The sequence below is a fragment of the Myxocyprinus asiaticus genome, chromosome 7 (assembly GCF_019703515.2).
Source record: "Myxocyprinus asiaticus isolate MX2 ecotype Aquarium Trade chromosome 7, UBuf_Myxa_2, whole genome shotgun sequence".
Taxonomy (NCBI): Eukaryota; Metazoa; Chordata; class Actinopteri; order Cypriniformes; family Catostomidae; genus Myxocyprinus; species Myxocyprinus asiaticus.
This window is the reverse complement of record NC_059350.1, coordinates 29,660,540-29,714,336: the sequence shown is the minus strand read 5'-3', so window position 1 is coordinate 29,714,336 and position 53,797 is coordinate 29,660,540. Positions and strand designations below refer to the sequence as shown.

The window sequence follows — 53,797 nt, the reverse complement described above, 5'->3', positions numbered from 1 at the left end:
ATAGAAGAATCCCACAGTGATTGGTCCAGCCAGGTCATTCTAGTCCCTAAATGCGATGGGTCAGTGCGGTTCTGTGAGGATTATAGGAAAGTCAATGCAATGTCTAAATTTGACGCATACCCAATGCCTTGTATAGATGAGTTGCTCGATCGGTTGGGCACAGCTTGCTTTTACAAATTTTTGTAAAAAAGATTTGACAAAGGGTTATTGGCAGATCCCCTTAACGCCGATGTCCCGTAAAAAAATGGCCTTCTCCACATCGTTTGGCTTACACCAATTTGTGACCCTTACGTTCGGTTTGTTCAGGGCCATGGCTACATTTCAGCACCTAATGGACAGAGTTCTCAGACCACACACTTCTTACGCCGCTGCCTATCTGGATGACATCATTATATACAGTAACGATTGGCAGTGGCACATGCAGCTGTTCTGAGGTTGCTGCGACGAGCGGGACTCATGGCAAACCCTAAGAAGTGTGCAATTGGATGGGTGCAGGTACATTATCTGGGGTTCCACTTGGGTCACAGGCAGGTACATCCCCAAATTGATAAGACCACAGCGGTTGCGACCTGCTCAAGACCCAAGACCAAAAAGGAGGTGAGAGAGTTCCTTGGGCTGGCTACTATAGAAGGTTTGTGCCTAATTATTCGGATGTCACCAGCCTGCTGACCAATCTCACTAGAAAGGGAGCTCCAGACCCGGTCCAGTGGACAGAGCAGTGTCAACAGGCGTTTACACAGGTAAAAGCTGCACTTTGCGGCGGACCGCTTTTACATGCACCTAATTTCTCTCTCCCATTTGTTTTACAGACGGACGCTTCGGACAGGGGGCTGGGGGCGGTGCTTTTGCAAGTAGTGGAGGAGGAGCGACCGGTGCTGTATAGTAGTCGCAAGCTATAGCTGAAAGAGATTAAGTACAGCACCATTGAGAAGGAATGTCTGGCCATCAAATGGGCTGTTCTTACCCTCCGATACTATCTGTTGGGGCGGGCCTTCACCCTCTGTTCTGAACACGCACCACTCCAGTATGAAGGATGCTAACTGCCGGATCACCCGTTGGTATCTGGCTCAAATCAAATCACTTTTATTGTCACACAACCATATACACAATTGCAATAGTGTGTGAAATTCTTGGGTGCAGTTCCAAGCAACATAGCAGTCGTGACAGTGATGAGACATATACCAATCTACAATAAACATTAAATTTACACAACACAATTTAAAATCTAATATACACATAATTACACACAACACAATATACAAATAATAACATACAATGGACATTATACAATACACACAATATAGAACACACATTATACAATAAAAAAATAGTATATATAGTATATGTAAAATGTACAGTAGGTTGTATTGTACTGTATTGACATTCAGGTTGTCGGTTGATAGTCAGTTGCCAGTGTGTTGTTAAGAGAATATAATTCATGACAGTCCAGTGTGAGATAATAAGATTAATAAAGTGCAGTGCTGATGTATATTGATCGTGAGAGATCAAGAGTTCAAAAGTCTGATTGCTTGGGGGAAGAAGCTGTCATGAAGTCGGCTGGTGTGGGTCCTGATGCTGCGATACCGCCTGCCTGATGGTAGCAATGACAGCAGCCCATGGCTCGGGTGGCTGGAGTCTCTGATGATCCTCCGAGCTTTTTTCACACACCACCTGGTGTATATGTCCTGGAGGGAGGGAAGCTCACCTCCGATGATGTGTCTGGCAGTTCGCACCACCCTTTGCAGGGCTTTGCGGTTGTGGGCAGTGCTATTGCCGTACCAGGTGGAGATGCAGCCAGTCAGGATGCTCTCAACAGTGCTGGTGTAGAACCGTGTGAGGATGTGGTGGTTCATTCCAAACTTCCTCAGCCGTCTCAGGAAGAAGAGGGCTGATGAGCCTTCTTCACAATGGCCTCAGTGTGGACAGACCATGTGAGTTCCTCAGTGATGTGGACACCCAGGAACTTGAAGCTGCTGACTCTCTCCACTGGTGCTCCATTGATGGTGATGGGGCTGTGTTCTCTTTCTCTTCTCCTGAAGTCCACCACAAGCTCCTTTGTCTTACTGACATTGAGGGAGAGGTTGTGCTCCTGACACCAGTGTGTCAGAGTGTGCACCTCCTCTCTGTTGGCTGTTTCATCATTGTCAGTGATCAGACGTACCACTGTCGTATCATCAGCAAACTTGATGGCATCGGAGCTATGTGTTGCCACACAGTCATGTGTGTACAGGGAATACAAGAGTGGGCTGAGAACTTAGCCCTGCGGGGCTGCAGTGTTGAGTGTCAGTGATGAGGAGATGTTACTGCCCATACTAACCACCTGGCATCTGCTTGACAGGAAGTCCAGGATCCTGCTGCACAGCGAGCTGTTTAAGCCCAGAGCCCGGAGTTTCTCATCAAGCTTGGAGGGCACTATGGTGTTGAATGCTGAGCTGTAGTCTATAAACACCATTCTCACAAAAGTGTTCCTTTTTCCAGGTGGGAGAGAGCAGTGTGTATTGTAGATGCAATGGCATCATCAGTGGAGCGGTTGTTGTGGTAAGCAAACTGCAATGGGTCCAGGATGAAGGCAGCACAGAGCAGATGTAATCTCTGATTAGTCTCTCAAAGCATTTGCTGATGATGGGGGTCAGAGCAACAGGACACCAGTCATTTAAGCAAGTGATTTTGAATTGCTTTGGTACAGGCACAATGGTGGATGTTTTAAAGCATGTGGGGACTACAGACAAAGAGAGGGAAAGGTTGAAAATGTCCGTAAAAACACCAGCCAGTTGGTTCGCCCACGCTCTGATGACGCGGCCCGTAATGCCATCTGGACCCGCGGCTTTACGGATATTCACCCGTCGGAAGGATCGGGTTACATCCACTACAGAGACAGAGAGTGAACTAACCTCTGTAAGTTCGGCCGTGAGAGCTCTTTCCCTCGAACCGTGCATATAAATAATTTAGCTCATCCGGGAGAGAGGCAGCGGTGTTCACGGCGGAGTTTTTATTCCCTTTAAAGTCCGTGATGATATTAATTCCCTGCCACATGCTTCCATAGTTGGTGGTGTTAAACTGTCCTTCAATCTTGTTCCTGTATTTGCGGTTTGCTGCTCTGATTGTTTTTCGGAGGGCATAACTGGCTTGTTTATGCTCCTCCGCGTTCCCGGAATTAAAAGCGGAGGTCCGCACATTAATTGCCATGCGAACATCGCTATTAATCCAAGGTTTCTGGTTCGGGTAGATCCGTATTGTTTTGGACGGAACAACATCCTCTACACACTTTCTGATGAAACACATTACGCTATCAGTGTAAACCTCGATGTCATCATCAGAGGTGGACCGGAACATCTCCCAGTCCGCGTGATCAAAACAGTCTTGTAGCATAGAGTCTGATTGGTCCGACAAACACTGGATCGTTCTGAGGGTGGGTGCTTCCTGTTTCAGTTTCTGCCTGTAAGCGGGCAGAAGCAGAATGGAAGAGTGGTTCGATTTGCCAAATGGTGGGCGGAAGAGGGATTTGTAGCCATCCCGGAAGGGAGAGCAGCAATGGTCCAAAACCCGGTCCCCTCGTGTGTTAAAACTGATGTGTTGGTGGAATTTTGGTGCAATTGATTTAAAACTGGCTTTGTTAAAGTCCCCGGTCACAATGAACGCGGCTTCAGGGTGCGCAGTTCCTGCTTGCTTATAATTCCGTACAGTTCCTTGAGTGCCCGGTGTGTGTCGGCTTGTGGGGGGATGTACACAGCTGTGATAATGACCGCTGTGAATTCCCTCGGTAGCCAGAATGGTCGACACAGAAGCATGAGAAATTCCAGATCAGGAGAGCAGAAAGACTTGATAGAATGTACGTTCCTCTGATCACACCAGGATTTGTTGATCATAAAACATACACCACCACCTCTGCTTTTATCTGAGAGGTCTTTCACTCTGTCCGCTCGGTGCACGGAGAACCCTGCAAGTTCGATGGCTGAGTTTGGAATCTCCGTAGACATCTAAGTTTCTGTAAGGCAGATAATGCAGCAGTCCCTCGTCTCTCATTGGAAAGAGATCTGCGCTCTCAGCTCGCAGAGCTTGTTGTCCAGAGACTGAACATTTGCCAGTAGAATACTGGGTAGCGGGGGTTGATTTGCGTGACGTCTTACTCTGATGAGAACGCCGGCTCTGTTTCCCCTTTTCCTTCTGCGTTTCCGCGGACGGGCAGCACAGACAAAGGGCTCTGCTGGTGTGTTTGTAAACAGCGGGTCAGCATTGAGGAATTTTAAGTCCGGTTTACAGTGTGTAATTGCAGAACCAGTGTCCAAAATTGTCGTAGACAATAAGGCAGACAACATCCAAAACAAAAAACAGAAGAATTGTAAACAAAACAAACAAAAAACCACAATGTTGTTTCGGAGCTCGCAACGCAGCAGCCATCCTCAGCACCATCTTTACAGCCTTTTAAGTTTAAGGGACTCTTGTTATACTTAAAAAAACACCATCTTTAAAATCAGTTTGATTTTACAATTGCGCAATATGTATGTAGAAAATATGGATATAGACAGTTGTGTCAAGCCTTTCAAGCAGTAATATACAATGGTGATACTGTGGTTTGCATAGCCTAATGAATACTAGCGTATAACTTACCGTTAAATTAATTCTGGGTGTGTTGAAGGAATGTTCCGTGTTCAATACAAGTTAAGCTCAGTTGAAGGTATTTGTGGCATAATGTTGATTACTACAAAAATTCATTTCGACTCGTCCCTCCTTTTCTTTATAAAAAAAAAAGAAGCAAAAATCTGGGTTTCAGTGAGGCACTTACAATGGAAGTGAATGGGGTCAATGAAAGTGAATGTGGCCAATTTTTGGAGGGTTTAAACACAGAAATGTGAACCTTATAATTTTATAAAAGCACTTACATTAATTCTTCTGTTAAAACTTGTGTATTATTTGAGCTGTAAAGTTGTTTAAATTGTAATTTTTACAGTTACTTTAGGGTTTTAGGGTTTGTTGACATTACATCGTCATGGTAACGAAGTTGTAAAATGGCTATAACTACACAGAAAAGGTTAGTAAGTGATTTTATCACACTAAAATAATTTTTACACGCATATCCTTTATGCCTTGTGGCTATACTTTTGAAACAGTGAGTATTTTAACATTCAAAAATTGGCCCTCATTCACTTCTATTATGAGTGCCTAACTGGAACCAAGATTTTTGCTTTTTTTAAAGAAAAGGAGGGACGAGTCAAAATAATTTTTTGTGGTAATCAGTACTATGCCCAAAATGCTGTCGATTGAGCTCAACTTGTATTGAACCTGGAGCATTCCTTTAACTCCAGCCATGCTATTAAGACTATTTAAGAATATCATAAACTCAATCGATAAACTAAGTACACCGCACTTGTGAGCAAATAACAAACTAAGAGCCTTGGCCGTTAGGAGAGTTGTGTGCCTGTTTAACTAAAAATCATAAACCCTGTGTTGCATTAAAAATGCGTCATCTACAAAACATCCCAACAAAAACCTCACCCACACTGTGTAAATATTTTGCAACTTACAACCATGACCTCCCAGAAGAAAGCATGCATCGTGAAATAAATATTCACATGTATCTTTGATTAAAGGAATAGTTCACCCAAATTTAAAATAACTCCCCTTATGTCCTTCTAAATCCGTTTAACCTTCTTTTTTCCATGCAGCCCAAAAGGAGATGTTAGGTAGAATGTCTGATCTTTTCCATACAATGAAAGTAAGAGGTACAGACACTGTGGAGCTCCAAAAACATGACTCGTGCATTATTACAATCTTTTGAACCGAAATATAAGTCCTTTTTCGCTTTAAATCTCCACTGTCTGCAGCTCAAATATTCTTACTAGTATTTCCACAAATTAAAATTTGCCTGCAATCGCTGACATGATAGGGGATAGACGAGCTATCACAGACGAGAACCAATAGCTTTCAGCATCATACTACTACTACTACTACTACTAATAAAATTAAATCAATAATAATTGTATTATATTTAAGCAATATCTCATCTGTGATGCTCTGTCTTGCAGCACTTTTTTTCACAAAAATAAATCCAATGTTCTATTTTGGATTGTGCTGTGAAGATGTGTAAAAACAATGCAATGTTATATTGATTTATTTATTTTTTCTCCCAATTTGGAATGCCCAATTCCCAATGTGCTTTTAAGTCCTTGTGGTCGTGAAGTGATTCACCTCAGTCTGGGTGGCGGAGGACGAATCCCAGTTGCCTCTGCGTCTGAGACCGTCAACCCGCGCATCTTATCACGTGGCTTGTTGAGTGCATTGCCACGGAGACATAGCATGTGTGGAGGCTTCAAGCCATCCACCACGGCAACCACGCCCAATTCACCACGCGCCCCACCGAGAACGAACCACATTATAGCGACCACGAGGAGGTTACCCCATGTGACTCTACCCTCCCTAGCATCCGGGCCAATTTGGTTGCTTAGGGGATCTGGCTGGAGTCACTCAGCACGCCCTGGGATTCGAACTAGTGAACTAGAGAACTCCAGGGGTGGCAGCCAGCGTCTTTTACCTCTGAGTTACCAAGGCCCCCTTGTAATGTTATATTGATTAAAGTTTTAATGAATTCATTTATTTAGACACCCTTTTGATGATAAAATGTAATCAAACTGTCGAATATGGAATTCCAAGTACTGAACAGGGAGTATCGGTTCTTGTACTCAGTCTCCAACAAATAATGGCATATATACATAAATAAATGCAGGCCAAATTTAATGCATAAATCTTGAACCATGTAGGCTACTCAGTGGCATTTGTGGATACTTTTGAGACAGTGTACAATTGCAAACAGCTCAAATTTATTTGTGAATGAAATTACAGATTTTACAGTTTTGTGTTTGTGGATATTTGTAAAACGTAATACATTGGCAAACACTCCAGCGCAAAAGAACGCTTTTTAATGAGCATAAAACTTATTATGCACTGCTGCGTAACAAAAACTGTTAAGATGTTTATTGATGATACGATCTGGTTTTGTGTGTTTACGTGTAGTAGCCTTATTACTTGTAAGAGAAACATATTTGTTTAAAAGCTTGTACAGCATTGGAGAAATATGATGTTCAACTTTTGCCTACCCAGGCAATTTCATCACATTACCCCCTCCCTAATACCACCTTCTGTTATATGAGTGTATAATGTTTTCTATGAATCACTCCTGAATACAGATCAAAGGTGTAAGACGTGTCAGCAGTTAAGAAGCAGAGTCTTTTGTTTAACCAGACAGAATAGGCTATTAGATGTGAAATTTGTTATTAGATGTGTGACTGTTGAATAGGTGCCAAAGTAACACTAAGCATCTAACTGAGACAGTCTGCTATATTAGGTGGATGTCAAGGACACTTAAAAAAAAAAACACACATGCACAACTGTGTCCTCATATGCACAGTCTGGCAAAGGGAGCCATCAGATCATCCTCTTAGTGTTTAAAAATAAACACACATGAGCTTTATCCTGAACATTATGTGCTATGCTGCTCTGGCACGCTCTCACACTACTTTAACATTGCAGAGTTAAAATAGAGGCCAAATAGTTTCTCTTATTGAAGGAGTGTTGTGTGCATTTGCTGGAGAATAAAGGCAAAGATGATTCCTTCCTTCTTTTAACCACCCTAATGCAAGTCATCCTAAACATAGATAACATGGAATATATGGTAATTTAAGCAATATATAAATTGCACTATGAATGCAATAAATTAAATAATTCAAAATATAGGCTGACTACTTAAAATACCATAGTTACCAATAAACAACCATGGACAATCATTATAGTGCATATTTCCTTTAAATTAAATAGTTACTCAAACAATGATTCTAACATATGCTGTAATAATGCCAGAGTTGTAAAGATTACAGGCCCAATTTTTGTACTCGCTTTAGGCGCAGGACTATGCGCTACAGCCAAGTGTTATATCTTATCCAATTTTTGTGAGAGTGCTAAATCTAAGCAGTAGCATAGCCAGAGACTTTTCGGTGGGTGGGCCAAGAGAACATAAAGATTGCATGAGATCTGTAAACTTTGTATTTATTTAATTTAATTTTTTAATTTTTTAATATTTAGCTAATTGTTTGAGATTGATGCTGTTTCTTCAGCATCTCGCGCAGGACCACCGCAATTTTTAGAGGCCATGTCAAGTTAATCGGATCTTCAAGTTTCTGTTTCATTCGTTGTGCTGCATCTAGCTTGTTTTTAGCACAGGTGTCACAAAGACTTCATGTGACTTTTACGTTGTTACACATGATTCCAGATTGTTCTGAACCAAGCAAAGTTTTTGCTCTGGTGTGCTGATAGGCCGTTAAAACCGTGTATGTTTGCTGTAACAACACATTTATTAATGTTGCCTATGATCTTACACAAAAAAATAAAGCCTATTGCAACAATACTTGCTTGGAGAAGAAATTATAAAGAGAGTGAGTGATTTCGTGTTAAAGTCGGGTTTAGGCTTAAAATCTGATGGTACCCTTCGAGTAGGGTTGGGTCACACAGTTTCCAGTACAGGTCAGGCTTAAGGCCCAGTCTATTCTCTGTCAGTGCCTCTATAGTTTGGGGATTCCACCAGCATGCACTATCAAAGTGCATGTCTAAACTCTGGAATTACAGTGGAACATAAAAATATGTCCCTGACAATTACAGTTAATAGCCTACAAGCCATGGTGTTGTGTGTCAGTAGATCTGGCCAGGTTCTGCTGAGGGTGCTTCTGAAAAATGTGGGAGTGCTCTAAATAGGAGTTGAATATTTTACTTTTTTTTTTTATTTTTTTTTTAAATGTTTAATGCTAGGATGCTAGGATTTGGCTTTAGGAAATGGATCCTAGACCAGCAGTTAGGGGATGCTATCCTGAAACAGAAGTCAGAAGCAACAGGCAAGGCAGTAAATTTAATAATATAATTCCACTACAAATTCTCAATGCGTGAGCGGACGTCTTTACCAATCAAATGCCTGTGTACATTTGAGGCATGAAAGCAAAATACTGCACCTGCAAATTAGAACACACAGATTTGCAAAATCATACACGTTCATTAGTTTTGATGCAGGGATTATGTATGTGTGTGTGTGTGTGTGTTCGCCAGGGCTCAAGGAAATTTGCTTTGCCAATATGCAGTATTATTAAGCTTACATATTCAATTGACGGTGCTTTAACGTTCGTTTGAGGGACACAAATGGTCTATATTTTTATTGTCTTATGTATTGATTACAGCCCATTTAGAGTAGTAACCAACTTCTTATAACTGGGCTGTCTTCATTTATATAGCATGCACTTTGTACCCACAATTTCGCCAACCCACTTATGCCTAGACTTAGCGCATGCTTGCACAAAAATATCAAAACTTCATGGCCATGCCCACTGAATTTGCGCTTAAGATGTAGCAGTCTTAAAAATAGGGCCCTATGTGAGTATTAAAGTTACGTGTTTACATGTTTTTAAGCTTTACACATTTACTCTGGGCCTAACTATCATGTTTTGGAGCAGATCACCATTGGAATCCACACAGGAGAGGTGGTCACAGGGGTTATATGTCAAAGAATGCCTCACTACTGCCTGTTGGAAACACAGTCAACTTGACGTGTTGAGCCAATGAAAGTGTGGTTTCTCTCACGCAAGACCTAATAGATGTACAGTAAAACCACAGCAATGCCATTTTCTTTCTGTTCTCAGCTATTGTATGCTAATTCTGAAATCCATGAATAGGAGCATCTCTTGTTTTCTTGATCATATTCATTTTATCCTTCTCCTCTAACGAGACAAATCTAAAGACACAGACAGTTAAGAATGTTTTTCAGTGACCGCTGAAGTTGAAGTGCCAATTATCTGACATAATTGACAGACTGTGGAAAAAGTACTACAGCTGATGATGGAAAAAATGTTGTACATATTTTATATAAAAAATATGGATATGTCTGTTTGATCTTAATGATACTATTTTGAGTGCCAAGTATGTAATTGATTTAAGACAAAACATTAGAACAACAGTACAACTGGAACTTGGTACAAATGGATTAAGCAACATACACATTATGTTTTTCTGTATCCATCATGTTTTTTTTGTTTTTTTTTTTTTGTTTTTTTTTTTGTATAGAGGATTTGACAGTATTTAGCTCACTGCCAAACACTTTCATCACAGAGCACTGAGCCAAACACTTTCATCACTAAGCAACACCAATAATTTTATTTTTGTCACTGTGTCTGTGTTGATATTTGAGGTTAAGAGCACTACCACTTATAACTGCAGAAATAAAGCAAAAACGTAGGTGATTCATATTTATTTTAATTGTGAATATTAACTGAGTAATAAATTGTAGACATTCAGTAAACAGAACTAAATTTTTTACTGTATCAATGTACTACATTAAATTATTAAACAATTAAAACCATCTTTATTTTTCATGTTTTGTTTCCAAAGGCGGTGTGCATGCTGTACATAAGTTATAAATAAAAATGCCCATCATACACCGTTACAGTGCATCAAGGAATCTGCCACTCATGTACATATGCACAAGTTACTATGATTACAGTTTAACATTACAATTATATACTTACACAAAGTGCTGTGCAATTACTGAGTAGTTATGAGTCATTGTATAGATTTTAAATAAGTTTCTATTCTAAGTGAATATTTAATATGAATAAAGTACAAATATTTAATTGACTTGAGAGTTCATTAAATTTTACAGATAAATGTCATTATAGAAATCTACGTATGACACTACAGTGCATCCGGGAAGTATTCACAGCGCTTCACTTTTTCCACATTTTGTTATGTTACAGCCTTATTCCAAAATTGATTAAATTCATTATTTTCCTCACAATTCTACAAACAATACCCCATAATGACAACGTAAAAGAAGTTTATTTGAAATCTTTGCAAATTTATTAAAAAAAATAAAATAAAAAAATAAAATAAAACAAACAAAAAAAAATCACATGTACATAAGTATTCACAGCCTTTGCTCAATACTTTGTTGAAATACTTTTGGCACCAATTACAGCCTCAAGTCTTTTTGAGTATGTTGCTACAAGCTTGGCACACCTATTTTTGGGCAGTTTCTCCCATTCTTCTTTGCAGGACCTCTAAGCTCCATCAGGTTGGATGGGGAGTGTCGGTACACAGCCATTTTCAGATCTCTCCAGAGATGTTCAATCGGGTTCAAGTCTGGGCTCTGGCTGGGCCACAAAAGGACATTCACAGAGTTGTCCCGGAGCCACTCCTTTGTTATCTTGGCTGTGTGCTTAGGGTCATTGTCCTGTTGGAAGATGAACCTTCTATGAATCCTGACTAGTCTCCCAGTTCCTGCCACTGAAAAACATCCCCACAGCATGATGCTGCCACCACCATGCTTCACTGTAGGGATGGTATTGGCCAGGTGATGAGCGGTGCCTGGTTTCCTCCAGACATGACGCTTGCCATTCAGGCCAAAGAGTTCAATATTTGTTTCTCATTGTCTGAGAGTCCTTCAGGTGCCTTTTGGCAAACTCCAGGCGGGCTGTCATGTGCCTTTTACTGAGGAGTGGCTTCCTACCATACAGGCCTGATTGTTGGAGTGCTGCAGAGATGGTTGTTCTTTTGGAAGGTTCTCCTCTCTCCACAGAGAAATGCTGGAGCTCTGTCAGAGTAACCATTGGGTTCTTGGTCACCTCCCTGACTAAGGCCCTTCTCCCCCGATCGCTCAGTTTGGCCAGGCGGCCAGCTCTAGGAAGAGTCCTGGTGGTTCCAAACTTCTTCCATTTACGGATGATGGAGGCCACTGTGCTCATTGGGACCTTCAATGCTGCAGAAATGTTTCTGTACCCTTCCCCAGATCTGTGCCTTGATACAATCCTGTCTTGGAGGTCTACAGACAATTCCTTGGACTTCATGACTTGGTTTGTGCTCTGACATGCACTGTTAACTGTGGGACCTTATATAGACAGGTGTGTGCCTTTCCAAATCATGTCCAATCAACTGAATTTACCACAGGTGGGCTCCAATCAAGTTGTAGAAACATCTCAAGGATGATCAGTGGAAACAGGATGCACCTGAGCTCAATTTTGAGTGTCATGGCAAAGGCTGTGAATACTTATGTACATGTGATTTTTTTCTTCCGTTTTTTATTTTTAATAAATTTGCAAAGATTTCAAACAAACTTGTTTCACGTTGTCATTATGGGGTATTGTTTGTAGAAATTTGAGGAAAATAATTAATTTAATCAATTTTGGAATAAGGCTGTAACATAACAAAATGTGGAAAAAGTGAAGCGCTGTGAATACTTTCCGGATGCACTGTATGCTTCTGCTTACAACATTTTACATGCGGCATAAGTTCAAGTCCTCTATAAAAACAGTATAAAAGATTAACATAGTCTGTTTTGTTTGTATTGTGTTATGAAAATATGACACATTGCAGCTTTGCATCATCTTGCTGAGACATTTTTTACTAAATAAAAAATATTCTGTTTAAATTATTGTCCTTTTCAATGTTCATTTGTACAGCTGAAGTCAGAAGTTTACATACACTTAGGTTGAAGTCATTAGAACTAATTTTTTAACCTCTCCACAGATTTCATATTAGAAAACTATAGTTTTGGCAAGTTGTTTAGGACATCTACTTTGTGCATGGCATGAGTAATTCTTCCAACAATTGTTTACAGACAGACTGTTTCACTTTAAAATGACTATATCACAATTCCAGTGGGTCAGAAGTTTACATACACTAAGTTAACTGTGCCTTTAAGCAGCTTGGAAAATTCCAGAAAATGATGTCAAGCCTTTAGGCAATTAGCCAATTAGCTTCTGATAGGCTAATTAGAGTCAATTGGAGGTGTACCTGTGGATGTATTTTAAGGCCTACCTTCAAACTCAGTGCCTCTTTGCTTTACATCATGGGAAAATCAAAAGAAATCAGTTAAGACCTCAGAAAAAATTGTGGACCTCCACAAGTCTGGTTCATCCTTGGGAGCAATTTGCGAACACCTGAAGGTACCACATTCATCTGTACAAACAATAGTATGCAAGTATAAACACCATGGGACCACACAGCCCTCATACCGCTTTGGAAGGAGACATATTCTGTCTCCTAGAGATGAATGAAATTTGGTGCAAAAAGTGCAAATAAATCCCAGAACAACAGCAAAGAACCTTGTGAAGATGCTGGAGGAAACAGGTAGACAAGTATCTATATCCACAGTAAAAAGAGTCATATATCGACATAAACTGAAAGACTGCTCAGCAAGGAAGAAGCCACTGCTCCAAAACCACCATAAAAAAAGCCAGACTACAGTTTGAAAGTGCACATGAGGACAAAGATCTTACTTTTTGGATAAATGTCCTCTGGTCTAATTAAACAAAAATTGAACTGTTGGCCATAATGACCATTGTTATGTTTGGAGGATAAAGGGTGAGGCTTGCAAGCCGAAGAACACCATCCCAACTGTGAAGCATGGGGGTGGCAGCTTCATGTTGTGGGGGTGCTTTGCTGCAGGAGGGACTGGTACACTTCACAAAATAGATGGCATCATGAGGAAGGAAAATTATGTGGATATATTGAAGCAACATCTCAAGACATCAGCCAGGAAGTTAAAGCTTGGTTGCAAATGGGTCTTCCAAATGGACAGTGACCCCAAGCATTCCTCCAAAGTTGATGCAAAATGGCTTAAGGACAACAAAGTCAAGGTATTGGAGTGGCCATCACAAAGCCCTGACCTCTATCCGATAGAAAATTTGAGGGCTGAAAAAAGTGTGTGTGAGCAAGGAGGCCTACAAACCTGACTCAGTTACACAAGTTCTGTCTGGAGGAATGGGCCAAAAAAACAAAAAAAAACAAAATGTGAATGTGCTGCACATTAATTGAATATCATATTTTAACAGGCCTTGAATGCCATTTTTGGTGGCAAATGTTCAATAGCAACTTATTGTGAGAAGCTTGTGGAAGGCTACCTAAAACATTTGACCCAAGTTAAACAGTTTAAAGGCAATGCTACCAAGTGTATGTACACTTCTGACCCACTGGGAATGTGATGAAAGGAATAAAAGCCAAAATAAATAATTCCCTCTACTATTATTCTGACATTTCACATTCTCAAAATAAAGTAGTGATCCTAACTGACCTAAGACAGGGAATGTTTTCTTCGATTAAATATCAGGAATTGTGAAAAACTGAGTTTAAATGTATTTGGCTGAGGTGTATGTAAACTTCGGACTTCAGCTGTATAATGGAACAGTGGTGTATCTTATATTAAATGTTATACTCACTTATTAACATCTTTTTGACGTCTCTTCAGTGTCATTGCAAAGTGCATACTATATGTGTCATTCGCCAAAAATTTTGACTGTCTGAAAAAATATTTACATTTTAAATTCAAATCAGTTCAGTTTTCACCCATAAAAGCTGAGGGTAAACATTTTTCAACATCTTGACATTATTTTTAATCATAAATGACAACTTAATTTTGTTTCACTGATGAAGAAAGGGATGTAACACCAGTGTGTCACATTATTCTAATATTTTCCCCAAGGACTCTTAGTTTGAAGACTCTTATTAAGTTTTGTGTCTTCCTCTTAAGTCTGTCTTCCTGTTCTTTACCATAATTGTATCCCAGGTGTTTCTGGGATTGTATCTTGATTTTATGTAGTATTATTTACCAGTATACTGTTGTTTAGTTTGTTATCTTCATTGTTGTTTCCTCTTCTGTTGTTGATTTAAAGTTCTGTTTGGATCCTCACTCTCTTGTCTTTTCCCTGCACAAACCATGACACAGTGACAAATTCTCCTTAAAGACAAATTTTCGAGATAATGTATAATAACATCACAAAATATGCTCCACTGATCAGACTAAAGTCAATAAATCAATTTTTTTAAATAAAAATATTTCACTTGAGTATTAAACAATGTAACACTGATGACATTTAAATGAACCATGTAAAAAGACATATATATAATTAAACATTTAAATAACTTTTTCAACATGGTGGGAAAATCACTAAATGCACATTTGAGCAGCCTCTTCTTCCTCTGAAATTTGACCTTTTCCCATCTTACAAGTTTTACAAGTTTCATCGATAACACCAGTGACATGAATTCAAGGGACAGACATTCTTTTAAAATGATTAATTACTTATTTTGTTTTGCTTTTTTGCTCTCTTGTTAGGCCTTGCACTAATGTTTGACCTGAGAAAACATAATGAGTACAAAATGAACATAAATAACTGTAAATGTTGTAGAAGTGGTGTACCAGATGAAGGGGGCGAGGGTTTTTTCAGGCAGTTGACAAATGGAAATATATTTTCTAAAAAGGAATGTGTAAAACAATATAGATACAAACCATTTAATATTATCTAATAAAAGGTTAGATTGTAGAATGATGCCTTTTAAATGGGGTTACTTTATTATTTTAAATCTTTTTCATATGAAAATATTTTATTGACAAATGTCTTTGAAAAAAAAAAGCATAACAGTGTTTGCACTTTTTGGGGATGCAAATTCATATAGTTGTATATTTAAGCTGTGAATATTTCAATTGAAAACATTTTGCACAAAATTAAAAATTAAATAATAAAAATTCACCTTCCAAAATTCAGTTCCAAAAAATTCAGTTATTTAAAATGTCATCTTTATTATTCAACAGGTAATATTCGTTCCATTATATTTCGCTTTGCAAAATTCTCTAAAATTTTAGTGGTAAAAATTTGGTTGGAAATTCAACCTTGTACATACTGGCATTGTAGGAAAAGCAGTAGAGTGCCAATGCACAATCTTAATTTGCTGTTTCTATGCTTTACCACTAGGTCGTGCAATCAGGTGTTGATGAAGTCCAAGAGCAACAGGGAGAGGACCTGGACAGTTGCAGTTTTGATAAATAAATTAAACTATATTAAACTAATAAAATGTAATTGTAGACACCATGGCTTTTTCATCTTTTTTATAACATACTGTATATAGTATTTTACATTGTATTCAAATAAGATGAGGACCACTAATTCAAACTCAGACTGCCATATATCTTGTTATATACATTTGGTCACCAGTGAATGCTTAATCATTACACTCAACCCAGGATGATATAACATTTTAGGTCATTAAACCAGATATTTTGTGTAATTAAACTCTTGGCTGGAAATATTACTGTAATTAAAGCAAGACACAGTTGATCAAGACACATTTTGGGCTCTTGATAAAACTAGAAATAATTGCTTAAAGCAGAAACACAGAAGAAACAGTTTAAAATGACTTAATTGTCAAGTTCAGCTAAGTTATATAAGCCCATTGGCTGTGGTGTTTGTTTATTGGGGATCTGCAAATGTTTACAACTCCGATATGTGGGGGTTACAGTATGGTCTGCTGAATGGTCAGTTTAAATGTGTTAGATCTGGTTCTGGTCACATGATCAAGGAAAAGATAAAAGAGGATTGTAACTTGTGCTCTTCCTCTTTTTCTCTGGCTCGCTCTACTCTCTGAACTTGGGCAGCTGGGTTACAGGCCATCAGACCAGACTCCAGCTCTCAATGGCATCTTTATCTACCCTTTATCTCTCTCTCTCTCTTTCTAACTTTTGGTCTTCTTCACTCAGGTAGTATGCATACTGGTCTTATCTACATATTTCATTTATACAATTTGTAACTATTTCATCTAAATTTTAATTATCTAATGTAACCTTTTAAGACATAAACATTATTAAACATTTTCTCTTTAACCCTTGTCTACTTTAATTTATTGAATTTCAAGCCAAATTTTAACCACTGAAATTTTAGAGGCGAATTTGCAAAGTGAAATATAATAAACCAAATATAAATAGTTGAAAAATAAAGATTTTTTTTTTTTAAACTGAATTTTTTGGAACTGATTTTCGGAAGATGAATATTTATTATTGAATTTGTAATTGTGAAATTTTGTGTGAAATGTTTTCAATTGAAATATTCACAGCTTAAATATACAACTATATGAAATTGCATCCCCAAAACATGCAAGCACTGTTAATGCAATGCACTAATTTTTCATTTTGTGCAATTTAAAAAAATATATTTTTTTAAGACATTTGTCAATAAAATACTTCAATAATTTTTATGACTGAAGAGTCAAGGGACATGTTTGTCACCATATTTTGATAATGACCCATACAGAGCTGCTACTGAGTAGTGTTGGGTGTGACCGATCACAATAATCATAATCAAATTACATTTTCCTATTATGAAGTGAGGCAAGAAATTATCCTTTATTTTTCAACTATTACATTTTAGTTTCCGTTCTGTTGTTAATTGTGTTACAAATACGATTTTATTTTGATAAAAATTATTGTGCTTCATTTTATTTTGTAGAAGCCCATGCCATGTGCAAGCTGAGAGCTCATCAGCCAGAGATGTGCGTGTGTTTTAAGCGCTCTCTCCTACAGTATTTTCTCATTCTAAGGGCGCTGGGATGCAGGTGAATAATTTTTCTTGTTCAATGAAACATCAGAAAGAACCAATTAATTCCATCATACTTCCCACCCAGTGCCGAGGACTTCTGGGAGAGTATCCTTGGTTCTCGCATCTCTGTTTTCACCCCGTGCAGCCGTGAACCAGTAGCTACTCAGTTAGGTATCAGGACATTTTAATGAGAACAAGTACATGAGTGAAGTATCTAACCTGATGCCAATCCTTTAATAAATGCTTAATTTTTTCTGCATGGCGCTTCATACTTGGAAATAAGAAGTATTCAAAACTCCTGTTGCCAATGGATGAAGCTGGTGTCGACAGCACAAAACGCACTAGTGAAGATGATGTGCTGTGAATAGCGGCTGTTCGTGATAGTGTCATCCAGTGTCAAGAAGATGAATTTCATATAATTTCTCCGTAGCAGGCCAAATTCTGTTCTATTTTTAAAATCTCTCGCATCAGAGCAGTCCGAGGGCCGCAGATGACCCCAGGGCCGGACTTTGGATACCCCTGGCCTACTTTCAACTTAGAGAAATGAATATTCACTTGTATCTTTGGAATAGCTGTAAGTTATTACCTCCTGGAAATAGAAAACTATTGTACTCCCCCGGCCCCATTTCCTGTGCTACTATGGAGTAATAATACTACCAAATGTTGAGAGCGCATGCATGTAATGCAAGAGCACATCCATGTAATGCACGAGCACCAATTTCTATGCACATGCGGATTTCCTTTGCTCTTGCACAAAACTTCACATGCACTTTTAAATTTACACTGCTATTTTGTGAAATCTTCCTGCTTGCGCTCAGAAAGTGAGTGTGCGCACTCAAAATATGTCCTGTGCTTTCACAAATTTCTCTGTACTCTCAGATTCCCTCTGCTCTCACTCAGAGTGTGCATGTGTGCGCTCAAAATGTGCACATCCAGTTTGTGCGCATGCAAAGGAACTCCGCATGCGAGTGAAGAGATTCACGCTTGTGCATTAAATGGATGTGCTCTCGCATTACATGCATGTGCTCTCGCATTACATACATGTGCTCTCGACATTTGGCAGCATTATAACTCCATAGTGCTCATGAAATCCATACCACTGGGGGGAGCAGTGTTCTCAAAAAACATTTTCTTTACTTAACAAAAATAATACAAATATTTACATGAATATTTCACATAGAAAAAAATCATAATAATAATAATAATAATAATGTAAACAATCATAATTTTTGCCATATATTGAAATCAATTACTTAAATTCAACAAACTATTATAAATGTAAGCAGCCATTACACATGGTAACAAATCATGTTAAATTTGTGTCTGAACTAGAAGTCAAAGAGAAGATTATTTCATACCCTTTGTCAAGTGTGTTGCAGTAAAGTTTTAGTTTTGAACATTTTGAACATGCATAGACCACAATAACAATTAATCTAGCTTTATTTCTTTAGATCTTTTCTTATCTTGGGTACAGTAAGATGGACAATACAGCTTCAAAGGTCTTATTTAATAGAGCTGTTGAGAGATTAGGGATGAGGTAATGATGACATAAAACATTATCAGAGATTATCAGTCCTCGGGTTTATAGATCTGTAAATGTGTACACATGAAATCAGATACTGATAACCCTTTTTCTGTTATGGGGTCTCCAGTGTTTGATTTTCAGGTGGAACTTCTTTAACGTGAATGTACTGCATATTGCTTGAATATCATATTTTAACGGGCCTTGAATGCCATTTTTGGTGGCAAATGTTATATATAATTTCATACCAAACATGCCAATACAATTTCAAATGTATAATACTGTATATCCAAATACAGCTTTACTCACATTGGTAGCTTTTCATTAACATCCGAGACATTGTAGGCAATAAAAGTAATTCACGCTCAATAAGTATTTACACTTTTATCATTTATAGAAACAAATCATTAATATTTCAAAAGGCAGCAGACTGTAGTTCATCTGTAACCCAACCAGCGTAAAAGTTTTGCCTTTCACAAGTTTCTGCATGTTAATAATGTGCAATTTAGAACAGATAAATACAATTATGCTTGCTAAGCATAATTTTTCCAAGTCATTGCTTAAATACTGTACACTATTCAAAGCATCACAGCAGTTCTTTACTCACAGCCAGCATAATGGACACACCCTACACAGTTTAAACAGCAAACAATTCAAACAGAAGTAGGACTTTGTGTGAGCATTTGACTATCCCATACAAGTGAGCACTTGTTCCCATGGAATGACTTAAAGCCTCCTCTCTTCTGCACAATGAAAGAGTGATGCATGCTGGGATGTGTAATGTATAGCCAGGTGGGAGGGTGAGATTTATACTCTGCGAGCTTTACTCGGCCACATCAGCATGAAGATAATACTCGGATAAGAGATCATGCTGTCACTTTTACAGGTATAAAAGGCAGATGCGGGGCTAAGTTAGGCCGATGTTGGGATCACAACAATCTGCCATCATGACCTTCAATGGCACCTGGAAAGTGGATCGCAATGAGAACTATGAGAAGTTCATGGAACAAATGGGTAAGAGCCAATTAGGTACTGTAGTACAGTAGAGTGAAGACAGTAAATTACTATAAAGTACAGCAAAGGCCAATTAATCAGATAGTTGTTTCTGAATGTATATAACCGGCTGATTCCAAGAACCAGTGCTGTAACATTCTACACATTGTTGATTGATTCAATGTATCATTATTTATATATAATGTGTGTGTGTGTGTGTGTGTGTGTGTGTGTGTGTGTGTGTACTGCATGTCTACAACAGGCATCAACATGGTAAAGAGGAAACTGGCTGCTCATGACAACCTGAAGATCACCCTGGAGCAGAAAGGAGATAAGTTCGTAGTGAAGGAAGTTAGCACTTTTCGGACGTTGGACATCGAATTTACTTTGGGCATCACCTTCGAGTATTCTCTTGCAGATGGCACTGAGCTCTCAGTAAGCATATCTAAAATCAAGCTTTTTCCTCTTGTAACTAGGAAGGGCAGAGTTTGGTTCAAGAATGAGGTCCATTTAAACATTTACTGAAGGTTGTCTATCACAACACACATGTCCTTAATTCTTTGCTGCCACAAATAATATTGAAATACTTATGCAGCTGTTTATTTTCTGAACTATTATTATATTTTTTTCTGTGAAATCTATAATTGTGCTTTTCTGATGGGAGGGAAATTTAAAAATGTTTACAAGCAGAATATGTAACTTACATAAGACCCTTGACCCACCATAAACAAACACTACACAAGACTCCTAAGAAAACTAGCAAGTCAACTAACACGTCAACTAGAGTACGTACTGTATGTCTGATCTCTAACACTGCTCAGTTCAAAATAAGCTTAACCTGACTTTCTGAACACAGGGATCCTGGGTCATGGAGGGTGACATGCTGAAGGGAACCTTCACTCGCAAGGACAACGGAAAGGTGCTGATAACAACCAGGAAGATTATTGGTGATGAACTTGTACAGGTAAGTTATTGCTCAGTACAGTTGTATACTGTAATGAGGTTCAGACACCACAGGATGTAATATGCTATTATGAACTCACTCCTTAATTCAGAACAGATTTCGGTAGACTAGTAGGTCAAATGATGATGTATCCTTGTACCAAAGTTACTTACCAAATGCTCAGATTAAATGGTGTAAACAAACTTGTGTTGTCTCACTTTTCCAATCTTTTGATTTTCCCACAGAGCTATAGCTATGATGGTGTTGAAGCTAAGAGGATTTTCAAGAGGGGTTAAAATATCATCAGCATTCACACAATCCAAAATCATAACTGTAGTGGGATGACATGGAACTGTTCAGTATCTTACTTGATTTTAACAACTTGCAGAACTAGATAGAAAGTTTACACAGAATGCATGTAAACCATGTCCCATTTGCACTGTGAGTTTTGATATTTAAGGTAATAAAGTCATTTTTACAACTTTTGTGAACACTTTTAATCATATGATGACTGTGTTGTGTTCAGCTGTATGATTTAATTTCCAAAAGAAATGCATTGTGTCAGCCCATCACGCTGATGAGGTACAGCAAAATTGGATTTTTAAGTAGGAAATATTCACTTGTTTCTTTGGAATAGCTGTTAATCATTACCTCCTGGAAACAGATGTAAAAATAAAAACAAGCAAGCAAATAAATCACATTAACATTTGAACATTTGACATTTATTATAGAATAAAAAATAAATGCATAGACATTTCCAAAAAATATATAGTTAAAATTTTTTTACATTATTCCTCTATTTTGAATAATCATGTCAATATTCTACATGAAAAATAGTAGGAAGACACTGCACAAACAACCTCTAGGGAGTACGTACAAAAGTCCATTTGCAATTAAATTAAAGCCAAGGACACAATAACTATATTTGTATTTAAAACTAGGTCTATAAGACTAGGAAAATGTTTTTTTATTTATTTATTTATTTTTTTTTTTACATATTACCTGTTACAGTTTAATAAATTCAATATTCAGCATAAAATGGTCATTCATGTTCACAAGCAAATACTGATTCAAGCCAAAGTGCTTACTGCCCTCCTGTGGATGGCTCTTTTAAGAGATTCAAGCATCACACCGCAGGCCCCAGCGCAACTGCCCACATTGCAGCACTGCCTTTAGATTAAAAGACTATGAGAAAAACATTCAAGTTTTAAAACAAGGGGTTTATTTTAACCAATGTATTACAGTAAGGTAGAGGATATTATTATTACATTATTTAGTATAGCCATTATGATGTCAATATCTGTTGAAATGAAATCTTATTTTTGATATTTTGGCAGTAAAAAATGATCAATACTAGATTTTGCTGTTTTTTACCAACAGATAAAACTATGTCTGAATGTTACAAGTAAGAATTACAATGTTTCAAACAAAAGGCAGAACTTACCATAATCTTCACAAATATCCATGTTCATCCAGCCCTTTTGAGGTGACAGGATGCCATTTTGCAGTGGGCTTATTGCTGCTATTGCCTGAAAAGTTTAAATTATTTAAGTTAGTTAATTTTCATAAAAAGAAACATCTTGGTTACTGATGTAACCTCTGTTCACTGATGGAGGGAACAAGACGTTGTGTCGATGTAGTGACACTAGGGGTTTGCTCTTGAGAGCCCCAATCACCATTGCTTTATTCAGAAAAGGCCAATGGAAATTGGTGAGTGGAATTTGCATGCCAATCTCCGCCCCGGACATTCTGGTATAAAAGGAGATGGCATGCACCACTCATTCAGAGTTGTGCTGAGGTGCCGAGAGAGAGCCCATGTCAGCGGTCAGTTCAGCGCCATGGCAGGAGGGACACAACGTCTCGTTCCCTCCATCAGGGAACAGAGGTTACATCAGTAACCAAGACTGAGTTTCAACCCAGGACGGACCGGGTCGGAAAGCAGCCGCGGTGGCTCTCTGCTTCATGAAGAAGGAAGAGAGCCGCGACCGTAACGTTCTCATGGGCATGTTCTCATAGTGAGAACATGACCCCTCCACAAAAGCTGTCTCGGCATGCTGGCGACCCAAGCACTCAAGACAGATTTCATGGCCATCTGGTGGGGAGAGATAACGGCCACACCCAGTAGCACAAAGGCGAAAGGACATCTTTAAAAAGACGCCAATCGTTTGTGCGAGCTCTTTTAGAGAAAATATACTCTTTTGAATATACTCCTTTAACACCTGTGGACTCAGCCGCCAAAGTGCCCAGGGGAAGCACAACACTCGACCGTGTGAGGATGACCGCTGATATGCGGCATAATTCCAGCAGCAGAAGGATAAGGTGACGGGATGAACACACATGCGCTCGGCTCCGAAGAACTGTCTGAATGAGTGGTGCATGCCATCTCCTTTTATACCCGTATGTCCGGGGCGGAGAGTGGCATGCAAATTCCACTCGCCAGTTTTCATTGGCCTTTTCTGAATAAAGCAAAGGTGATTGGGGCTCTCAAGAGCGAACCCCTAGTGTCACTACATTGACACAACTTCGAGTGAGTGACAGACAGGGAACTGATAGTACAATGTAACAGTTCAATAGAATGAGGAAGCTGGGATCCGGCAGTCAACAAAGTTTTAGTGATACAAATGAACTTCAACATAACATAAAAGACACACACAATCATAACTCCGTGTGTGTCTCTCTCTCTCTCTCTCTCTCTCTCCCCACACTCTGAGGACTGGCCCTTTTTATTTCCCCCATCTTTCAACCCTTACCGCTTATTCTTTTTCCAGACGAACGCTCGACCATGCCCTCGCCTCCATATGCCCCCACTGCCCGACCCAGGCCAAGGAACCATCCGGACTGCCGACCCCCCCCCACCCCCGCCCCGCCCCTTACTGGAGTTGGAAGTCCGTGACAGCCATCTATGCCCCCGGTCTGTGGACCACCTCAAACTTAAATGGCTGGATGCCAGATATCAACGGGTGATCCGGGCGTTGGCATCCTTCATGCGGTGGTCCAAACAGAGGGTGAATGCCCGTCCCAACAAATAGTAGTGGAGAGTGAGGACTGCCCACTTGATGGCCAAGCACTCCTTCTCTATGGTGCTGTACTTAGTCTCTATTATAGAGAGCTTCCGACTTATGTACAGCACCGGGCGCTTCTCCCCCTCCACCACCTGGGACATTACATCACCCAGCCTTAATCCTTTAAATCAACAATCATCAAAAATAACCATCAATTATCAAATTCAACAGAACATTATCAAAGATAATCATTAATTATTAAAATCAATGAAACATTGATTAGAATTAACACTAGCTTATTGATCCTTCAAATTCAACAATCATCAAAGATAATTATCAATTATCAAAAATCAATAGAATATTAATAAGGTTTAACATTGACGGGGCACCACCCTGAAATCAGGGACTAATAACCAAATAGTAAAACAGTGTCAATATTGGATTGTTTTCTTAGGAAAATCGACATCCGAAGAATATCGATTTTCCGGAAAAATAAACAATGAATGAAGGTTTGAACCCGAGCATGGACATCCCGTCAGCATGACACAGGCGTATGCAAAACAAACCAAAACACTTCTCTTTGTAATATAAATAAAGTTTATTTATGCAGTAATATCAATTAATAATTAATACAATGCAGTCAATAAACTTCCGACTTACAACTACAAACTAAACAGTGATATGATTAGATATGGAAATAAAAATAATCCTATAACACATAAGGCGTGTGTGTGACAGTGTGTGTGTGTGTGTGTGTGTGTGTAAGGAGGGACGCGCACAAAATGGTGGACGTGACTCTCGTGGAGAGTATGTCACGCGAGACTTCTGGCCAGGGAAAATGACCGCGAATGGGGGTGGAGAGAAACGAGTCAATGGCGTCTACCAAAGCTGGGCTTTAGCATTTAAGCTATCTACGAGCCAAAAATGTGTGCCAGAATGTTTGTGAGGTGTCACGTGCGTGTGTGTGTGGTTAGTACGAGAGAGAGAGAGAGAAGTGATAGCCCTAAAGCCGATTTCGCGATCGTGGGAGAGAAAACAGCTGTTAGTTCATCGCTCAGAGATGCGGTGGACGGCTCATAAACAGTCCCGCATTATTTGACTCTTTAATGGATGAACTCAGTTGCTGTCTCACCTGCGATGGTGAAATTGCACAACAGTCCAATTTGGTTGGACCACAATACAGCAAAACAAATTCGTGATAATTAATACCCTGAGTATTAATAAAGAGTGGACATGGCTCTTAATTGAATCGCATGAGGACACAGGTAGAATGTGTTTTCCTCCGTCCTTTAACTCTGACCCGTTTCCTTGAGGCTCGAGTGATGACAGGAGGCCGTTTCCTCGCTCTGTCGAGACTGCTGATTTGCAGTCTGTTTTGGACTCCCTTTGTTTGATTTTGGTGCGATATTTATCAATAAGATTTACGACTTGGAATGTGGGGGCCTGAGTTAGGTTTTTACGACTGTGTTAGGCCTGCCTTTGTCTTCTATCTGAATACATGAGGCCCAACACTGCTTTGAAACAATGTGTGTTGTGAAAGGCGCTATACAAATAAAAATGACTTGACTTGACCTCCGGTCCGAGCTCCTCCCTCTCTGGAACTACCGTCGCCAAGGATACGGGGACCGCCTCTCTCCATGGTTTTAGTAGGTTGAGGTGGTAAATCTGATGTGCTCCACCCCTATCCATATGCACTTCCTCATAGTCGACTTCCCCAACTTGGCGTGTGACCTCAAAGGGCCCTTGTCACTTCGCGATTAATTTCGACCTCGATGTGGGGAGTAATACAAGTACTCTATCTCCCGGTGCAAACTCCCCTGTTATACTGACTGACGTTCTTGCACCTGTAGCAAATTCTCCTGTGATAGTCACCTCAGTGTGTGGGGTTTTGTCCTCAGGTCAAGAATGTTTTGAATTTCATTTTTGCTCTGTGAAGGTCCCTCCTCCTAATTTTCCTTCATGACATCTAACACGCCATGGGGCTTACGTCCATGTAATGATTCAAATAGGGAAAACCATGTGGAGGCTTGCGGGACCTCTTGCACTGCAAATAACAGGGGTTCAAGCCACTTATCCCAGTTCCGAGCATCTTTGTGCACGAACTTACGAATCATATTTTTTAAGGTCTTATTAAATTGATCAACCAAGCCGTCCGTTTGTGGATGGTACATGCTTGTCCAAATCGATTTAATACCCAATAATTCATACAGCTCGTGTAGTGTACGTGACATAAAGCAGTGCCCTGATCAGTGAGGATTTCTTTCAGAATCCCCACTCGGGAGATTATTCTGAAGAGTGCCTCCGCAACACTACGTGCTGAGATGTTGTGCAGAGGTACTGCTTCTGGATATAGTGTTGCATAATCCACCAGGACTAACGCAAAGCGATGCCCACGTGCTGTCCGTTCTAATGGCCCGATGAGGTCCGTGTCAATTCTTTCGAAGGGGACATCAATTAATGGGAGGGGGCGCAATGGCGCTTTTGGAGCGGCCAGCATATTCACCAACTGACATTCACAGCATGCTGCACACCACCAGCGAACATCCCCTTGAATGCCTGGCCAATAGAAATGGGCCATGAGACAGCTAAGTGTTTTCCCCTGTCCCAAGAAACCTGCCATTGGATTATAATGAGCCGCCTGGAATAACATTTCCCGACGGCTCTTTGGCAACAACAACTGTGTTTTATTTTTGTTTGTCCAAGTGTCCTGTGTCACTCTATACAACCGGTCTTTTATATTTGAAAAACTGAAAAATATGGGTATGCAAGTGCAATGCCCAGCTGAAGACGTTGACCAGATGCAGACGGCCCAGGCCACACCTCCCCAGCCTATCACACACCGACTCACTATCTTACATGACCCATACACACACAACCCCTTCAATAATAATTGAAAATCTGGACAATTAGTTCCCAAAATTAGTGGATGGGTGAGACAAGGACTAACCACCGCCTCGTCATTATGCTTTTGTCCCCGGAACATTATCGTGACAGTTACTACAGGATAATCCTGAATATCCCCATGCATACACCTCACCCTCACCTGATTATTTGCATCCAATGACCTGTTTTGAACCAAGCATTGATGAATGGAGGTTTGATTACAACCTGAATCCACCAAGGCTTGGTATGTGGTGTAGGGCATGCTGGCTCCCAGATACACCGCCAGATGGTCTTCTGCCAGCTGGACCGCTTCTGCCATCTCCTTCAGCAGCTGGGAGGTGAACTGCTACAGCACCACCAAGTTTATCACGTTGTCGCTGTTCTCCCCAGCACCCACCACCAGCAGGCATCAGAAGCTGCTGAGCAAAGGCAAATGGGACAGCCGACCTCACTCAGCCTCAAGGAGCGGAAGCACTGGCGATGTTCTTCTGGGCAGTGGACCACCCATTGCATGATGGATTTCTTCAACAATGCGTAGTCCAGGAGGTCAGCGACCAGAAGTTGTTGTGCTGCGATCTGTGCTTCAGCAGTGGCAGAAGATGCACCGCCCATTGCTCCTGCGGCCATCTCAGGGCTTTGGCCGTGTGCTCAAAGAGCTCGAGGAAGGCCTCCGGATTATCTTGCGGCCCCATATTTGTGAGCAACACGTGAGGGTTCACTGCTGCCAGGGAAAGGGCGGCGGCTGCCCCTCCTGGGGTACTAGGCTCCGCAGCACCTCTGCAGGTCATCCTCCTGGGCCTGAAGGAGCACCTCAAAATGCTGCTGCTGCTTCATGCATAGGTCCAGGAGGGCCTGGTGTTGGGCCTGGTGGATGCTGGCCAAGGACCTGAAGACACTCTCCAGTGGCGATAGCTCCATGGCAGCATATCCTTCTTCCTCAAATCCTGGTTTTCGGCACCAGTGTAACAGTGCAATGGACCCGGCTGAGCAGTCAACATAAAGTTTTAGTGATAAAAATGAACTTCAATATAACATAAAAGACACACCCAAACATAACTCCACATCTCTTTCTCTCCCCACACTATGAGGACTGGCCCTTTTTATTTCCCCTGTCTCTCACTGCGAACACAGAAACAAGCAATTACCAGCAATTCATCTCAAGTTCTCACTTGAGATGAATTGCTGGTAATTGCTTGTTTCTGCTGCTAACCCTTACCGCTTACTCTCTTTCCAGATGAACGCTCGGCCATGCCCTTGCCTCCACATACAGTAACTGCCAAAGCTTCATGTCTAGTGCAACAACATGTAAGTTCTTAAGTGATGCTCAGAAATGCTGAGCCTTTGTGTTAGTAACTGAGATTTTAAGATTTAGTAACTGAAGAATATAAGATTTTTTTTATAACAATGAACAGTTGAGAATTCAAGTTATTTATATAGGACACAAACTACAACCTGAACAGGTTGGTACCTATTCTTTATTGCATAAAATACATAAATACCTGAATCCTGAAGGTCAATAAATCAATGAATAAATGAACAGCTCAGTTAATGTTTAACATACCAGAGTTAGGCTTATTTTTGGCATGCTCAGATTGGTTGTCTATGTGGCTCAAGTGTCCTGTGTCTCTCCCATCTCTAACAGCTCCTCTTGGTTCAGGCAGAGAGAGGACCAGCTGCCTCTGGTGGTGATACTTTAGACTGTATGTGTCTGTCATACAATTATCCACAGAGAAATAAGTGGTCAGTGCTACTCCTGATCCTGAAAACACTACGGTAGATGACTTATCCCAACCACAAGATCTTTCTCCAGGCTCGCTGGACACCTGCTCCCCTTTCTCCTGGTCAGAACCCAATTTTGAACACACATCTGATGAGTTTGGGCATGTGCCATTGTTTTCCATTCGTCTGTATACTGCAGTGGTATGTGGTGATGGAACGCCACGATTGGAAGCTCTGCAACTTGTCTGTGACAGTTCCTGTAAGATTCTGGGACAGAAGGGAGGAGACTTGATCTCAATCAGTCATTGCACGTGTTTGGAGTGAGCTGGCATCGATGGAGCTATGGCTGACTCTTCTCTTGGATGCAATGGGTAACTAGAGTGTTTCAGACCTGGTAATTCGCGTGGAGGGGCTTCACTGGTGCTGGAATGATAAGCGCTATCTTCCTGCTCTGAAAGAGGGTTAGTGACTTTATCAGAACTGTCAAAATCTGAAGTGCTGATCTTGCCCAGATGGTGCAATAGGAGTCTTTCTGGGTTGTGGTGCCACTGTATAGAAACTTCCTGGTGCTCTGCTTGAATTTCAATGGCTGATGGGTCCTTCTCTGTGTTGCTCCCTTTCCTGGAGCCACAGGGCGAATATTTAAGCTTCCTTCTGTAAAATACAAATACTCTTATCTCAACATATTTACAACTTAGAAATTCAAGTTATTTTCTTAATATCTTTTCTTCAAATTTCTCTTCTCATCGACTCGTACCAGAAATGCACTTACAATAGAAGGGACAACCATTGTACGCTTGCATTCCATTTGTAGATGCATAACTAACAATACATTTTTGGTTTGTTTCTACAAACTGAGTTTGAAAACTGACATATTTGCTACTGTAAAGTTAAATCCTGCAAATACTATTGAAAACATTTGACAACTGATGATGCTTTTGCATTTTCACTCTCACTGGCCTCCTGTCTTTCTCTTCTAAATGTGTGCTCACTACTGGCTCTTAAGCTTTTTGTACTTTTCCTCTTTGCTAAGAAGGGCTTTTTAAATTCAATGACTTCTGGGTGGTTTGTTAATAGTACATGCAGATTTGGAAGACAGGTATCAAGGGTGCTAATTTTGCAAGTCAAGCCTGGTCAACCACAAAGAGTGCAAATGTAGGGTTTGCATTATCTCTCTCTTCTCCTGCTTCATCCCTATGTACCATTATAAATTCACTCTTTAGTGAGGTGAAGTATTTCACATTTTAAGCTGCTTTTTTTCTCTTTTTACTGTGTAGGAGAAGGAGAGAGAGAGAATGGGATTTTCTTAGTTTTTCTGGCATGCTACCATGTGCTGTGGAATTGGTGAGAATTATGGTCGCATAAAATTACAAAGTATTCATGGCACTATAAATGAATCAGACTTTTGGATAGACATGATGCCTGTCAGCTCTGCTGAACTCTTTTTTTTTTCTCAGGGTTTGATTGAGCCTTGTTTCATAACCTACACTGCTTTCTGCACGTTATTCTAAGCTGTATTTCCATTGCATGGAAAATTAAATGCTTACTGTTGTTTTTTGGGAGCTTTTCATCAATTTTAATGACAGAGATAAAACAGACAGGAAAGACAGAACAGGAAATTGCAGGAAAAAAGAGGGGGAATTAATCCCTTGGGGGATCTCCTTCAAGAGCACCACAGCTCAACACAGCTAAAGCAAGTACGCTAACCATTACATACTTGATGGTTTTACAATTTTTAGAATAAAACAACATTCCAAATGAACTACATTGGTAAAAAGATTGATTGTAACTAGAGATCAGAACCAGAGCTGTCCTACGCTTTTAATGTCATGCCATAGGGATGGATTTATGGGTAGTACTCACTGTGGTACACTGGAGAATGCACCGACTCAATTTTTGAGTCACCTGGATTATTATGACCATGATCCCTGAGGAAATAGAACTCATTCAATACCAAGGAATCCCAAGAATTATTGCAAGTGTATATTTACTTTAAATTTCCCTTACCTGAGGTACTGTGTGTCTTGATTTAGTCTGAGCTCTTTGCCTGTGAAGTTCTCCAAACCTGGTGAGTCAGGATTGGTGGAACCACTGCTTAACCTATCACTGCTCTCATACCCTGACTCCGTCCTCTGGATCATCCAGTTATCAAACTGCTGTGCTACATGAGCGCCGACTTTAGTGCTTGTCACCATCATCTGTCGCTGAGACTCCTGGGAGCTTTGACTTTCCATCTCCAACTCTGAGTCATCCTCATATATAGTCATCAGACCATTTTGTTTTTCCTTCATCAGCCCTCTCTCCTGGCTGAAGCGATGGACACATCGAGGACTCCCACGCTGTTGTTGCTGACGTCGTTCCAGTTCACTCAGCACACTGTCTACATTCAAGACTTCTCGCACTGGTCTCCATGAGGGCTTGGACTTGCTACGTTCTGGGAGATTTGTGGACGCACAATGGGTCAGGGATGATGATTCTATTTGGAGGCTGGTGGCCATTCCATGGTTTGAACGAGACTCCTGGAGTGATCCACGAGGGTGCACTGAAGAATGCTCAGATCTAGAGGCTCGTGACAGCAGAGTTCTCTGGTCAGAATGATACCTCAGATCATTCTCAGGTGGAGAAGGTGACCGAAGATATGTCATATCTAAAATATATATATATATAATAAAAAAAAACATTACATTCTACATTCTCAGACTTATTGGTTTGAACAAATTCCATCAAAACCCTATTGTATACACTTCTACAATGGACTTGGAATTAATTTTTCCAATAAAAAATAAATTAATGATAAAAAAAAAATATTCTCTCTATTAGGATATAGAAAAGTTAGTTCATGCATTAATAACTTCAGGACTTTAACATTGTAGTGCACCTTTGGATGTATACCCCACAAATAAGCTTTAGTCACCAAGAAATCACTAAGATCACATGTGATTGTCAATGTGAACATTAATTGAAGCTCCTGTCCCATATCTGCATGATTTTATGCTTTGCACGGCTGCCACATGATTGGCTGATTAGAAAATCGCATAAATAAGTAGGTGTAAACGTGTTCCTAATAAAGTGCTCAGTGAGTGCAGGTCCTCTACTCCACTTTTAATCCTGCTGTGCTACATCTGTACTATATGCTCTGGGTGCAGTCCTCCTGCAGAAACCTAGGGTTAAGTGCCCTTGTGGGGTTCAATCCTACAACCTTCTGGTCTCCAGCTCAGTTCCTAAATTACCACTCCAACATCTGGAGAAAAACAGGACATAGGAGACTAGGAGATAATCCCAAAATGACATATTCCTCATATTTAGATTATCATGGAGACTGCAGACCTCAGATTACATACTTTATCTAATCATACTGTATCTCCACATCAAGTCATTAAGTCATCAAGTTAATCTGCCTAAACCACCAGTTTCAATAAACAATAAAGTATCAATAGCCTCAATAATGTTTCAAAATGCACAATGTTGGAAGGTCTTTTGACTGCTGATTAATGACAGTTATTTATAATCACTTTCAAAATGATTCATAATAACTTTCATTAAAGGAGTCATGTCATGAAGAATACAATTTTCCTTAATATTTTGACATACAAGAGGTCATTGCACTAAAAAAAACATACTGTAAGTTTCAGAACTTTCTCCCCAGTGCAAAAAAAAAAAAAAAGCATTTATCGAAACCAATCTGCAAAAATGCCTCGCTGTTTTAAAAATGTATCCTGGACCCATTCTTGCTCCCATCTGCACTATTTTTGTAATTGTTGGTCTGTTTAAACATGCAATAGATCATCTTTGATCATTTTGATGCGTTTCCATTCCACTGCTGCTGCTGGCTAAGAGAACTGTGTCCCGTCCTGTGTGTAAACGGACACGGAAGATGTGAGATGTCATGGCTGTGAGAACCACGTCTTGCCCTATGTATAAACACACATGGAAGCTATAAGATGTCGTGGCTGTGACGACCAGCATCTCGCTTTTGGCCTATGTTGAAGCATCCTATCATCAGGAAAAAGCGGCTGCAGTTAAACAGTTCCTGATCACATCAGTGCATGATGATATGAGTGTGTGCGGTGTGTTTCACCGTGAATTATATACTGTATGTGTGTGGCTTATTGTGGATTGCTTTTGAATAAAGAAACTGTTATTAAAACACTATTGGTCAGATCCTTTGGTTTAGTCAATCAGAAGACTTTCTGTCTGTCAGTGTTGTGCGCGTTCACAGGGCAGCCTATATGTGCTTGTATAAGTCCCGCTACAGTGTCCTGCTCCCGTGAAATGCCCAGGGTGGGATAGAGAAAAGCTCAAGGGAACCCATTGCCCTCTATCTGCTCCAACACAATGGTATCTAGTTTGTCTGCTTGTGCACGCGTGTCTTTGTAATGCAGGGTTTTGGAAAAGGGCCGTGGCTAATTCAACGGCTAGTCTGGTGGAAGTTTCCGAACAGCTAAAATCACTTTCAGCACCTTTAAATGATCAGTAGTTTGTATATATTCAAATAAGAGCTGTCAAATTTAATGCATGCAATTATTTAAAAATGTTTAAGGGTTTGATTTTTCTGTAACGTGATTAACGCATTTATCAATTTTAGATTCTGAAAATTGTTTTCAGCTCTGTGTGAGTTCTGCTTGGAGTAGGGCGGAACCTTTGCGATGTGTCCGAGGAATGCAATTCCGTGTCAGTGAACAAGTGATGGGGAAAGGACCTCTTAACACTATTTGTTGTACAAAACAAACCCAGATGGGCTACAGTATATGTCAACATATGACAGGAAGTAAATTGTTTGTGTTTCTAATCTATTTTTTTATTTTTTATTATTATTTTGTTTGAATATAAGTGAAAAACTGTAGGTATGCTTACTACTATTTAATAGGACAGATGGTTTGCAGTTATTCTGGAGGTTAGCCAGTACAAATGATTTTCCTGTGTGCAAATTGCCCTTATAAGCTAATGCTGTCAGAGTTAAGTGGACCCTCAGCTGAAAATAGAGAAACTGTGCTTTGTCTGAGGTAGTATCTGGGCAAATAGTTTCACAGGCTAGTTGAAGAAATGGGTATAATAAAAAAAGAAGAAAAAAAAGAGATGCATAAATGCACATTCATTTTCATATCAAATCTCATCTGTGAGACATGGGGGAACAAACATAAAAGTGTAAGTTCGGTTATGATAAAAGGGTAAAATCGGCTTTTGCTAAAAAGGCTCCAGTGCTTGTTAAAAGGTTTTTGTTTTGGGCTGTGGATCATGTCTCATGATTGATGCATAATACCCGGGGCATTAGCATTTTACACGCAACACACAAATCTCCATGAACTACAATACAGTATGTACTGTAGGGTTGAAAATTAACAAAGAAATGCATTTCTGTATTACAGCCCCCATTAACCTTGTGAAAACAGACTTCTTGCAAATACAGTGGATGTTAATAGTGATCTGTCAGCCTATTGGCTGAGGTGTTTGTGGATTGGGGGTCTGCAAATGGTCAAAACCTGAGTAATACAGTGGGTTTGAAAGGTGTTTTTTCACCGACTTGCTCTCTTCTCTAGGCTCTGATCTTTGGCAACTGGGTGACAGGCCATCAGGCCAATCTCCCAGTCCTCAGTGGCATATCTATTTCTTTTTTTTTCTTTCTTTCTGTCTTTCATTCTATTCCACTGAGGTAATATGCAAACTGGTTTCATATACTGTACATATTTTATGCATCTAATTTGTAATCATTTCATCTACATTTGTGACCATTTAATGTAACCTCTTAAGATTGCACAGTGGTAAAAATGAATCAGTGGGGTTGTAATTATAACACAAAAGAGAGAATATTTTCAACAAATGAATCTATGTTTGTTACTTTGATATTTTATGGAACCTACTTAATATCATTATTTGCAAGCACATAATTTTTATGGTTACATATTGTACGTGTTATCTTTTTGTTTTTTATTGCATTTTCTCCCAATTTGGAATGCCCAATTCCCACTACTTAGTAGGACCTCGTGGTGGCGCAGTTAATCACCTCAATCCGGGTGGCAGAGGACAAGTCTCAGTTGCCTCCGCTTCTGAGACCGTCAGTCCACGCATCTTATCACATGGCTCATCATGCATGACACCACGGAGACTCCGCATGTGGAGGCTCATGCTACCCTCTGCAATCCACGCACAACTTACCACGTGCCCCACTGAGAGACAGAACCACTAATTGAGACCACGAGGAGGTTACCCCATGTGACACTATCCTCCCTAGCAACCGGGCCAATTTGGTTGCTTAGGAGACCTGGCTGGAGTAACTCAGCACACACTGGATTCGAACTCGTGACTCCAGGGGTGGTAGTCATCGTCAGTACTCGCTGAGCTACCCAGGCCCCATTGTATGTATTATCTTGAGTAATCTCAACAAGGCTTTATAGGCGTGTGGCTTTTCGATATACTAAGTTACATTTACTTAAAAGACTTGTCAGCTGAATTTGAATGATGCAGTTTGGTTTAAACAGCAGAGCACATCTCCACAGTGAACTATGCCATGAGATATATGTGACTTTTTAGTCATTTTAAAGTTTTAACATAAAGCTGCACAGTCAGTCCAGTCTGAGAGTTGCAGTGTGTGCTGCAATAAGTGTGTTAGAAGTTCTGTTCAAACTTCAACTTGTTTCCATTTCTTATATACAAGTGTTTAGGCAAACCTGGTACAAACGCTCGGTTACATTTCCAATGAGGCAGTGCTCATGTCAAAGCCAGACAGGTCACTTTACTGGAAAAAAGAACTGGTGTCAAAACAATGTTATTTTGTCATGGAGGAGTCAAAAGCAATGGAAAAAAGGTAAGAATCAAATTAGATAAGAACAAATTTATATACGAATTATTTAATCTTGTTAAATAAGCTTGAGGCAAAATGCTTGTTAAATTAGCTCATTCATAAATTTATGATGAGCCATGTATTGCAAGTACATTTGTTAACAATTGTCCTGCAATAAATCAATGATTAAATTAGTTATGTAAGCAATATAATGCTAGTTTTTAATTATTTGTATGTCATAAACCGGTGAGATTCGACACATCCTGCTACATATCTGTTCTTTGAAGTCAACATGGCAAAGAAGTCAAAATCCTTGGGCTCTGGAGATATTAAAAGACACTTACGTGCTCAAGCTGAAACCTCTGACGGGCCTGCAGACCAGGGACTCAGTTCGGATGGTGCGGCTGGAGAAATCCAGCGTCAACTGTCTAACAGTCACATCCACACCGGACTCCCTCTCTCACTCCACACTCCGCTCTCTCTCCCTGAAGCACTAATCACTCACACCAATCCTCACTCACACCAATCCAGCACTCAATCACATCACCACTATAAATCCTCACCCCGCCACTCCTTCATCGTCTAGTCTCTGCAAGGAACACTCAGACATACCTGCTCTTCCTACTACCTCTACGTATGTGAAGCTCCAGTCGATTACCCGATATTCCTCGTCTCCATGATCCCAAGGACTCATCTTCTTCCTCTGACTTCCTGGATTGGTTCTCCTTCTGCAAACTCCCTGTAAACACGACCTCTGTCATTGAAGTTAAGTTACTGATCTCTCCTATAACATTCAACTTACCTTAAGATCTTCTTCATCAATAAAGCTCCCACTGTTGGGTTCAACCCTTCTTCTGTGTCTGTGTTGTGTCATGACACCAACATGTCTGTAATGCTGACAAAAGTTGTTGCCGATTTAGAGGATCTTGCTATAATACGTTGATCGATTACTGCAATGGAAACGAAATTCTCTGAGTTGGTTAAAAGATTGTCAGACGTTGACAGACGGATCGATTATCTGGAGTCATCAGAGAAAGAATTAGCTGCTAATCCGCTAGTGACCAAGATAGATTTGGAACGAGTTTTTGAAAAACTGGAGGATTTGGAGAACCATAGAAGGCGAAATAATGTCCGAATTGTTGGAATACCTGAGCATGAGGAAGGCAGAGATATGATAAAGTTCCTAGACAAGCTCTTCCCGAGTCTGCTCTACATAGGTGGCCACAAGCTGGAAATCGAGCGAGCTCACAGTTTTCTGGCTCGCAGATCCGCTGAGGGAGACAGGCCCGATCAATTCTGGCCAAATATCTGAGATCATCTGATAAAGATGCGAGGCGAGGAGCAAAGGAAAGCATTCTTGGAAGAATCACAACATTTTCTTGTTCCCAGACTTTTCGAATTTGACAAGAGGGAAACGTGATCGATTCAAGGAATGCAAGAAACTCTTACATCAACGGAAGATCGCTTTTGCTCTGATGTTTCCGGCCAAGTTGAGAATAGATACTAAGGATGGCCGCAAAGTATTTACATGCCCACAAAAAGCAATGTCCTTCATAGAGGCAATGGACTGAGTAAGTCATTTGATGTTTCTTATGTGGCTCCCGAGTGAGCTCGTCTCGCCGTACACTTGGTTGTACGAGGAAGCTGGGTGCCTTCTTTGCTTCTTTTTGTGCTGGTTCCGCCTAGCGGCTGGAGTTTGTTTTGTGGAATAACACTCCTCCAGGTCAGTTGTGGATGAATCTGCTTGTTCTTTGTACTTGTGCCTCCTATTGGCTGGAGTTTGTTTTGTGGAGTATTTTTTGCAGGACATTGGAAAGATTACTTCATCTGCTGCATTTATGAAACAGCCGGCTCACTGAACATTCATTTGACTGTCTGAGGAAACTGAACGGCTTTTTAAAAAAAAAAATGTTTTGCTGGTTCTGCTAGAGGCTGGAGCTTGTTTTGTGGAGGAACACACCTTCGAAACAGTTCTGTAAATTAATCTACACGTTCTTTGTGTTTATTCTGAATATTGGCTGGAGTGTGTTTTACAGAGTATTTTCTGTTATGTAATTTTGTCTCACAAAATTTGTGTAGAAGCACCGCTCCCCCGGACATATGGGTATAAAAGGAGCTGGTATGCAACCACTCCTTCAGGTTTTATGCTGAGGAGCTGATTTGATGTCTGGCCATTTCAGCGGGTAGTTCAGCGTTGTGGCAGGAGGGACACAACGTCTCGTTCCCTCCATCAGGGAATGGAGGTTACACAAGTAACCATGACGTTCCCTATCTGTCACTCACTCGACGTTGTGTCGATGTAGTGACACGAGGGGTCCCTATACGAAACGCCACAATTGGCTGAACTGTGTTACGTGAACTGGCGGTGTGTGGCGGGCAGACTTGCTGTGTGCCTCATAGCCAGCACACCAGGTTGACACGTAACCTCCCCCAACATATATATGAGTGTCAAATGGCCCTTTTTGGGGACAAGTCGACTACCCAAAAGATAGAGACAGGCTTAACCCAGTTGTGGCCTCTTTTCCCCGTCTTTTTCTCCACTTCCTAAAAAAGAAGGGGGATTATCCGACTGGGCCGCCAGGTCTAGTCGGGGGGTGTCCCTCCCAAGGGGAAGATACCGCGGAGACCACACCTCGCCCAAAGAGAGGGGGGGGGGATATTTAAGTGGAAAAATACATCACATGGTCTTTCCAACCATGTGGGGAGTCTTCAAGGTAGATCAGGCCCAATGGGGGAGGAATTACTACAAACATGGAGACTGGGGCAGAGGGGCTCTGCTCAAGGAAGACGCAGTTTGCCAACAGGGAAATGAATTAGCGGAAGATATATAAATCGCATGGGGTTAGCCTTACAGGGAACCACCACATGTGGAGCACCTACCCCAGAACAGGGCTCTTAGCGCGTAACTCCGACTGTGTCTCTCCAAAAACTCGACTGCCACAGGGCTCGGAGGAAGTCAACCAGGGAACAAAGTTTGTGAACACTACTGGGAATTAATGGCGCACGTCTTCAGCTCCAAGGGAGGTGGAAAGCACTATGTGCAAGCAATACACCCGGCCAGCTATCCTGGGCTTATCCGCTTGTGTTGCATGCCACTACCTGGGATGAAACCGGTTCCACCTGGAGGTTGTAGAACCTTGCACAGCTGTTGGGTGTTGCCCAGCCCGCTGCTCTGCAAATGTCTGTTAGAGAGGCACCCCTGGCCAGGGCCCAGGGAGCCACTACACCCCTGGTAGAAATGTGCTTGTAGCCCTACCGGGGGCGGCATGTCCTAGGCGACATATGCCATAGTTATGGTGTCAATGAGCCAGTGGGCGATCCTCTGCTTGGAGACAGCACTTCCTTTCCGCTGTGCACCAAAGCAGACAAAGAGCTGCTCAGAGATTCTAAAGCTCTGCGTATGATCCAAATAGATGTGTAAAGCGCGCACCAGACACAGCGACGACAGGGCTGGGTCTGCCTCCTCCTGGGGCAGCACTTGCAGGTTCACCACCTGGTCCCTAAACGGGTGGTGGGAACCTTGGGCACATAGCCCGGTCAGGGTCTCAGGATCACGTGAGAGTAACCTGGACCGAACTCCAGGCATGTTTTGCTGACAGAGAAAGCTTGCAGGTCACCTATCCTCTTGATGGAAGTGAGCGCAGTCAGGAAGGCAGTCTTCAAGGAGAGTGCCTTAAGCTCGGCTGACTGCAAAGGCTCAAAGGGGGCTCTCTGTAGACCCTGAAGAACTACAGAGAGGTCCGATGAGGGAACGAGGTGCGGTCTGGAGGGATTCAGCCTCCTGGCGCCTCTTAGGAACCTGATGATCAGGTCATGCTTCTCTAAGGACTTACCGTCGACTGCGTCGTGGTGTGCTGCTATGGCGGCAATGTACACCTTCAAGGTGGAAGGGGACAGCCTCCAAAAGGTGGCTTTTTTTTTTTTACGCACCAAAAGGTGGTGGCTACCGCCGAGGATGCCATATGCCCCAGGAGCCTCTGAAAAAGTTTCAGTGGAACTGCTGTTTTCTGTTTTGAATGCCTTCAAACAGGCCAGCACCGACTGGGCGTGCTCGTTCGTAAGGCGCTGTCAAGGAAACTGAGTCCAACTCCAAACCGAGAAAAGAGATGCTTTGAACCGGGAGGAGCTTGCTCTTTTACCAGTTGACCTGGAGCCCTAGTCGACTGAGGTGTGAGAGCACCAGGTCCCTGTGTGCGCACAACATGTCTCGAGAATGAGCTAGGATTAGCCAGTCATCGAGATAGTTGAGAATGCGAATGCCTACCTCCCTTAATGGGGCAAGGGCAGCCTCTGCGACCTTCGTAAAGATGCGAGGAGACAGGGACAGGCCGAAAGGGAGGACTTTGTACTGATACGCCTGACTCTCGGACGCAAACAGCAGGAAGGGTCTGTGTCGAGGAAGGATCGAGACGTGGAAGTACGCATCCTTCAGGTCTACCGCCGCGAACCAATCTTGATGCCGGACGTTCGCCAGAATGCGTTTTTGCATCAGCATCTTGAACAGGAATCTGTGTAAAGTCTAGTTCAGAGCTCACAGGTCCAAGCCTTTTTTTGGTACGATGAAAAACCCCTTCTTCATCTTGGCTGGAGGGACAGGTTCTATCGCGCCCTTCCATAGGAGGGTAGCGATCTCCGCGCAAGGTAGCAGCGTTTTCGTCCTTCACCAAGGTGAAGTGGACACCACTGAACCTGGGCGGACGCCCGGCGAAGTGGATCGTGCAGCCGAGTCGGACCAGCCCTCGCGATGGATTGGAAAGCACAGGCCATGTGTCCATGTTCCGCGCAAGGGGGACCAAAGGGACAAAGTTATCGGACGTACCAGCAGGTGGGGCCTCGCGGTTGGGGCGGAGCTCGAGGTGCCACACCATGTCGTGGCCGTGCTGAGTCTAAGGACAACGAAGCACTTACCTGGCTCCTTGTGACCACCCCCGGAACAGCCTGGGACGGGGGAGGAAGAGACCTGTTCTCATGACCTGTGGAGACTGTCACATCGGGGGTGGATTTGTGCCACAGCTGGGTGCTCAGGGGCGGGAGACCACCGCTGGAGCACCAAACCTGCCAAATAGAGTGGTGGACGGTGGTCGTGATGACAGCCGTGCACACCAGATACATGACCCAGAGAACAAGGAAACCATTCTTGCTGAGCTCTTGAGTACTGCAGCCACTTGTGCATGTAGCGCAATTAAATGCAAAAGGTAAAAAAAGATGGAGAGATCTGCTTACCAGCTCCAGAGCAGCGGGTTTCGTTGTCCCTGGGTCGCCCGTCTCAAGGGCGCTTTGAAGCCTTTCACGGGTTCTGGGCGGCCGTGAGATGGGTGGAGTCTGCTTCCTGTGGTGGGCTCCACGCCGGGGCCGGGCCGAAGGGGCGGGCTGCGGCGGAGCCGGTGCAGTCACCGCAGGGGGACGCCCTTAGCGATGAGTAGACGGGGTGTGGGATCTTGAGCCACGCCGGGGCAGGATATGCCGGCTAGCATCCGTCTACTGCTCCACCATCGAAAACTGCTGGGAAAAGTCTTTGACTGTGTCGCTGAATAGGCCCTTCTGGGAAATGGGGGCAGCGAGGAATTGTGTCTTGTCAGCCTCGCCCATCTCGACCAGGTTGAGCCAAAGGTGGTGCTCCTGGACCACTAGTGTGGCCATCGTCCGCCCGAGAGACTGCGCCGTGACCTCCATCGCTCGGAGAGTGAAGTCGGTCGCTGAGCGCAGTTCCTGCATCAATCCTGGGGCGGAACTACCCTCGTGCAGTTCCTTTAGTGCCTTGGCGGACTTGCAGGAGAGCCATGGCGTGCAGGGCGGAGGCGGCTTGTCCAGCAGCACTGTAGGCCTTGGCCATCAGAGACGATGTAAATCTACAGGCCTTGGACGGGGGCTTTGGGCACCTGCGCCAGGTGGCGGCACTCTGCGGGTATAGGTGCACCACGAGCGCCTTTATCCACCGGGGGATTGCCAAATAGCCCTTGGCCGCCCCACCATCGAGGGTAGTGAGGGTGGGGAAGCTGAAAAGATCAGGACCGGGCAATAAAAAGTGCCTCCCGTGACCTTGTCAGCTCTTCATGCACTTCCGGGAAGAAAGGAACGGGGGTGGGGCGTGGCTTTGAGCGGCGCCGCGAGCCCAGGAACCAATCACCGATCCGCGAGGGTTCAGGGAAGAGCAGTGAGTTCCACTCTAGCCGATGCTTGCAGCTGCCCGAGAAAGCATGTCGTCATCTCCGCGTCAGCCTGTGACTGGGCAATCGTCCCCGAAGGGAGGAGCCCAGCTGAGGCTTCCGACTGGAGGAGCCCGCTCTCCGATGCTGCGTTCGAGAGCTCATCACTTTCGCGGGCTCCGAATAAGAGGTCGAACTCGCCGTGAGACGAGCAGGCAGACTCATCCGGAAGCCCGATCGGGGCAGACGAGCATGCTGGGGAATGGGAGGTCTGCGGGGGGATACCCGGCGGAGGCGGTCCCATTGGGGTCCCCAAATCGGCCCCAGTGCTGGCCACGTTGGCCTCATACCCATGGGTAAAAGGACCGAGGCGGGGAGCCTCTGGGGTGGCTTGCTTTCTTACGAAGGCGAGCCGCGACTGCAACGTTGCCATGGACATATCCTCGCAATGAGAACATGACCATCCATGAACGCTGTTTCCGCGTGAGCAGTGCCCAGACACGAAAGACAGTGATCGTGACCGTCAGAAGGCAAGAGATAACGAGCATAACCAGGAATAACACACAATCGGAAAAGCATCTTTAGAAAGATGCGTCTTTAAAAAGACATTCCGTGTGTGCCGCTCTTTTAGAGAAATAGACTCTTTTAGAGAAGTATACTCTTTTATTTCTGCCAAAGTGCCCAGGGGCATTCTCTGCAGTGCACCAGTGCAGAGGAGGGAGAAGTCGCTGAAATGCGCCATCAGATCCAGCAGAGGTGAATGAACAGTAGTAATTCAGCTCAGTGAGCATGACCATTCGGCTCCGAAGAGAAAATCTGAATGAGTGGTTGCATACCAGCTCCTTTTATACCCGTATGTCCGGGGGAGTGGCATGCAAATACCACTCGCCAATTTTCATTGGCCTTTTATCAAAGACCAGAGGTGTCTTGGGCTCCCAAGAGTGACCCCTAGTGTCACTACATCGATACAACGTCGAGTGAGTGACAGATAGGGAACATCATATATCCTTCAAAAATCTTTGTGTTCCCCTGAAGAAAGTCAAATGAGTTTGACATAGCATAAGACTGCATAAATGATTAGAGAATTATCATTTTTGGTTTGCCTGAAGGAGACACCCTGATATAAACACGTGTAAGTTGGTTTGAAAAAAGAGTCACATTATAAGTATAATACTACTGCAATATGAAGCAGGGTTTGCAGCAGCTGAAAATTGTCTCGTCATGAACCTTAAATGTAAACTAGCGATACATGTTGCTTATCTTGTCAGTTACAATACTATTATACTATTTTATTATTATTATTATTTTATTTATTTTTTAATTTTAATTTTAATTTTTTGTCTAACAGGATAGGGTCATTTAAATTATAGTCCTGGCAGGGCTACAACTATAACTGAAAGAAGAGTCATCAGAGGTTTTCAAGGCAAAAAAAAAAAAAAAAAGGTAGGAAACACATTTGGATGATATTATTCATATTTATATAGCACCATTTTAACATATCTGCTGACATTCAAGTAAATGTATGCATTTGGTACAGTGGTTGAATAGCTGTGCTTCAAATGAAAATTTTCTCATTGTTTACTCACCCTCATGCCATCCCAGATGTGTATGACTTTATTTCTTCTGCAGAACACAAGATTTTTAGAAGAATATTTCAGCTCTGTAGGTCCTCACAATGCAAGTGAATGGTGATCAGAACTTTGAAAGTACAAAAAGCACATAAAAGTTTCATTAAAGATATGAATACGACACCAGTGGTTTAATCCATGTCTTCAGAAGCGAAATTATAGGTGTGGGTGAGAAACAGATCAAAAGTCATTTTTAATATGAATTTTCCTCCCTGCCCAGTAGGTGGTGAAATGCACAAAGAATGTGAATCCCCAAAGACAAGAGAAGACAAATATGAAAGTCAAAGTGGAGATTGATGGTAAAAAAGTACTTAAATATTGATCTGTTTCTCACTCACACTTATCATATCACTTCTGAAGACATAGATTAAACCACTGGAGTCATATGGATTACTTTATGCCACCTTAATGTGCTTTTTTGACCACCATTCACTTGCATTGAATGTACCAACAGAGCTGAGATATTCTTCTAAAAATCTTTGTTTGTGTTCAACAGAAGAAAGTCCTACTCATCTGGGATGGCATGGTGGTGAGTAAATGAGATACTTTTTATTTTTGGGTGAACTATCCCTTTAAGCATCACTTTTCTTTTTACTCTGTAATTGATTTTGAGGATATTTAATTGTGCAAATAAATACAATGGAAACTGTTAATATATATTTTTACAAAGATTATTTCTTTGCATTTAGGAAGAGGAGCTTGACCAAGCACAGAAAGGAGCAGATGCCATCAATGCTTTGGAAGAGCTAAAGTTGCCTTTCAACGCCCTGGATGTATTGATTGTCCTTGAAAATGAGCTGGGGACATTTGTCAAAACTTAGGTCAGTGCACTGACTTTTTGGGCTAATTTATGCCCTTCACATCAGCTACCCAAAGAAGCTGACAATTTTTCATACAGTAAATGGTGTTGCATCTTGATGTTGGCAATGTCTGGCCAAGTTGAAAAGATCTTTTGAATGAATAGTTTTATTTATAAATACAAACTGTTTCTGGTGTTTTTGTTACCGTATTAGTTCAGAGAGTTTTCTCCTACCTGCATATATTTCTGCAGTGTGCAGTCTGTTAAAATGCATTTTGAATTGCGTTTATTTAGATTTACTGAAATTCTTTAAGTCATTGCATAGCCCACTTGTTTTTTGTTTATCATCATGATTTTGTTACTATTTTTGTATTTGAGAACGTATTTTGGTTCTAGGAGAGCATGAATATCTATGTTAGATTGTAAATTTGTAAACAACAATAAAAAACCTTTGACATTCACCAGTTGTCATTTCTTCAGGTCACTTTATTTTAAAGTTAATTGAAAGTAAATTAACAGAACCTAGAATCTGAAGCTGCTAATAGCACTTACAATTGAGCTAAATGAGCTTAAAATGCATAGTTGGGTAAACAAGAGACTCTTAGGGTTAAAAAACCTTAAATGTAGTAGCTGGCGTTGCACAGTATTTAAGTAAAAAATTTGTAATGGAAGCTCATTAATTTGGCCATAGCCAGCTATGTTTTTTTAGGTAACGTTTCTTAAAATTCCTAGTGGAATTTGCTTAAAAAGTGGGATGCAAAAATGATGCACTATATTTTTAAGCAAATCCAGCACATTATTTTTTTCAGTGTACTTATTTCTACTGTTTATACAACTGTAATTAATGAAAAGCATTGTGGTACCACCACTATTTTGAAGCTTGAGTACCGTGGCACTGGTATATCGTGCAACAACACTTTTTTAATTAAGATTTGGGAATATTAACCGGCTAAAATTCCTATAATTCTATGCAATATAGTTTAAAATGTAATGTATGCTTGTTAAGTATGCTCTTTTCAATAATACAATATATAGCACGGTGCTGTTTGGTTCATGTATTCATTGCGACCACTTGTGTGTCACTGGATACTGTATGCTTTCACTTTAAGGAAAGGAGCAGAGAGAACATACTAAACTTCTCCACTGAGCTCAGTGGATGAAAGAAAGTCATAGATGTTTGGAATGGCATGAGGATGAGTAAATGATTACACAATTAAATTTTTTGCGTGAACTATTCCCTTAGGTCTTTTGGGATATGTACCAGTTTCACACACTGGTTTTATCTTTTGAAAAGCACTGTATTTGCTAATCTTATGCCTTCACATGATGCAAGGGACATTAGTGTCATAATTCACTACATTTCATACCTTTTCCAATGTGTCTTCAGTGTGGGCCTCTCCAGGGCCTCATTTCCCATTAAAGACTGGTTAAAGGGGTAATTTCATGAGGAATAAAATGTCCCTTTATATTTCATTCTACTATAAAAGCATACTGTAATTTCAGAACTCAAAATGTAATCCCTAATGCAATAAAAGCATTTAATGAAACCAAGCTACACAAATGCCTCATTCTTTACTTCTGCGACTTCACTATGTCACTAGGGGGCTAATTAATTCATGACCACCTCTACAGCGAATAAACATCAATGCCTACTTTAGATCATCGCACCCTTGGCAAAAGGTGACCGTGGCAAGAAAAATAAAAACTCCTTTCAATGTTAGTGTGGCAGCGGGGGCATGGTCAAGCATCTCTCCGGAGAGAGAAAGCGGTAAGGGCGCTTACACCTGAGCTAAATTATGCCTAACACCTGTCTCTAATTTCAGTGAGCACGGGGAGAGCGGCATAAATAGAGTGACACAACACTCAGTCGAGAGAGAGGCTGGATATGACAGAGCCGAGCCAGAGCAAGGATTTCCTAATAGTGAGAGTGTATTTGTGGAAACAGTGTGTGTTAGTATTTAGACAGTGTATAAAGGTAAACTGTAAAGTGGTGTCGAGGAAGAGGGGAAATAAAGCCTCACCTGAAGAAGGAAAACTGCTTCTCGCGTCATCTTTTACACTGGTGCCGAAACCCGGGATTGAAGTTTGGGTCGAAGATGGATGGAGGTCTTCCCATAGAGTCCTCCTAGTTGGCGGAGATCCTCCAAGCCCTCACCAGCCTACATCGGAACCACCAACAAACGCTGCTTGAGCTCCGACAAGATCAAGACCGCCGGTTTGTCGAGCTCATGCATGCTCATGCCGAGGACCGGCAGGCGATCCGGAGCCTCCTCAGCCAGGGGGCATCCTCAGCCGCGACCCCGGATACACCCACGCCGTTACCCCCGCCAGCATTACAGAAAATGGGGGCGGCGGACGACCCCGAGGCTTTCCTGGATTTGTTTGAGCGGACCGCCGAGATCTGGGGCTGGCCGCTCGGCCAATGGGCAGCCCGATTGATCCCACTATTGTCTGGGGAAGCCCAGCTCGCGGCTCAACAACTGCCAGCGTCGAGCCTCCTGGCCTACGGAGATCTAAAAAAAGCCATCTTGCAACGGGTTGGTCGCACTCCGGAGGAAAGTCGTCAACTCTTCCGGAGCTTGAAGTTGGAAAGCTCTGACCGTCCGTTTGCCTTTGCCCAGCGGCTCCGTGACGCCTGCCGAAGATGGCTGCTAACGGGGGATCGCGACGTCCAGGGAATTATCGACCAGGTGGTACTGGAACAGTTCATAGTTCGACTGCCAAAAGGGACGGCGGAGTGGGTCCAGTGCCACCACCCGGCGTCGTTGGAGGAAGCTATCCGACTTGCGGAGGACCACATGGCGGTGATCCCGAGGGCGGAAGATCCCTCCTACGTTTTCTCTCCTCCCTCTGTTTCTTCCCCCTCCCCTCTCTCTCTCTCGTCTGCTCTCTCTCCAGGTCCCATTCCTGCCCCACGCAGATGAGGAGGAACTCAGCCCCTGAGACCAGTTCCCAGGGTGTGGGAGGCGACACCTTCCCCTACTCCAATGCCCCGCCGCTCTCCCCCTCAGGGGGGGCGCCCACTGACGCAAGTGCGGGCGTAGCGCCTGGGCCGGCCTGCTGGAGGTGCGGAGACCCGAGCCACTTCCGAGATCAGTGCCCTCTGATGGAGCTGGGGACGGTGGTGCGGGTCTCTGACCTCCCACAGGCTGCCCCCGACCGGGCCGGAGCGTACCGGATACCGGTAAGTGTCAAGGGGGGTACTCACCAAGCGTTGGTGGATACCGGGTGTAATCAAACCACTATCCACCAATGCCTGGTTCAACCCGAGGCATTGGTCACATCCAAAATGGTGAAGGTGAAGTGTGTACACGGGGATATTCACAAGTATCCGGTGGTGACCCTGACAATTAAATTTCGGGGGAAAAAGCATAGAGTGGAGGCTGCGGTTAGTTCCCGCCTCACCCATCCGCTGATTTTGGGGACTGGTTGGCCTGATTTTAGAGTTTTATTAAAGGGAATTTGCGCGGATGGGTCCTGTGTGAAAATAGGGAGATGTGTGATGTGCGATGCTCTGGCAGGGGAGGCGGAGCCGGGGCCGTCCTCGACAGCTCCACGTCATGATGACGAGAGAGGGGGAGAGGCTGCAGCCCCTCCCCTTCTCAGGGAATTCCCAGAGGGGGATTTCCCTTTGGAGCAGTTGCGAGACGAAACCCTCAAACACACCTTTGACCAAGTGAGAGTCATCGATGGTCAACGACTCCAGCCTGACATCGCACTTTCATACCCCTATTTTGCAATTATAAATGAGCGGTTGTATCGAGTGACACAGGACACTCGGACCAAAGAGGATACAACCCAACTTTTGATTCCAAGGAGCCGTCGGGAAATGGTATTCCAGGCGGCACATTATAATCCCATGGCAGGTCATCTAGGAGAAAGGAAAACACTGAACCGTCTAATAGCCCATTTCTATTGGCCGGGCATTGGTGGCGATGTCCGCAGGTGGTGTGCGGCATGCCGCGAATGCCAGCTGGTTAACCCACCGGCCACCCCAAAAGCGCCATTGCGCCCTCTCCCTCTGATCGAGGTCCCCTTTGAGAGAATTGGAGTGGACCTCGTCGGGCCATTAGAACGGTCAGCACGCGGACATCGCTTTGTATTGGTCCTAGTGGACTATGCAACGCGATATCCAGAAGCAGTGCCTCTTCGCAACATCTCAGCACGCAGTGTTGCGGAGGCACTCTTCAAAATAATCTCCCGGGTGGGGATTCCGAAAGAAATCCTCACCGATCAGGGCACAACATTTATGTCACGAACACTACGCGAACTGTACGAATTATTAAATATTAAATCGATTCGCACCAGTGTATACCATCCTCAAACGGATGGCCTGGTGGAACGATTTAATAAAACCCTCAAAAACATGATTCGTAAGTTCGTGCACGATGATTCTAGAAATTGGGATAAATGGCTCGACCCCCTGTTATTTGCAGTACGAGAGGTCCCGCAAGCCTCCACTGGCTTCTCCCCATTCGAGCTGCTGTATGGGCGACGCCCACGCGGCGTGCTTGATGTAATGCGAGAGGCCTGGGAGGAAGGACCTTCAAACAGTAAAAATGAAATTCAGTACGTTCTTGATCTTAGAGCAAAACTCCACACCTTGGGGCAACTAACACAGGAGAATTTGCTCCAAGCTCAAGAACGACAGCGCCGACTGTATGACAGGGGAACTCAGCTAAGGGAATTTGCGGGAGATAAAGTGCTTGTATTGCTTCCCACATCGAGCTCTAAATTACTCGCCAAATGGCAAGGACCCTTTGAGGTCACACGACGAGTGGGAGATCTCGATTATGAGGTTAAACGAACCGATAGAGGGGATGCACGTCAAATATACCACCTCAATCTCCTACAATTATGGAGGGAGGCGGTCCCCGTGACGTTGGCTACGGTGGTTCCCGAGAAGGCGGAGCTCGGACCGGAGGTGAGTTCAAAACATAAACAGTTCACCCCGGTCACTTGCAGAGACCACCTCTCACCGAGCCAACTCGCGGAGGTTGCCAAGTTGCAACAGGAGTTTGCAGATGTGTTCTCCCCTCTACCGGGACGTACAAACCTCATCCATCACCACATCGAGACCGAGCCGGGGGTGGTGGTACGTAGCCGCCCCTATCGACCACCCGAACACAAAAAGAAAATTGTTCGGGAAGAATTGGATGCGATACTTGATATGGGGGTAATAGAAGAATCCCACAGTGATTGGTCCAGCCCAGTTGTTCTAGTGCCTAAGAGCGACGGGTCTGTGCGATTCTGTGTGGATTACAGGAAAGTCAACGCGGTGTCTAAATTTGATGCGTATCCAATGCCTCGCGTTGATGAGTTGCTTGATCGGTTGGGCACTGCTCGTTTTTATTCGACATTGGATTTGACGAAGGGTTATTGGCAGATCCCCTTGACACCAATTTCCTGTGAGAAAACCGCCTTCTCCACACCGTTTGGATTACACCAATTTGTGACACTTCCGTTCGGTTTGTTTGGAGCCCCGGCTACGTTTCAGCATCTCATTGACCGAATCCTCAGGCCGCATTCAGCTTACGCCGCTGCCTATTTAGATGTCATCATCATTTACAGCAATGATTGGCAGCGGCATATGCAACATCTGAGGGCGGTTCTGAGATCGCTGCGCCGAGCGGGACTCACAGCGAACCCGAAGAAGTGCGTGATTGGACGGGTGGAGGTACGGTATCTGGGGTTCCACTTGGGCCACGGGCAGGTGCGTCCCCAAATTGACAAGACAGCGGTGATTGCGACCTGCCTGAGACCCAAGACCAAAAAGGGGGTGAGACAGTTCCTGGGGCTGGCTGGCTATTATAGAAGGTTTGTGCCTAATTATTCGGACGTCACCAGCCCGCTGACTGATCTCACTAAAAAGGGAGCTCCAGATCCGGTCCAGTGGACGGAGCAGTGTCAACGGGCGTTCATGCAAGTTAAAGCCGCACTTTGCGGGGGGCCGCTGTTACATTCACCTGACTTCTCTCTCCCTTTTGTTTTACAGACAGATGCTTCAGACAGGGGGCTGGGGGCCGTACTCTCGCAGGTGGTGGAGGGGGAGGAGCGCCCGGTGCTGTACATTAGCCGTAAGCTCTCGTTAAGGGAAACTAAGTACAGCACCGTGGAAAAGGAGTGTCTCGCCATCAAGTGGGCGGTCCTTACTCTCCGATACTACCTGCTGGGGCGGGCCTTCACCCTCTGCTCGGATCACGCCCCACTCCAGTGGCTCCACCGCATGAAAGATACTAACGCCCGGATCACCCGTTGGTATCTGGCTCTTCAGCCGTTTAAGTTCAAGGTGGTCCACAGACCGGGGGCGCAGATGACTGTCGACGACTTCCTTTCCAGGAATGGGGGAGGAGTGGTAGGCAGGCCGGATGTCACCCTGGCCTGAGTCGGGCGGTGGGGATATGTGGCAGCGGGGGCATGGTCAAGCATCTCTCCGGAGAGAGAAAGCGGTAAGGGCGCTTACACCTGAGCTAAATTATGTCTAACACCTGTCTCTAATTTCAGTGAGCACGGGGAGAGCGGCATTAATAGAGCGACACAACACTCAGTCGAGAGAGAGGCTGGATATGACAGAGCCGAGCCAGAGCAAGGATTTCCTAATAGTGAGAGTGTATTTGTGGAAACAGTGTGTGTTAGTATTTAGACAGTGTATAAAGGTAAACTGTAAAGTTGTGTCGAGGAAGAGGGGAAATAAAGCCTCACCTGAAGAAGGAAAACTGCTTCTCGCGTCATCTTTTACAGTTAGTTAGTGGTGAAAAAAAAACCTTGAGAGGAACCTGACCTCTGGCTTTACGATGTATGTACATAATCCAATAATATTTAGCGGTTTGAGCAAAAACAAAAGGATCGCCACACATAATTTTTTAGCCCTCTTTCCCCAGTTTCACTTTGCATGTAAACTTTACCAGCATTCTTACTGGGTTATCCAATATGAGAAGTGTTGTGCTCATACCTGTTTACTTTTCAATGTCAAAAGCAGAGAATAATAAGTCTCATGTAATTGCTGGTTTCTTACGTTGTCAGTTTTTTAATAAGCTGGTTTTTTATAGTTATGATCATCTCGCTGTGCATGTAATCATGCTCAGTGTTGGCTGAGAGAGGCTGTCTGTTAATTGCAACTTGCTGCTGCTTTTTCTGCCTTGCAAATCCCCTGATTTGCACAGTATGTTGGCGTAAATAAAACGACATGGTTGATGTGCTGTAGCACCGGGACATGACACCGTTGTCTGGCAAATTAGCAAGCTGTAGTGCTAAAATCTACTTGCTGTTTGCAATTGATCTTCATGCTCTCAACTCGTCTATGAAGACTAGTTGCTCTGTTTTCCTGTGACCACTCAGCACCACCTCTCCAGGGAGGAGACTGTTTCGCAGCTCTCAGTGTTGCATTGCTTGGTATTAATCAACAACCAGTTATGTTATTATCAATGTATCATACAATACATATGCTATCCAATCAAGAGCATCATATCGTACAATACAATAGGATTCTTTATTTTTTTTACACCCCTATGTATATAAACATGCACTAAACAGACGTCTTTGACCATTGTTATGTATCTTGGGCTGCTTTTAAAAGACGTGTCAAGTTACAACTCTGAAAAAGAGACGCCATTCTCTTTCATTCAGCTGCTGTGCCTCTTGCTGTTTTGAGCACAAGCACATCCTGGATGCCTTCTTGCCCCCATCTGTGCTATTTTTAATTGTTGGTGCATGTAAACATGAACTAAATGGACGTTTTTGAATGCTTTGATGTGTTTCTGGCGATGTGTGCCTCAGTGCAGCATGATACTGTATGTGTGTACTTGTTGTTTCACCATGCTTTGGACTATGTATGTACAGTGCATTCAGAAAGTATTCAGACCCCTTCATTTTTTCACATTTTGTTATGTTTCAGCCTTATTCTAAAATGCTTTTAAAAAAATCACATCAATCTACACTCCATACCCCATAACGACAAAGCAAAAACCAGATTTTTGATAACTTTGCAAATTTATTAAAAATAAAAAACTGAAATAATCACATTGACAAAAGTATTCATAACCTTTGCTATGACACTTTAAATTTAGCTCAGGTGCATCCCATTTCTCTGGATCATCTTTGAGATGTTTCTACACTTTGATTGGAGTCCAACTGTGGCAAATTCAATTGATTGGACATGATTTGGAAGGGCACACACCTGTCTATATAAGGTCTCACAGCTGAAAATGCATATCAGAGCAAAAACCAAGCAATGAGGTCAAAGGAACTGCCTTCAGATTGTGTCGAGGCACAGATCTGGGGAAGGCTACAAAGTGTTTTTGGCTGCATTGAAGGTTCCCAAGAGCACAGTGGCCTCCATAATTCATAAATGGAAGAAGTTTGGAACAACCAGGACTCTCCCTAGAGCTGGCTGCCAGGCCAAACTGAGCAATTGGGGGAGAAGGGCCTTGGTAAGAGAGGTGACCAAGAACCCAATGGTCACTCTGGTTGAGCTCCAGAGATCATGTGTGGAGATGGGAGAAACTTGCAGAAGGACAACCATCATTGCAACACTCCACCAATCTGGGCTTTATGGCAGAGTGGCCAGATGGAAGCCTCTCCTCAGTGTAAGAATGCAAAAAAGCACCTAAAGGACTCTCAGACTGTGAGAAACAAGATTCTCTGGTCTGATGAAATGAAAATTTAACTGTTTGTCCTCAGTTTCAAGCATCATGTCTGAAGAAAACCAGGCACCGCTCATCACCTGTGCAATACCATCCCAACGGTGAAACATGGTGGTGGTAGCATCATGCTGTGGCAGGGACTGGGAGACTGGACAGGGTTGAAGGAAAGCTGAACGCAGCAAAATACAGTGATATCCTTAATGAAAACCTGGTTTAGAACGCTCAAAACCTCAGACTGGGCCGAAGATTCACCTTCCAACAGGACAATGACCCTAAGCACACAGCCAAAACAATGCAAGAGTGGCTTAGGGACAACTCTGTGAATGTCCTTGAGTGGCCCATCCAGAGCCCGGACTTGAACCCAATAAACTTTACTAACATTCTACCACCCCTGGAGTCACAAGTTTGAATCCAGGGGTGCTGAGTGACTCCAGCCTGGTCTCCTAAGCAACCAAATTGGCCTGGCTGCTAGGGAGGGTAGAGTCACATGGGGTAACCTCCTTGTGGTTGCTATAATGTGTGGTTCTTGCTCTTGGTGGGGCGCGTGGTGAATTGTGCGTGTATGCCGTGGAGAATAGCATGAAGCCACCACACGCAGTATGTCTCCATGGTAACATGCTCAACAAGCCACGTGATAAGATGCGAGGACTGACAGTCTCAGACGTGGAGGCAACTGAGATTCGTCCTTCGCCACCTGGATTGAGGCGAGTCACTACACCACCACGAGGACTTAGAGCACATTGGGAATTGGGCATTCCAAGTTCGGGAGAAAAAAACTTTATTAACATTATCAGTGGACCTCAGGGAAGATAATAAAATTATTTAAAAAAGAGTGTGTCGTGACCCCTTTCAAAGCGTTTTCCACAAGCGATTTTATGAACGTTCATTATTTTATATGTGCGTTTCCCAAAGCTGCACTTAACATGAACACACCATGACATGCTTCAAGTGCTACTAAAGAGAGTCACTGTCCAATGTGAAGTGCTGAATGTGACCTTGTCACTTGTCATTGTAACTTCATTATTTACGTAACTTTATATATACTTATAATTTATCACGCTGGGAAATGTCTACATTTATTTTCTTAAATGCTCAACCTAATTATAAACTCAGCAAAAAAAAAGTCCTCTCACTTTCAACTGCTTTTATTTTCAGCAAACTTAACGTGTAAATATTTGTATGAACATAAAAAGATTCAACAACTAAGACATAAACTGAACAAGTTTCACAGACATGTGACTAACAGAAATGGAATAATGTGTCCCTGAACAAAGGGGAGGTCAAAATCAAAAGTAACAGTCAGTATTTGTTGTGGCCACCAGCTGCATTAAGTACTGCAGTGCATCTCCTGC

General features: G+C 42.6%; 1 protein-coding gene and 1 pseudogene across 1 annotated transcript; one reads left to right on the top strand and one right to left on the bottom strand.

Moving 5' to 3' along the window:
• Window positions 1-19,726: 19,726 nt before the first annotated feature.
• Window positions 19,727-21,331, top strand: LOC127443746 (fatty acid-binding protein, intestinal-like). Its single transcript, XM_051702604.1, has 4 exons — window positions 19,727-19,926; window positions 20,168-20,340; window positions 20,762-20,869; window positions 21,094-21,331. The coding sequence occupies exons 1-4, from the start codon at window positions 19,833-19,835 to the stop codon at window positions 21,142-21,144; spliced, it is 426 nt and encodes a 141-aa protein (XP_051558564.1). The 5' UTR covers window positions 19,727-19,832; the 3' UTR covers window positions 21,145-21,331.
• A 969-nt stretch (window positions 21,332-22,300) lies between these two features.
• LOC127443702 (inactive ubiquitin carboxyl-terminal hydrolase 53-like) lies at window positions 22,301-31,097 on the bottom strand (annotated as a pseudogene).
• Window positions 31,098-53,797: the final 22,700 nt, after the last annotated feature.

Bases quoted from the DNA above. Each gene is read 5' to 3' on its own strand.
- LOC127443746 (XM_051702604.1), top strand. From the start codon at position 19,833: ATGTTGGGATCACAACAATCTGCCATCATGACCTTCAATGGCACCTGG. The intron at 20,341-20,761 runs GTAAGCATATCT...TTCTGAACACAG, and splicing joins CAGATGGCACTGAGCTCTCA to GGATCCTGGGTCATGGAGGG. The intron at 20,870-21,093 runs GTAAGTTATTGC...ATTTTCCCACAG, and splicing joins TTGGTGATGAACTTGTACAG to AGCTATAGCTATGATGGTGT.